At 35.2% G+C, this 72,089-nt stretch overlaps 2 protein-coding genes and 1 long non-coding RNA gene across 6 annotated transcripts in view; 1 reads left to right on the top strand and 2 right to left on the bottom strand.

The window, feature by feature from the left end:
• LOC136030107 (transcription termination factor 3, mitochondrial-like) overlaps positions 1-14,482 on the top strand; it is a 45,761-nt gene extending 31,279 nt beyond the window's left edge. For 3 of the 4 annotated variants that reach the window (XM_065708780.1, XM_065708781.1, XM_065708779.1), the window contains exons 2-5: positions 3,219-3,653; positions 5,441-5,623; positions 10,407-10,621; positions 14,170-14,482. In XM_065708780.1, coding sequence (XP_065564852.1) covers positions 3,229-3,653; positions 5,441-5,623; positions 10,407-10,621; positions 14,170-14,447 — 1,101 coding nt within the window. In that variant the 5' untranslated portion in view covers positions 3,219-3,228 and the 3' untranslated portion in view covers positions 14,448-14,482. Of the gene's footprint in view, positions 1-936; positions 975-3,218; positions 3,654-5,440; positions 5,624-10,406; positions 10,622-14,169 lie in introns of those variants that run through there. The other variant, XM_065708777.1, reaches the window with a different exon arrangement.
• A 21,027-nt stretch (positions 14,483-35,509) lies between these two features.
• On the bottom strand, positions 35,510-69,445 carry LOC136030106 (uncharacterized). Its single transcript, XR_010618183.1, has 3 exons — positions 69,368-69,445; positions 45,468-45,583; positions 35,510-35,628 (listed from the first exon to the last, which is right to left on the bottom strand). It is a non-coding gene; the product is annotated as an uncharacterized LOC136030106 (long non-coding RNA).
• On the bottom strand, positions 50,276-59,242 carry LOC136030104 (uncharacterized). The gene is made up of 2 exons (XM_065708773.1): positions 58,268-59,242; positions 50,276-54,201 (listed from the first exon to the last, which is right to left on the bottom strand). The coding sequence occupies exons 1-2, from the start codon at positions 59,039-59,041 to the stop codon at positions 52,492-52,494; spliced, it is 2,484 nt and encodes an 827-aa protein (XP_065564845.1). The 5' UTR covers positions 59,042-59,242; the 3' UTR covers positions 50,276-52,491.
• Positions 69,446-72,089: the final 2,644 nt, after the last annotated feature.

Genomic DNA, 72,089 nt, shown 5'->3' with positions numbered 1-72,089 from the left:
ATCAATGTAATCAAAGTGTTACTTTGTTCGTAGCTTAAAGGCTTGTGATCTGTCATTATAAATTTAGCAAAATTTTGAAAAAAACTAATAGGAATTATTCCAGACTTAACAGCATGACCCTGTTAGATTTCTTCAGAATAAAGATGATTCAGAAAATATTTTCCGGTTTTATTTCAGTTCAATAACTTTTTTAGTGATTAAATTTTTGAAGTCGGCTACTAAATTTTATTTTTAGGAATTTTTTTAGGGGATCAAAGTTTCGTGGGGACCAAAATTGAAAAAATAGAGGCGTACTGTGTTAGAAATAAAGGAATTTATTCAGAAATCATGGGCTTAATTTATGGATTTGTTGGAGTCATTGGCCTAACACCTCCTTTTCTGCGTATTACTTGCCTCGATTTAATATGCTACGGAAAATACGTGAATTAAAATAAGTTTTTCTCACATATTGTGATTTTGGAAAAGCGCAATTCGAACAATGTATATTTCGCAGAAAAAAAAAGCATGAACGTATTTGGAAAATCGCAGACATGATGCGGAAACATAGTAGCTACTTTTGGATTATCCAACAAACGTTAAATTTGAATCGACTTGCTTCTGAGGTTGAGTTTTCAGGTTGAGTTTTGAGTTTTGAGTTGAGATTTGAGAGGTTGAGTTTGAATCGACTTGCTTCTGTTGAACTTTTATTATTACCACAAACAAGTAAAAAACGGCAATTTACTGATTATAAGATATAAACGATTGATCAGTCAACTATTCAGTTGATTCCTGAGCACGATTTCTCGCATGCGTATGGAAATTTCAACGCATCAATTGATATTGTCATGCCTACAGACAAATCATATATAAGTTTTGCCCCTTAAAGTGTCCCTTATAGGTATTTGGTTACTCTTAAATTGCAGGGAATATGTGAGTGGGCTTCTACGCTTCCTTTTTCTTTGGACGGACTTGATGGACTACACTTGTTCTTGCGAGTAAGTCTCTTTCTATGATTTCTTAAGAATAACTTAAAAGCATTGCGGCATTACAGTCGACAATTATGTCACTCACAAAACAACAGTCGATGACTATATGGATGAACTCCTACAAACGATTGCAAAGCTTCAGCAAGAAAACAAGCTTCTTAGGTAGGAAAATAGACTGCTTAGATCTGAGCTTGTTAAGTGAAAACGACTGCTCTTCGCTCTGAACTGTACTCGAGAAGGAGTAATCTTGTTATTCACGTTAAGGCGAAGACCTCCGTCAGAAAGTAAGTGACTTCTTTGGGTCAAAACTGGCAATAGCTAATGCCAAACAGATACGTACCAGTTTTGTATAGAGAATTTCAAAGAAAACTTCAAACTCTCAGTCATCTAGTCCTAGTGGCCCAACTCTTAGAAACAGTGCGCAACGAAAAAATTGATGCAGACGTCCAACTGAAATACTTTATGGTACCATTTAATTTTGTGCTTGTGCTCGCCTATCCTTAGTTTTCAGGCTTCTAGCACGTATTAGCGTCATCACTAATATGCTAAAGGCACCTGGAGCCCAACTCTTTTTTAAACATAGTAAGATAGCGCACATCTCTACCATGTTCTTTTTGTCTGTGATCGTGGCGATCTATTAAAGAGTGGTGAGTAACGAGTTTTAACTGAACTTCTGTGAAGTGATGATGGTAAGTATCTGTTAATTTAGCCTTTTCATTATTTTTTTTTATTATCAAGGAGCTTTTTGATCCCATAGTAATTTCTTATTGGTTTCTTTGTTTTAGTTTTTCTTCTATTTTGCTTTTGATTGACGGCCGTTGGTCATGCAGCGAAAATGTTCGCTTAGGTTGTATTTTGATCACTTGTCTTCGGTAAGACATCATTACACGTAACTTCTTGTTCCTCTATAGAGAGTGGCGCTTGTTTATGGGTCAGTTACGGGTGTTATTTATTTATTATTGTTAATAATTATTTTTTACATTGTGAAACATCAAAATATCGTTTATTTTTGCAATGCAAGAACGTAAGATACTTAGCTGAATGTGCCTGAATCTTTGATTGAGCTTATAATTTTATCTATCAGATACACGTTTCAAGAAGTGTTACGAGCCTTCTAGAGAGAGATTTAAGACAGTATACAATTTGAATCCCTTTTAGTAACCTGATTAAACTATATATATTTGAGAGCTTATCATGGCTGAGTGGCCTAACCGAACACAAGACCGGGGGTGAATATTTGGTTTTGAGGTGGATCAAATTCAAGGTCCTAATAAGGTGACTAATTCAAGGTGACTAAGGTCCTAATTCAAGGTGACTAATAAGGTCCACCCTGCATTGAATAATAAGGTCCACATAACGTGGACCACAATGCTAACAAAGGACAACATTGTAAAGGACATTTAAGGTCCACATTGACTATATATATTTGAGAGCTTATCATGGCTGAGTGGCCTAACCGAACACAAGACCGAGGGTGAATATTTGGTTTTGAGGTGGATCAAATTCAAGGTCCTAATAAGGTGACTAATTCAAGGTGACTAATAAGGTCCACCCTGCATTGAATAATAAGGTCCACATAACGTGGACCTTATCATGGCTGATCATGGCTGAGTGGCCTAACCGAACACAAGACCGAGGGTGAATATTTGGTTTTGAGGTGGATCAAATTCAAGGTCCTAATAAGGTGACTAATTCAAGGTGACTAATAAGGTCCACCCTGCATTGAATAATAAGGTCCACATAACGTGGACCACAATGCTAATAAAGTACCACATTGCAAAGGACATTTAATGTCCACATTGCAAGTAAAGTATGTATAAAGAATTTAATTTTAAGTTTACTCAATGTTTAATTTGCATTCTTACATTCTTCATATATCTTCTTCAGCTTCTTTCCGTTGTTTATGTCGGCAGTTATGTTGAAATGAATTTTATTACCCAATGAAATCCCTGTACGTGTCGAAGCAAGGGGGGATAAATTCTTCACTAGATACGGTCTATTTTAGACTTTAATCCCTTCTCTGGGAAAGATTCTTATTCTTACGATGCCCTTTCACTATTAAAAGCTTGACTTTTTTTTTTTTGTATGAAAGAACATTTGAATATTTAAACAGTGAAAGTTTTGACAAGTTGGAAACGCTTACTATTTTGATAGCTTTAAACTTTCTTTTTACGTTGAAATTACATTGAATCGATTATATTAAATGTAAAATTTATATTGTTATATAAAATATAAATGTGTATTTTTTTTTAGGAAAACCAAAATGAAGAGTTCTATGGTCGGCTTAAGTAAAGTTCTTCAGCGAAAACTCAGCAGTCCATCATACAGCGCTGTCAGATATAATTGCCAACGTTCAGGGCTGAATCCGAATGAAACTCAACTAGAAGAATCTAAAAAAGAAGTAGATGTCTCTGAATCCGGAGAGGTATACAAAAACATTTTGAAAACAGCTCAAGAGATGTATGGTGTTAAGAAAAACCCTTTCGACCAGCGTTTTGATGTTGAGTTTGAACCTGCTTCTCCTCGCATCCCTGCTAGTTACAACCTCGCTGGCTATGTAAATAAGTCACCACTTCTTCAGGAGTTCGTGAGGTTAGGGATTGATATGTCAAAATGGGACGAAGATCGAGAGCTTGTGGAATCTATACTGAAGAAGGATTTTTTCAGTGATATTCAACCGTATATTAGGTCAGTTTTTCTCTTTCTTACACATCATCGTATTTATATAAGCACATTGGTGACATTTTATCGAACGGTAGCGTTTAGAGCATCGCTGTGCGTTTTTATATTCGATCTAAACTGTAATATGCACCACTGTATATACACAAATAGTCATTAATATTCACATTGTACAAGGAAGGGATCTAGAGCAAAATCTTGGGGGGGGGGGAATGTGACAAGTGTGCCAATAATCAAAATGATGGGGGGGGGCAAGGTGACAAGGATGTCAGTAATTAACCGAATCGACAAGTTTATTTTAAAAAGAATGAAAAACATTTTTTTTGTTTTTTTTTTTAATTGCATGGGACATTATTTAATGTTATCTGAGACAAATCGAAGTCTGGCGAACGGGAGTCTACTATTTAAAAAAAAGTTAAGACTTTTAACCGTTTCCCGGTTATCCGTTTCACTGATTGTGTTGCACCGATCAAAACATTCCTCGAAACTTATTATAAACATATTATAAACATTTATAAACATAAACTCTCAAAACATATTGGATATAACTCCCGCCTCCAGAACTTATCCAGCAACTCTCCTGAGCCAATCCACGGAACATATGGAATATGAGAAATGTTTTCTTTTCAATCTAGTTAGATACTCCATAGGATTAGTTTATGGTAATGTGACCTACAATTATTTATGACGCTCATACACTGTCTAGTTTCTCACGGGCACTTCGTTCCAAACCGTTCAGCTTACAAATTGTGGGTGGTTTTCATAAGCAGACGATGTTGACGATTGTGCTTGGTAAAATATTGTAGATTGAGAAATGCCCTAAATTTTGACACCATATTCATCACCGGAGTATTTTCAGATTAGTTGTAGATGAAGCAAATTCCTTCTGGAAACATGCTCTTATATATTTAAAAGACTTTCATGTGGATAAAATTTTTAAAAAATCAGCTCAAGTAACAATAAATCCCTCAAAATTTTTGAAAATCCCTCAGAATTTTTAAAAATCCCTCAGAATTTTATTTACGTAAATCAGTGTTTCCTAAAGTGTGGTGCGCGCACCCTAGAGGTAGGAGAAGAGTTTGGTATGGGTAATTGCTGCACCGGAGATTGGTTGGAATGTGCCCCTGCGCTGTGCACCGACTGGCTATTCGACGGGAAACCGCGTCTTAAATTAAAATTAACAACCCGAGAACTATCGATCGGTCATCTCGGCACAAACAGTTTCATCCTTCTCATTTATCTAAATAATTTTTTTCATAGGATATGTTTTGTTTGTGTTTTATTATTTACGTTTTTTCTTTTATTATTGTTTTGTGTATGTACCGAAAAAAATAAACATTTGTATTTTCGTCTGAACGGCTATTCTATTGTTTTATATAAACGTTGCGTAGCTTCACTATAAAATCTGGGCTCTTAGACTAGGATTCTATCTATGTCTGAATTATTTAAGCCGTCTTGGCTAAGTGTTTTGGCGCGATGCGTTAGGAATGCTTTGTCCAAGAGGATCGGGTTTGATTTCCGGCGTGGCCAGTTATGTGGTTTGGCACTGAGTCAGTGGCGTGACTCTATAAGCTCAATCAGAGTCAACCCAGGTCTAAAAGGGTGCCTAGAAAAATCTGATGAAGGCAAGCAGAAAGGGTGTGCAAAAGGATAGGATACCTGGCTTCCAATCCCCATTGCACTTCCGGAATAAAGGTCCACGAAACAGATATAAGCACCACTCGTTTGGACCTTAAGTGTCTAGTACCGTCATACTTACTTACTGTCTGTGTCTGAACGTCATATATTTTTTCCAGGTTGTTGACTGATTATGGCCTTGAGCCTGAAAAGCTTGGATGGTTCTTTACAAAGAATCCACGAATATTTTTAGAATCCTTGGATGACATCCAGGTGAGGTTCAACTATCTGGAAAGTAAGCGTTTTAGTCCAAGTATGATCGCAAGAATCATTTCGCACAATCCTTTGTGGCTTTCATTCAAGTAAGTGGTAACCTAACCTATCTGTAGGTGAGAGTAATGAACTAAACATAGACTTCGGTCTGGCCTAAGATAAAAAGAGAAACTCGAGGGGGTGCCTACTTTCCGTCACTTGGTGTATATCTCAATATCACGTGTACTGCATAATTCTACCACGCTTGGTACAGTGTGTGTCACGCTTGGTACGATTTGTGCCATGCTTGGCACACTTCCACCAGGCTTGGAACACTGCTGTTACTCTTGGAACACGACGCTTGGTGTGTGTGATTTCTGAAAGTGGGTGCCTCCTCGAAGATACTTTCTTACAGCTCTGTGGTGGAAAGTGTGCTTTGGCTTCATCGTTTCACGTCTTTGACGTATTTTATAATTCAATTTTCCATATTAAGTAATTTCATGTCAGAAACAAAGGCCAAATAGCCTCACCTTTAATAACCCGATTGGTTATCTTGTGTTCCTTTTGTGAAATTTTGACCCAGTAAGATTAACAAAATATTTTCAAGTCGCAAAATTTTTTTACGCGTATTTACTCTTGATCTGGCTTTCACCGCCATATCCGTTATTTCACAAAACCAATATTACATTAAACTAGCGAACTAACCAGACAATCTACTTTAATTCTTGTCTTCTCGGAAATATCTATCTGGGACGTTTCAGCTAGTAAAAACTTCTTAAGCTTTTTGGGGTCATGTGTTTTTAGCTCATTTTTTGCCAATTTTCCCCTTATTTTCTTTTGTTTTTTAATTTGGTGCATGCTACATCCAAATCCATACACCTGCATATTGAGATATTTTCCATTGAAAACTGAATTCCTAAATATCTTCTAATCTTTCAATATATATATATATATATATATATATATATATATATATATATATATATATATATATATATATATATATATATATATATATATATATATATATATATATATATATCAACCTAGCAAACAACGAACCAAGGCCCATAGTTACCGAAAATTTAAAAATAGGTTTAAAGTACAAACGGTTTAGAGTGAAAAATTGCCATTTATAGCTGACACAGGAATGGTAACTATTATTTCAATTAGTCTTAATAGTAAAATGTTATTTTGCAAGGAGATTTACAGGTTTTTAAAAAATAGCTTAAAATTTCTCTGGCATCGGATTGAAACGATAAGTACATAATTGGAATCACCCACCGAAAGCGCTACATAGAAAACGGGCAGCTCCCCGCCTTGAACAGCGAAGAAAATCACTTTTTTTGCTGGGTTCACTGATGTCTCCTCTTTTTTCTTGTTTTTTTTTCTCCACACCTAGTGGGCAATGAAACATCATAGGGAACTGTTTAAGGGCTCATTCGAAAGGAAGTTGCAATATATACCGCCATATCTAATTGAGCCATATGTAGATGTAAGTCATTTGTCATATGCGGATGATATTCTTCTTTTGTCGGATGACCTCCAAGGGTTACAGAAAGCTGTAGACAGTGTTTGTGCTGTTTTAAACAGAATCGGACTTTCAGTTGTCTCTTCTAAAACAGAACTTCTTGTTTTTGGTTCGGGTTCCCAAGAATCCTCAAATGTGGCTATTCAAGTTGGTCTTACTACTGTATTTGCGTCTTCTTCACTCAAATATCTTGGTTTTCCATTTGGGAGCTCGATTAAAGCTACTAGAACATTATTATAAATTCGCTGAAGGAGAAACTGAGAAAATCATATGGGTTGCTTGCTAGGGTAAAAGGCCAATTTGGTAAACGAACACTGGGTCGGCTATACAATTCATTTTTTGCACCGCATGTATTTTTCGTGATACCAGTGTGGCGATTATTTTCTCAAAGTGAGCGTAAACAGATACGTTCAGCATTTTTTCGGTTTTGCAAATATTTTCTATGCATACCCATTTGGATACAAAACAGTTACATTTCTAGGCGCTATGGAGTGTTTGAAATATGTGAAAAAATGGATGTACTCGCCACCAAATTCCGAGAGTGTTGCGACAGAATTGTTGATTTTCCTCTTGCGTGCATTCTGAACTAAATATATATCACTAGTGTTCGACCTATAGTTCATGTTTTTTCTTTTTTTGTGTTGTTACGTGAGTGTTTTTTGCTTTTTATTAACTCTTCTATGATGCATTTTTTGTTCAGAGGGTGTCAATAAATTACCTGACAAATGGTCCGAACTAAGAATATTTAGTCTAAAGGCTATATAACTTTTATATAACCTTTAGACTAATCTTTAAAGAAAAGTTATAAATATAATTTATGGTTGGAGATCGGTGATCAGAAAATAAGGTGACTGGTTGAAACTTTTGGTGGATAGTCTCAGACTATAGTTGACTGTTGTTGAACTTCCTTTTCATCCCACTCCAAATGTATCTTCAGCTTCAAGTGTCTAAACATCCGTAGTCGCAGCGACTCAAGTAATTTTTTTCCTCAGTCAGCTACGATATTTCTTCTGTGTGTAATAACATCACGATTAAAATGCGTTTAAATATAGGATGCGTCTAATATATGGCTGCGACGAATATGAAATGTGATCTTTCCACTTTTGATGTTTTCTCCTTATTCTTTAGGATAGTCTTTTGAAGAAAAGAAACAAATATTACACATAAACTTTTTAAGGTATATCTGGATATTAATAGTTCACACATAATGGAAAATAAAAAAATTGTTTGATAATGTTGTATGTAAGAAACTAAAGCAGATAGAAAAATGTTAAGTTCACCATTAGACTTTGTGTATCGAAAATTAGGGGAACTCCATCCTCAACTCAAATAGAATTTAGTATAGATATTAGATTTCGGCAGAGGACAGCTGATATATTATTTGGTACATCCTGTATCTGAAAATACCAGTTATATGATACCGTGAAAAAAATATATTAATGGGAAAGATAGATAAAGAATAAAAGAAGAAAGAAGAACGTTACAAAAGAACTTTAGAAATCTTCCAATGGCCCGCCCTGCATGCCAGAAAAGACTGGTGCAATTACTTCAGAGACCAATTTTCAGCCCCTAAGGATATTGGTGTCCTGGTCACTCCGTCCTTGATGCGTTCCAAAATTGATAAGTTAAAAAAAAAAGAAATCTAAGGGCATCGATGGTATATCTGGTACCCATTTAAGCTTTGCCAGCAATCTTCTCCTAGAGCACCTTTTTCTGCTATTTCAAATGATTTTCGTTACTGGCATCGTTCCAGGCAGCTTTGGTGCTGGATTGGTCCATCCTATTCTCAAAAAAGGTAATCCAGCTGACCAGTGCGCTTCATATCGTCCGATCACTGTTTCAACTACTTTTTGTAAGCTATTTGAATCCCTTATTTTTGATGAAATCGCTCTTCGATGCACTACTCCGGACGACCAGTTCGGGTTCAAAAAGCACTCAGGATGGGAACACGTTCACAGCGTTCTTGCAATTCTTCTTATCGATGCAGATGAAAATGGTGATCTTCTCGTCTTTGGAGCACTTGATGTTAGTAGAGCCTTCGATTCTGGCATCCATGGCCATATCCTGCTCAAAGCCCTTCAGCGAGGTGTTTCCTCTTGCATCCTTTTCCCTGCTTACAGTATGTAGAACTAGCTCTCGGCTGTCATCCTGATCCCCTCTCCGTCCGGCACTTTTCCTTCTAAAGAAATGCTGAGTGTCAAGAAAGGCGTACGTCAAGGTGGCAAAACTTCTCCATCACTGTTTAATAACGCTATTATCGAAGCACAGCAAGTAATAAAGCCTTCGTGCTTTTTCCGTGGGATCAATCTTTCGCTGCTGAACTTTGCTGATGACATTATTCATGTTTCTCGTTCGATATCTTTATTTCAACAAAATTACGACTCACTTGCAGCGACATACAAGCAGATCGGACTTTCCTGCAACGAATCTAAACAGAACTTCTTTTCTTCAATGGTTCAAAAAATGAGCTATTAATTAACCTCTCCGTTAAAATTGGGGACACTCTGATTAAGCCTTGTGAGTCCCTTACGTATCTTGGCCTTCCTATTTCTTCTACATTGAAGGACACACGCTCAGCACTGACAAACCACCTCTGTTCCCGTCTACGAGTGTCTTACGGATTACTTGTTGCCAATAAGTATCGTTTCAACCGTCCTCTCCTTGCCCGGCTATACAATGCTTTTACTACCCCCCCCCATCTGCTTGCTCTGGTTCCCTTCTGGAAAGTATCCACAGCTACCGAAAAGAAAGCCATTTGCAGCGCATTTTACAGATATGATAAGTTTCTCCTGCGTCTCCCTTTGTGGCACAGCAATGGCGACATCTCCAGGAAATATAAGGTCACCAACCCTTCCATGGTCATAGAGAGAAGAATCTCCAAATTCAGTACCAATGTTTTAAGAGCCAACCACCCCTGGACTAGTGTTATTTTATAATACTTGTAGTGGAAATGTATTTAAATTTTTGTGCTTTTCTTTCTTTTTCTTTTATATACTCCGTCTTTTCCGTTTTTGACGGGTAATAAATTAATAATAATAATAATAAAAGGAAAAATAAAGAAATTAAAAATAAAGAATAAAAAGAAAACACTGACAAAAAACAAGTGATATCAGACTACACGACCAATTTCTTCCACTTCACCGCACATTTTATATTCAATATTCTAACCTTGTTTTCAGAATGCAAGAAATGATGAACATCTGTGGTAATTACAAAAGAACTTTAGAAAAGAAAAACAAAGAAATTAAAAATAATGAATAAAAATAAAATACTGACAAAAAAAAGGTAGGATCAGACAACACTACCAACCTCTTCAACCTTGCCGCACATTTTTATATTCAAATTTCTACTCTTATTTTCAGAACACAAGAAATTGACGAGCATCTTGGATACTTACAAAAGAACTTTAAGTTGACTGGGAATGAGGTACGAGAAATCGCAACTCGATGTCCACGCCTTGTGACAAAGAACTTATGGAAACTCGAAATGATCAAATTCAGCATCTGGGAAGAAATGGGATTTACAAAAGAGGAAACAAAGTCTCTCCTGTTGAAGGACCCCAGAGTCTTCTTAATACGTAGGTCTTCTTAATTTCGACAAAACACACACCACAGACGTGGTGTGTAGCCGTGGTCATATAGCCCATGCCACTAACCATAGTAGCTCTAGCATTTTTATTGGGGAAGTAACAGGGCTCCAAATTCGGAGAGTCAAGGGGCATGGGCTATATGATATTTATTTCTCCAAATTATGGGAGGTGGCTACCCCCTTGCCCCCCCACAAACGACGCCACTGACCACAGATACTATATGCTAAGATGTAAATATACCAAAATTGCATTATTAGAAATACAGGTTTGAGCCATCGTGCGCCTCTTAAAGATAGATGAAAAATGACAAATCCATGACGATGCCCTGGTTTTGAATATTACATTTTTTTACAGTCGAATCGGATATAAGGTTTAATTCTGATTAATAGATAAATATATTTCTATAATATATTATTTTTCCAACCAATGGTTCTATAAATTTGAGTGAAGGCACGTTCAAATGCAAATTGAATACTTATAGTGTGCTGTTTAAAGGCTGAAGTGATTGGAGGCTAGCTAATCATCTCTAAATTTTCTTTTGATCTCGTAACCCCACTTGGCTTCGGATATAAATATAAACTCTATAATCAGAACGTTGAAAAGTTTCATGTGACTCAGGAGTGACATGAACTGTGTATTGCCATGGGCTAGGGGGCTAAATTATACAAATAGCCCGTTTCTAAAACAGAAATCTTATGAATATATTTTGTAAAATGTTACTTCGTTGAAATCATTAATGCAAGGGTATCAACCATGTGAAAAAATCTTCCACGGGCACTTATTACGTTTTTCATATCGGCGGGTGCCAAATTGGAAAAAAAATTGTGGGTAAAAATTCAGCAAAAAATCGGCTAAAATATGTACAATCCCATGCAGCTGAAGAAGGTGTAATTGCCTTTGGGAGTCAACAGAGTTTTAATTTCTTAAATTATTACCGGCGGAAAACGTTGTCGAATTGTATTGATAAGTTTTGCTTTTTTGTCTTCATGGGTAAACTTGGCAACACCGACGAGAACATGATGCCACCCTAAGAACTTCATTATTTTGAAATAACCAAACTTAAGAAACAAGTATATTTAGGTGTGAGCAAATCTAAGACGTGCCCAGTCGGCAAACTAGGGTTTTCTGTTGCCATTGGTACTTTAGCGGTTCCAGAGGTGGGCCATCATGAGCCCTGCCAGAAAATTTCTTTGGGGGTGGCATATGCTGCTAGGGCTTTGTTTTCAGCAATTTTAAATGGTAATATTTCTCTTTTTCTATTTACATGGAATATTTCAGTGTATTTAAACATGCGTTTGTAATGTATTTGTTGATTTATTATAGAGGATGTGATGGCTTCAGTTATGTAAAAGATCAAAAGTCTCACAGAATTTACATTCATATGTACAATAATACCCCTCTTCATCAAACCGAAATTCTACTGTAGAAATATTAACAAGGACTTTTTGACCAAAAATACTACTCACCGTAAATTTTTAAGTATTTTAAAATTTTGTCCAAAATTTAAATTGCTATCCAACATTTCAATTATTAAACAGAAAAGCTTAAAACGTTAATTGTTGAAACATACATTTTATGTTGTCCACTTTTTAGGCTGTCTCTTCCTTACCTCCTTGCTCTTTACTCTCAAGTTTAGCTTGTTGTTTATATCAAGAGGCTGTCTCCTCCTTACCTCCTTGCTCTTTACTCTCGACTTTAACTTGTTCTTTATATGAAAGGGGCTGTCTCCTCCTTACCTCCTTGCTCTTTATTCTTAATTTTAACTTGTTCTTTATATGAAAGGGGCTGTCTCCTCCTTACCTCCTTGCACTTTACTCTCAAGATAATCTTGTTCTTTATATGAAAGGGGCTTTCTCCTCCTTACCTCCTTGCTCTTTATTCTTAATTTTAACTTTTTGGGCCATTGAGTTGGAAAAAATTAGTTTCTTTAAAGCACTTAAAACTTTTGTTTAATGAGCAAGGTTTTGAGGAGGGTGCAGTCCCTCTTATATACAGAGTAATTTCAATCCGCTTTAAGTTTTAACCTTGCTCCTTACTATTAGTTGAAAAATATTTTTTATTTGTTTAATTACGTTCATTCGTTTAATATCAGGAAACGGTGTACTTTTATGAACACATTACTTTTACTACCGCAGAAAAAATGGTCAATATTTTAATAATCTCTGTTTGGTTTTTGATGGCTAGCAAAGCTTAGAGACAAACATTTTTCAAAAGACAATGAAAAAATATCTCAAGTAAAGTAAAAGTATATAATAGTGAAAAAAATAAAGTAAGTTAAAAAAATACACTAAACAATAGGCTACTTAGGAAAAATAAGATGTAAACTCCCAGCATTCAGTTCTATTGAGCAATACTGAAGCGTTGGGTGGACATTTTTGGACAATATTGATATTTTTGAACTTGGTAATCAAATACCAAAACCTTTAATGCCTTCAATCACAGTGATCATAAAAAGCAAAACATTTTAAAAGTAGTTTGTTCAAAGTAAGACATTAAAACTAAGATTAAGTAAATCCAATAAAAATTTTTAGTGCAGGGTGTTATTGAGAAAGGCTGAAATTGTTGAACATCATTGAATAGTATCGATATTTTTAATTTAATTTTGAATAACAAAAACCAAGGTACTTGGCACCTTTGTACTTCATGACTATAAAAAATTAAATCTTTTTCAAATTTAACAACTAGATTAATTCAATCCCTTCTGATAAAAAAAAATTGATAATAAAACACACAAATCACATCTGTTCAGGGAGAAAATACAGAATTAAACTTCTAATTATAGTGGCTTCAGATATCTGCTCATCGGTACTCGTGCAATACAAGCAAAAGCTGACGGCGTATTTATATCGAGCTTAAGCCCTTTTTAGGTTGTTTTCCTTCTTTGTCTATAATTTATGCGAACTTACTTATGTACTAATAACTTGTGATATTTCTTTCAAACTCGAAACAAATACTGGGTTAATGCCCATTTTGTCCATAGTTTTTACCTATTCTGTTATCTTTCCTTTGGTTTCCTCATAATTACTTTATTGTCCCAAATTTACAGGTGGCCAACAATCCATATTGTTCCTGAAAGATAAATAGTCTTTTGCTTAAATTTTACATAACATGAATTGTGTTTATGTTATGCAAATATAAATCAACAAATGAGCAAAATTACAAATTATTTTTGAGCAACAAAATTTAACCAGCAGCTTCAGAGGAAGAAGATGAAATCTTGATTTGCGTAAAACTGGGATGGGAAAACTTCATATAGTTCAAGAGACTTCGTCTAAAACTACGAATAGCGATTCCTTAGGATTTGTAATTTGGCTCACGAACAGCCATCGTAAACAATGGGTTTCCTAGTGGCTTTCTGGGTAGCTTTTTATAATCGGAAAAACCATTATTCGACAGTTGTAACATAGCTTAGGTTTCAAGGCGTACGTGAGTGAAGATCTCTTTGTTTATATGGTCTTTCCCTCTAAACTCTGTCTCGTTCCCCTCTTTACTTATATTTAAAAATTCTTCCGTATTTATTTTTATTCTCATTTTAGCCAGTCAAACAATGGTGGAACGATTTAACTATTTCCACAATATAATGAAAATACCACATCAGACAGTACTTGAATACCCCGCCTTGTTTCGAACGCGTTTGCTGCGTCTTCGTCCAAGACATGAATTCCTAGAGGTTAACAACCGTCATCAGTATGATAAAACACGACCTGACTTCGTGCCAATTGATCAGATGATCAAAAGAGATGATAGCTTTTTTGCTGTGGAAATAGCTGGGAGCTCAATCGATGTATATAATGAATTTTTAAAAACAATTTAATGTATTAAATAAATATGGTAATGTTTTGCAAGGAACATATTGCAATGAAAGGCTAGGCTTGATTTCGGTCAGTATGCCAGGAGAAAATTTCGGTCTCTACGCCAGGAGATGATTTTGGTCTTACTTCTGAAGAGATAAAGAAAAATATATATATTTTTTTGGTTTTCATCAACTCACTTTTTTCATATATAGGCTACCGATGTCCCTGTAGGATGGTTAAGTTTTAATTTCGCTCAATACTATCAGCAAGGAATTCTTCTTATTAGTTCTATTTTTATTACTTATTATTTATTATAATAATTAATTTATTATTTATGTTTATGAGTACATATAATTATATTAATTAATCAATTGTTTATTGAATCAATTAATTAGCTGAATTTATTAATTTAATAATGATCACTTACCAGTTAATTAATAATCATAAGTATCAAATTAAAAATACTTAATTAATTAATCATTATATTATATTAACAATGGTTTGTACTTTCATATATTTAATTTATTGTAAAATTATTATTAGTTTTCATTACCATAGCTGTTTTTATTTTTTTGATAGTCTGTAAGTAATCAGGTTAGAAATACAAACTACAAAATTACAGGTAGTAAAATTTGTTATTTAACAATTCTGTTTTCATGAGAAAGTTGTCAAAAACAGACCTATAGTCAGATAGACATCTGGCATCTATTCATAGAATAAATGATGGTTAGATAATAAAGCGAGGTATTCTGGTAATAGTCGTTGCATTAGATAATAAATCGATATATTCTATGTAATAAATATATGATTCAGGTAATAAATCGATGGTATGCAGGTTAGTTGGTGACGGAGGAGGGACTGAGGAAGATTTGTTAGATGGTTTCCAGAGGAATTGTCCTCAGATTGTTTTGGATATCCGTCGAACTAGCTGTATTTCAAACAATAAGCTGTACGATAAATGTGGATCTGTTCCACTTTCTAGGCCTTTAATGAGAGAGGGGTTTAGGTAGCTATGACACGTTCTATGGATGGAGGGTGACGGATTGCCAAAGAACGTCCTTCTCGTCCAACCGTCTTAGGTCAAACTAAAAGCAGGTCGTCCCCGAAGAAGGGGGTGAATAGTTCGTAAGAAAAGATTTTTAAAAAATAAGGATTTTTTGGAAGGTCGTAAAAAGTTACAAATACAGAAGAGAGAATAATGAGGACTTTTTTCCCAAGACAGCGAACGAACAAACCTATGTGAATATTTCGGCCCTATTAAAAGGGCCATATTCAGTAAAGGGAATGATAAACAATAACACACTTACAATAAAAGTTCTCGGTTAAAAATCCGTTTTTTAAAATAGCCTGGGAAAAAAGTCCTCTTTATTCTCTCTTCTGTGTCTGTATTATGGAAAGGCAGTGTGGTCTTCGTCATTATTTACTTAAAAAGATAAGCTTTGAATAGATTGGGATGGAGGAGGAGCATGCGCAGCTGTGTTGGCATCAGGTGGCTTGGTGCTGCAGTACGTTTTTAGTAGGAGTAGTAGTATTATTCAGGCTAATAAATAAAGGGGTGGCCGGACATAATATTTCCAAGTGAAATAGGTTCGTATTCTATGCCGGATTTCGAATTTTGAACCAGGGATTGTATTGATAAATGTGTAGTTAATGGAGAGCCATAGAGGAACTAGAGAAGAATAGAAACCTCAATAATTTCATCTTCAGATAATTCAGCGCCACCCACCTAATACATGAACTGTTAAGAGACCAATTTGGTCATATCGATATAATAAACGTGTAGAAAACACTAAACAAACACTTATTTCGGGTTTTGATTTTCATAGGCCAATTTTCTGAAAAAGCCTTAGTGTTTCTCAAAATAAAATGGGCCGTATCTTATGGCATATTTCGAACTAGGATTTCTTTCCGGGGTAACCCTAGTTTTGACCATTTTTAGGCAGACTTTTAAGTTTGATAGACATCAATAGGTTCAGACATTTTTAGCAGATGATTTTCATAGTTACTTATTGGGTCACTAATCCCTTATCCAATAAGATAAAAAAAATAATGCTACTCTTGAGCTACTGCTCGCGCATAAGGTGTCGAATCGACATTTCAGTTGCTGCGTCTTTTTTACAAGGACAATTAGCAAGCTTCTCACCCAATCTTGAGGCGGCAGGGATCGAACCCCAGAACCAGTATTGCCGACCAGAGCATCAATCTACTGTGCTACAACAAGGTTATTCAATACGCTATAAGGATAAGTTTTCTCCAAGCTTACAAATATATAAAAAACACGGAGTGAACAAACAAAACAGAAAAAGAAAAATTCAACTTCTGAACGAATACCAACAAAAACACAAGTACAAAGTCCATCTGACCTTGAAATGTTTCGTCTTGTTCAGTTCATTCAATGCTCTCGTCAGAGTAAGACGCATTTAAGGCCTCTGTGTGGATTTATGTGAAAATATTATTTCAAGAACTTTTGGATACTCATTCAATGCTGAAAACATAATTTCAAGAACTGTTGGATATTTAATAATACGCATTAATATTTGGATATTAGTACAATATTAATGTACAATGGGACGTAAAGGGAAAAATCAGAAACGAGAAGGTATGAATATTTCATTAGACCCCTCAGATGATAACTCTAGCTCGAAAACGGAAATACCAATACTAGCTGCGGTAAAATTCTAGTTAATTGACTTCTTGCTATCTCAGCAAGGGTTTAGGTTAGGAAAATGAAACTTTCAGGAATGAATCTGCAGACTAAAGTATATCCCGGGAAGGTATGTGAAGCAACTACCTCTACTCCTTCTCCATCTAGCGGGCCCTGACCTTTGATGACCTTTAAAAATATGCGTGTTATAAAAGTGAAACCTTGCAAAATAGATCTTCTGCTTAATTCAAGTACAAAAAAATTGTTTTCAGCTTCATAACTTTGCTCAATTCCATTTTACAAGGTTTTAAACATATGCAAATACATTTCCTAAATTAAAAAAAAACATTGATATGGCTCAAAATTCTACTCAAATAACAGGAATTTCATTTTCAGAAATAAAGGCAGAGAAAAGGCAACTAGTAACTGAAAATTAAGGTAAAATGTTGTTTTGTCAAAATTTCAATAGGTATAGACCTGTCATGTAGGCAAATTTCAGGGCCCTCTAGAGGGAGAAGGAGTGGGGGTACGTGCTTTAAAATACCTTCCTGGGACATACTTTAGTCTGTAGACCCATCTCTGAAAGTTTCATTTTCCTAACCTTAACCCTTTCTGAGATAGCAAGAAGTCAATTAACTAGAATTTTACCCTAGCTGCAGATTTTAAGCAAATTCTTGAAATCGTAAAAGAAAATCAAAAATAAATTAGACAACTTATGCAATCAATTAGGTACTCTTACTTCAAGGGTCGATAATCTGGATAAAGAACATTCGCTTCTTAAAAATAAGATGGTTAATAGTGAATTGAAAATTGGAAGGATTGAAAATGATACGTCCTGCCTCAATTTGCAATTAAAAACTTGTACTGATGAATTAACAAAGTTAAAAAAAAAATGAAGATTCAATGTGTCGGATTGTGAAATTGGAAGCCGCCAAGTTAGAAAATAATATCATCATATGGAATGCAGTTTGCGAGGATATTGATAACGCTAAAGCTTTATTCACAGAAGTTGCTCCCATGGATTAGAATTGCCTGAAGTAAATTTTACAATCTCGCAATATGACAGAAATCATAAATTTTTAAAGGTGACACTAAATAAAATTAAATAAAAAAACAAGTTTTTTTTAAATGAAACTAAGGAGCAACATCAAAACTTAAAACGAACAGAAATTACTCTGTATATGAAAGGGGCTTTTCCTCCTCAACGCCCCTCTCTTTACGCTAAAGTTTGACTCTTTCTCTTAACTCTATTTTTAAAACAGTATGAAACTTTAGCGTAAAGAGCGGGGCGTTGAGGAGGAAAAGCCCCTTTCATATACGGAGTAATTTCTGTTCGTTTTAAGTTTTAATGTTGCTCCTTACTTTCATTAAAAAAAACTTGTTTTTTTTATTTAATTTCTGGGCGTTTTTGAATTAATGCATGTTTTGATCTTGGCTCTCCGCACATATATAATTAAAACGAAATTTGCATATTCATTAATTGCAATTAATTGAAGATTTTGAGGAAAAAGGAGAGAGGGAGGAGGCCTAGTTGCCCTCCAAGTTTTGATTACTTAAAAAAGCAACTAGAACTTTTAATTTTTTTACAAACGTTTCATTGGTAAAACATATACGTAACTTACGTAACGACCTTCTATATTCGTATGTTTTTATTGCGTATATGATGGGGTTCAACCCTCGTCGATACCTCGCTCTTTACACTAAAGCTTAGATTTTGTCCCAATTCCTTAAGAATGACCTCTGAATCACAAAGGCCGTAGAATAAATAGTTGAAATTACTAAAAATACGTTAGCGTAAAGAGTGAGGTATAACGAGGAGGTAAACCCCTCGTATGCGTAATAATTTTTGTTCGTTTTAAATTTTAATGCTGCTCCTTACTTTCAGTTGAAAAAAAGTTTCATATTGATTTTTTCATTGCTTTTACAAATAATGCTAGAAAATCCTGCGCCCTTCTCATTGAATTTCTCTTTCCCCATGACATATTCCTCCAAGGAAAGATCCTCCAACATAGCCCCCTCCCCTCAACCCCACCTCAAAACCAAAAAAATCCCCTGAAAACGTCTGTACAGTTCCCAATAACCATTACTATATGAAAACACTGGTCAAAGTTTGTAACTTGCAGCCCCTCCCCCGGGGACTGTGGGGGAGTAAGTCATGCCCAAAGAAACAGTTATCATGGTTTTCGACTATTCGGAACAAAATGGCTATCTCAAAATTTTGATCCCTTGACTTTGGGAAAAAATGAGCGAGGGAGGGGGCCTAGGTGCCCTCCAATTGTTTTGGTCACTTAAAAAGGGCACTAGAACTTTTCATTTCCGTTAGAATGAGCCCTCTTGCGACATTCTAGGACCACTCAGTCGATACGATCATCCCTGGGGAAAAAAACAAACAAAAAAACGAACAAATAAACACGCATCCGTGATCTGTCTTCTGGCAAAAAATGCGAAATTCCACATTTTTGTAGATAGGAGCTTGAAACTTCTGCAATAAGGTTCTCTGATACGCTGAATCTGATGGTGTGATTTTTGTTAAGATTGTATGACTTTTAGGGGATGTTTTCCCCTATTTTCTAAAATGAGGCAAATTTTCTCCGGCTCGTAACTTTTGATGGGTATAACTGATCTTGATGAAACTTATATATTTAAAATCAGCATTAAAATGTGATTCATTTGATGTAACTATTGGTATCAAAATTCCATTTTTTAGAGTTTCGGTTATTGTTGAGCCGGGTCGCTCCTTACTACAGTTCGTTACCATGAACTGTTTGAAAGACGACAAGTGTTCTATTATAAAAAATGCCAGCATTCCAGCAAGCTGAAGCGAAACGGGATAAATTGCGGAAGATTCCTAGATATGAAGCATGGATATCAAAGGGGATTCAGACAAACTTGTTTGTGAAAAGACCTGATGGTTCAATTACAAATATTCATTTAGTGATCAAACAGTTCGTGGTAACGAACTGTAGTCAGGAGCGACCCGGCTCAATAGTAAACGAAACTCTAAAAAACGAAATTTTGTTGCTAGAAGATACATCAAAAGAATCGGATTTTCATGCTGATTGTAAATATATAAGTTTCATCAAAAGTTACGAGCCTGAGAAAATTTGCCTTATTTTGGAAAATAGCGTGTTTATTTGTTTGTTCTTTTTTTCTTTTCCCCAGGGGTCATCGTATCGACCAAGTGGTCCTAGAATGTCGCAATAGGGCTCATTCTAACGGAAATGAAAAGTTCTAGTGCCCTTTTTAAGTGACCAAAACAATTGGAGGGCACCTAGGCCCCCTCCCTCGCTCATTTTTTCCCAAAGTCAAGGGATCAAAATTTTGAGATAGCCATTTTGTTCCGAATAGTCGAAAACCATGATAACTGTTTCTTTGGGCATGACTTACTCCCCCACAGTCCCCGGGGGAGGGGCTGCAAGTTACAAACTTTGACCAGTGTTTTCTTTTTAAGTAACCGAAAAATTGGAGGGCAACTAGGCCTCCTTCCCCACCCCTTATTTTTCAAAATCGTCTGATCAAAACTAAGAGAAATCCATTTAGTCAAAAAAAAGAATTAATATGCAAATTCAATTTCAATAATTTATGTGCAGAGAGCCAAAATCAAACATGCATTAATTCAAAACGTTCAGAAATTAAATAAAAAAAAAATAGTTTTTTTAACTGAAAGTAAGGAGCGACATTAAAACTTAAAGCGAACAGAAATTACTCCGTATATGAAATGGGTTGTCCCCTCCACAATCCCTCGCTCTTTACGCTAAAGTTTGACTCTTTGCCACAATTCTACTTTTTAAAACAATTAAAAACTTTAGCGTAAAGAGCGAGGGATTGCGAAGGGGACAACCCATTTCATATACGGAGTAATTTCTATTCGTTTTTAATTTTAATGTCGCTCCTTACTTTCAGTTAAAAAAAAACTAGTTTTTTTTATATTTAATAATGAATAGAAATAGTGATGGAATTCCATCGTGAAGGTTAAAAAGAATTTGAGCGAGATTCTCTTTTGTTTCATTCAGTTCTCCAAAATATTGTAGCTAGTGATAATGAAGATAATAGCAGCATTTTAGATATACCAAAAAATCAATATTTATTTTTGAATGGATTGGCAAAGAAAAATTCTAGAACAAGGAGGATATCATTTTGGAATTGCCGGGGCTAGAGGACTGCAAGGGTTACAATTGAAACTTTTCTATCGACATCTGATGCGGACATATTCGGTTTATGCGAAACTTTTTTAGATGAGTTTTCAGTTGAAAGTATTCATGTTGATGGTTATCAATTGTTTCATGTTGGGAGGAGTATGCAGAAGAAAGGTGGTTTTGGTGTTTTAATTAAAAGTTGCATACCAGCCCGTGCAAGACTAGATTTTTTGCCAATGAATATTGAAATGTTATTTGAATCTTGTGTTATTGAATGGTTTTTTTTTTCTTCCAAATAATGAGAAGATTCTAATCGCAGTTATTTACCGTAGTCCGTCAGCTAGTCAGATAGAATTTAGGAATTGTTTTGAAAAATTCTTGGATAAATTAGCTAGTCTTAATACTTCTTATCTAGTTATATAGGAGATTTTAATATTGACTTAATGAGCCTTTCTGCTAATCAGAATAGACTGGATAGTAACACTTTGAGGTTTTTAGAATGTCCACTATCTCATGGATTATATCCTGTATGTCTTGTACCATCCAGAGTAACTGATACGTCATATTCACTAATTGATAATATTTTTTCACCTGAAAGTGCTGTTAGTACATATGTCATTCCTGATGATTCATCTGATCACTGCATACTTATGGCTGATTTTTCGCTATATTTCCCGTATAATGAAAAGAAGTCAACAAAGCGAAGAGACTTTGGGGAAAAAATTTGTTAAAATTAAAAGAAGCACACGGTGACGTATGGTGGAGTTCAGTAATTGATGAAATGGATCCAGATCAATCCTTAGATAACTTTTATAATATATTGGCTGAAAAGCTTGATAAATTTTGCCCGTATAGAAATCTGAAAGGAAAGAGGCATACACCAAGAAAACCATGGGTAAATGCATCGCTTTTGAGATCTATTAATGAAAAAAATCGTTTATGTAAAATTAAAATGAAATATCCCACTGAAATAAATATAATATGGTTTAAAAACTGTAAGAATCTGTTAGTAAGGATTCTTAGAGAAAATGAAAGAGTGTATTATGAAAATTCATTTGAAAATTCTGATTCTCCTCGAAAAACTTGGAATTTAATTAAGGATGAAATTGGAAAAAATGAAAAAGTTATCACATCCTGATATATTAATTAATATAAATGGTGTAGAAGCTAGAGAACTGCAAGATGTTACTAATATGTTTAGTGATTATTTTGCTGGTTTCGGTCAAGCAATTGTTTCAGCAGGAATAGATTTTCCCCCTTGTAGGTCGCATAAAGAATATTTACCCCCCAATGAATGTACGAGCGTATTTCTGGCTCCTGTTATTTTTGCAAAATTCCATAAGACTATCAAAAATATAAAAAACGGTAATTCAGTGGGATATGATGAACAACAAATTTGTTAAAGAGTATTGCCGGAGTTATTTTTGAACTACTTGTCCACATTTTCAATTTGAGTATCAATTCAGATATATTTCCTAGTAGATGTAAAATTGCCCGAGTAATTCCGTTGTATAAAAAAGGCGATAGATCTGATGTAAGTAATTATCGTCCAATTGCAATTTTATCGTCATTATCTAAAGTGTTGAAAATTTTAAAAGAAAGGATTTCTAGCTATTTAGATAAAATAAATTTCTTTACCAAATATCAATTTGGATTTAGGGAAAACTGTTCGACAGAACACACAGTTGCAGCTCTTTCATTAGAAATAAATAATTGTTTAGATGATATATTTCTATCATCATATATATATATATATATATATATATATATATATATATATATATATATATATATATATATATATATATATATATATATATATATATAGTAGTATATATTACTACTGTTTTCTATGATATAAAAAAAGCATTTGACAGTTTAAATCATGAAATTCTTCTTAACGAAATGATAAATTCCGACTTAAGGTGGATCTCCGAGGTTTGAAGCCAATACTATTTTCCTATAGCAGTGAAATGCGTATTAACAACAGACACGAGCAGATTCTTTGATGAAAAAATTACTGTGGCTTCATTGAAAGCTTTGACATGAATAGGCCGAACAAATTTGCATTTTTTTTTTTCTTTAGAGCTTCATAAAAAATTAATTAGTGGGGACACCTCTAATTTTTAAAAGTAGCAATAAAATTACTTTTAGAAGGCGTAGAGAATTGTAAAGTAGCCTCTTCATTTGCCACAAGATTTCAAAAATTTTGGCCGTGAATTTTTTTTTTATTATCATCAGTTTCCTTTAAAATTTGCCATTTAAGATATTCTTCCTTTACTGTTTAAAAGGGTTGTACTAATCATATAGCCTTGATTTTTGTGTCGTTTTGTAGATCTTTTACCGACAAATAATCCCAAAGATTGTTAAGTTTGTAGTTATAACAGATGATTTTTAGCAATAATTCTTAGTATTCAAGATTTCCTCCTTTCTCATTGGCTTAAGCACTCCTTGAGGGGTTTGCCAGAATATCATTAAGAATGTTGACATCTCCTTAGCATTTAGACCAGATTTAAAAGGAAGTTGAAAACATGTATAATTGGCAACAACACCTTGAGGCAATATCATTTTAACACCATACGAATTGGAATTTGTTAGGTTACAAAGCAGATAACAGTTTGGCTTTACAAGTAAAGAAACCCCGATTGTAGGCCTATAAAATGTATGAACATTATTTTTAAAAAGAATATTATTCTTAAAAACACATCATTTTAAACATTATTGGCCTTTAAAAGTAAAGAAACACCGATTGTAGACCTATAAAATGTATGAACATTATTTTTAAAAAGAACATTATTCTTAAAAACACATTATTTTAAACATTATTGGCCTTTAAAAGTAAAGAAACATCGATTGTAGGCCTATAAAATGTATGAATATTATTTTTAAAAAGAACGTTATTCTTTAAAACACATTATTTTAGACATTATTGGCTCTTAAAAGTAAAGAAACGCCGATTGTAGGCCTATAAAATATACGAACATTATTTTTTAAATCTAAAGTTGTAGGATATTCGTCCATTTTAGTTCCACGGGATCTCATTTTATTCCCAATAGTGCCGTATCTTAGAATATTTTGGTTTTTCCCCAACATCATATAGTTGATGATTTATAAGCTCGTTCATAAATGACTGATTACCCCGGTTTGGAACCGGGGTAATCATATACTTTGCTTTACGGAGTAATGCATATACTTATTAAATTAATGTCATTTAAAGTGATATGTTCCTGAAGGTATATAATAAACATTAGGCACCCTTGCCCTGGGGTCATAAATACAGGTAAGGAAGGAAGGAAACCCCTTAGGAGTATTTAATAAATTTTTGAAACTACTTATATTTATATACTATTCATCAAAAACAAGAGCTAAGAGCTCATATGGCACTTGTGACAAGGTCAAGAAGAGCCAAGAGCCAAGAGCTCATATGATATGAGCTCTAGCAAAATTCTAAGAATCAATAGATTGCTTTAAAAGGAAAATCAGAGGCTTAATGCTGGTCGGGATTTAAAATAAGAGCTTTGAGATACAAGGTACTTCTAAATATCAGAATTTATTAAGATCCGATCGCCCACTCGTAAGTTAAAAATACCTCAATTTTTCAAATTTTTCCTCTCCATTCAGCCCTCCAGATGGTCGAATCGGGGAAAACAACTGTAACAAGTCAATTAGTGCAGCTCCCTGACATGCCTACCAATTTTTATCGTCCTAGCACGTCCAGAAGCACTAAACTCACCAAAGCACTGAACCACACCACCTAACTCCCCCAAAGAAAACGGATCCAGTCCAGTTACGTCAATTACGTATCTACGCCGTTTATAAGCGTTTTCCAAGATTTCCAGTTTCCCCCTCCAATTCCCCCCCAATGTCAAAAGATCTGGTCGGGATTTGAAAGAAGAGCTCTGAGACCTGAGTTTCTTCTAATTATAAAATTTTATTAAGGTCTGGTCACCCAATCTTAAGTTAAAAACACCTAAATTTTTCTAATTTTTCCAAATTAACAACTTCTAGCTCCCTCAAAGAGAACGGATCCGTACCAGTAATGCCGCCCCCCCCCCTAATGACACTGAATCTGGTAGGGGTTTAAAATGAGAGATCTGAGTTTCGAGGTCCTTCTAAATATGAAATTTCATAAAGGTACGATCACTCTTTCATAAGTTAAAATACCTAATTTTTTCTATTTTTTAGAATTAACCCTCCCTCCCCAACTCCCCCAAGGAGAACATATCTGTTCCAGTTATGTCAATCCCGTTTCTAGGACTTGTACTTAGTTTTACCACCAAGTTTCATCCCGACCCCTGTACTCTAAGCCTTTTCCAAGATTTTAGGTCCCCCCCCCAACTTCCTCTTCGCCGGATCCGGTCGGGATTTAAAATAATAGCTCTGAGACGTGATATCCTTCCAAATATCAAATTTCTATAAGATCCAATCTCTCCTTCGTCACTCGAAAATACCTTATTTTTTTAATTTTTCAGAATTAACAATCCTCCTCCCAACTCCCCCAAAGAGAGCAGATTCGTTCCAGTTATGTCAATCTCATATCTAGGACTTACGATTATTTTTACCATCAGGTTTCATCCCGATCCCTCCACTCTAAGCTTTTTCCATGATTTTAGGTTCCCCCTCCCATCTCTCCCCCAATGTCACCGGATCCGGTCGGAATTTAAAATAAGAGCTATGAGACACGATATCCTTCCAAATATCAAATTTCATCTGGGTCTGATGACTCTTTCCTAAGTTAAAATACCTCATTTTTTCTATTTTTCAGAATTAACCCCCCCCCCCCCCCAACTCCCCCGGAGAGAGCGGATCCGTTCTAGTTATGTCAATCGCGTATCTAGGACTTGTGCTTACTTTTCCCATCAGGTTTCATCCTGATCCCTCGACTCTAAGCGTTTTCCAAGATTTTAGGTTCCCCCCTCAATTCCCCCAATGTCACCGGATCCAGTTGGGATTTGAAATAAGAGCTCTGAGACGCAACATTTTTCCAAACATCAAATTTCGTTAAGATCCCGTCACCCGTTCGTAAGTTAAAAATATTTCATTTTTCTATTAACCGAAATTTTTCTGAAATATTACCGGCCCCCGAAAAAATATTATTTTTCCGAATGAACCAGCCCCCACCCCCTCCAGATGGTCAGATCTGGAAAATGACTATTTCCAATTTAATCTGGTCCGCTCCCTGATACGCCTGCCAAATTTAGCTGTCCTAGCTTACCTGGAAGTGCCTGAAGTAGCAACTAAATCTCAACGTAATCAGAGTTTATTTATCAACATGGTTCGGACTTCGACAGAATGCTGAAATTTCTCAAATAGAATTTACTTACTAATATTTATATGCTATTCACCAACACTAATAGTTAACCTATAATAGTCTACTATTCAAACAACCCTAATATGTTAAGGTTAACATTACTGCTACTAATACATTATGACCCCTAAACAATCTCTATACTTTTCGCATGTCAATGCTCTTCACATGTCAATGAAAAATCCACTTTCAATATTCACTTTCAGTGTCGGACCAAGTAATTTTCTCACATCCACTGTCTTCTGGCTCCAAAGTCCGTTTCATTCCGCGATTTGCTGCAGCCCAGACTAAGGCAGGCTCTCTAAGTGGCATGTTCCTAATCAATCGCGAGTCTAATATCTCCGGAAGTAAACACTCGCTCCAAAACTCCTGAAGCTTTGGTAATATGGACAAAAAATACTCTTTTGATCTCGGAATAGTTAAAATTTCCACATCATGCTCATGGTGATATACCACCAAGTGACATTCTTCTTGATTGGTGATTTCTAGCTGACCTTGAATTTGAGCATAGTATTTGTGATTTTTCTTTAACTCCAATTTTGAATTGTGTAACCATAGGAAAAAGTTCTTTACCAATCCTTTTTGGGATGCCACTTCCCTTATGGTCATTCCTCTGGGAATATTATGGACAGTCTTCACTTCAACTGGTGTGCCGTTTTCTAAGCGACCATCAAGAGAAGCTCCAAGAAACTGGATATTTGGATGAATGAGTAGTCCCATTTGATCTCCTTTTATTAATGGAGATCAAATGGGATCAAATGGTACTCCCTCTCTCTGCTCGTACGCCGTCAGTGCAATAGCCTCCAGTTGAATTCCCCTAAGCATTGGAATAGATTTGAAATTAGAATTAATTCGGATATTCTTGACTATGGGTGCGGTTGGAGCAGTTTTTTTGCGAGAAGCTATTCTATGAAAATAAGTGGCAGTAATCCTTTTGCTCCTCTCAGATATCCAGTTATCATTTTGCCCCTTTGTGTTTACGTAGATCTCCTGCAGTTTGGCTCCATCCAGATTCATATTTTTTGCAACATAATCAGCCTTTGCAATTTCAAATTCCTCTGGATTCATATCAGGCCTGTTACAATTTGGTCCGTAATTTTGATCGCCTTTAGGCAAACTCTGATTCTCTTTCTTTTTGGCCAGATATCTCCCACCCATGGTTGCGTAATATCTTTTCTGATTTGTTTTTGTCCGTTTCCGAAGATTAGAAGTTTTCACCGTGTATTCTTTTGTTATTTTGCAAGGACTGTAGCCAAATTTTTTTTTTCCATGTAGAAGATTGCCATTTCGGGCCCAAGGAGTATGATAGGCTTGCTCCACTTATCCTAGCATGGTATGACCAACGTTTCGAGCGGCTTATTTTTTTTCGGCCGACGAATTTCACTGCAACAGACATATAATTCTCGGCAAGATTGGTCGTTTCATCGTTTCTTAATAAGTCCACTTTTTTACAAATATTTTCTACGCCAGCTTTTACATCCTCCAAAATAGTTTCGGAAGGTTATTATAGCGGTTCTCCACAGTTTCTAAGACCCCATTCTTTTTGGCACAGCCACCATCACACTGTTTATGATTACCAAACACATGCTCTGGGCCTCTTCGTAAGAGTTGTCTTAGATTTTCGGCAGACCCACCATCAGCCGAGTTCTTTTTTATTGCACCTCGTAGATTTTTGGTTAGCTTTAGAATTATATCATTTGAAAGAAATTTGCTGTGCATCCCTTTTTTTGTCTTCACAACATTATGGAGGTATTTTGTATAGTTCTTGGTCACGTGATTGGCACATTCTTCTTTTTGGATATATGATCCGTATGAAACACTTTGTCTTAGCTTGTAAAAAACACTAGAATCGCCGTCTCCGATGTATTGTAAATACTGAAGGTTATGCATGGCTTCACTTTGGCGAAAACCTTCAACAAGAATGTCGGTTTCCATGCTCTTCGAGGGACCATTGTAGTTCATAAAGCAAACATGATCTTTCACTTTCTGGTTTGCCTTCTTTGAGCTGAAGCAGAGGTAACAATATTTATTTCTTATTCCTACATATAATAATTTTTTCGTAAAGGCATCAATGATTACCCCAACACAACCTTTTGCAGTATAATCGTGTCCTTTGCTGCGTTTATTCCAGCCACCATCACAGATGACCTTAGTCCAGAGAAAATCGTTGATAAACCTGTCCTCATGAATGGCTAATTTCAGGGATTCACGACCATTTTCTTCTAAGACATCTGATAGTGCATCCATCCATGCGTTACCAACTAAGCGTTCTGAATTCATAAACGTTTTCGGATTCATATTTTTTATTCCAAATACACTTAATAATTCGTTCAAAGATGTCTAGCCTCCTCCGGTCCCCATGATACCCCATACAGCTTTCACGTTCACGTTGCCTCGTAAATTGCTGATCTTCTCTTTTTTGTTACCTAATATCTGTTCACTGAAATTTGTTAGGTATTCTTTTACAGTAGGGAGGGGGGCTTCCGACTCACCTTCTACTCGCTTTTTCCAGCCACAGTCTTGGCAGATAATGACGAGCTTTGTTTGGAGTCCAGTGTTTTTAATTTCTTTCACGCGAAGCTTTGATTTCCCGTCCTTGCAATTGAACTGATGTTTTATTGCTTCTATAAACTCACTAAGCAGATGACGCAAGTTGACTATACAATTTACATCTGGAATTCCAGACAAATCGATTCCAAAGTGTTCTCCTGGCGAACCAAAATCGCAAGAGCTACCAGATGCCGCATTTTTACTAACCGTAGAATCATCTATAATAGCTGTAGCCGGATTCGGAGTTTCGGAAAGCCTGGAACAATTTGGAGACACTTGAAATTTTTCTTGTTCTGGTAAACTTTCTTGTTCGGGCAAGTTTTTCTTCCTGAAAAAAAACAAGAGCTAAGAGCTCATATGGCACTTATGACGAGGTCGGAAGAGCCAAGAGCTCATATGGTATGAGCTCTAGCAAAATTCTAAGAATCAATGGATTGATTGAAAAGGAAAATCAGATAATTAATGCCGGTCGGGATTTAAAATAAGAGCTCTAAGACACCAGGTCCTTCTAAATATCAAATTTCCTTAAGATCTGATCACTCACTGGTAAGTTAAACATACCTCATTTTTTTAATTTTTCCTCTCCCTTCAGCCTCCCAGATGGTCAAATCGGGGAAAACGACTTTATCAAGTCAGTTTGTGCAGGGCCCTGACATGCCTGCCAATCTTTATTGTCCTAGCACGTCCAGAAGCACCGAACTCGCCAAAGCACTAGACCCCCCCTAACTCCCTCAAAGAGAGCGGATCCAGTCCGGTTACGTCAATCACGTATTTACGATATTTGTTTATTCTACCCACCAAGTTTCACCCCGATCTCTTCACTCTAATCATTTACCAAGATTTTCGGTTTCCCCCTCCAACTCCGCCTACTGTCACCGGATCTGGTCGGGATTCGTAATAAGAGTGCTGAAGCACAAGATCCTTCTAAATATCAAGTTTCATTAAGATCTGATCACCAGTTCATAAATTACAAATACCTCATTTTTCTAATTTTTCAGAATTACCCTCCCCCCAACTCTCCCAAAGAGGGAAAGAATTACAAAGTAATCATACCTGTGTGGACGCAAAATCACAGTAGATGTCGGTGGAAAAATGACTAATTTAAAAAGCCTTATTGATACTGGTGTCCTCCAAGGCTCAGTATTAGGTCCACTTTTATTTTTGATTTATATTAATGATCTTCCACGAGGTTTGCATGAGAATATTAGCCATGCAATTCTATTTGCAGATGATACAGCTATAACAGTTAAAGCTAGGGATTCATCGACATTGATCGAAAATCTGACTATAAGTGTTACCTCAGTAAATCGATGGCTTGTTTCCAATAATCTAGTACCAAATTTTACAAAACCTAATTTTATGGTTTTTGGTCGTTCAGAACATGCTGGACCCTAAATTTTTAGGGTCCAATCACATCGTTATTTAGGAGTTTTTCTTGGTCCCCTTTTGTCATTTCATAATCATATTGAGTATTTAAGATTAAAACTTGCTCAAAACATTGGGTCGATGTATCGTGTGAAGAATATTTTTCCTTTTACCATTTTAAAAATAATTTACGACTCTCTAATTATTTCTTATTTTAATTACTGCTCAGTTGTATATCTTAATTCATTTTGGAAGCATATAAAACCCTTACAAGTACTACAAAATAGGGCAATAAGAATACTTGGAAATTTCTTACATCGACCCTCAAAATTTGAAAATGTTTCGGAAACTAAAACATTATTCCTCTTCTTAAATTTGTTAGATTTAAATGATATACGAGTATTAAATACTTGCATATGGCATTTTCAAATCCAAAATTCTAAAAATTATTTCTATTACAAATCTCTGTTTATTTTACTTCCTCGTTCGGATTGTCGGAGGTCTGGGATGTACCGAATTCCTTTTGTAATTTCTGAAAGGTCAAGGTTTTCGATTAGGTACCAAATACCCTTCATTGCTAACAACTATAAGCAACTATAAACTATATAATAAAATTCTGTTTGATCCATCCCAAAAATCTAAACTAAATTTAAAAAAGCAAATATTACAGATTGTTTGCTAAATTTTTGGTTATTCACCATTGATGATGGAAAATTAAATTATTTGATCTTCTTTTTTGTGTGTTTTGTTTTTGTGTGCCTGTGTCTGTGATGGCCTCCCACGCCCCTCCTGCCCGATATTTATTTATTTACTTATCCTTGTTACTTCTCTTTTATAATTTTTTTTTCTATTTTGTTTGTCTTTCGCCGTGTTAAATTTTGGAATCATTACGGTGAGATGTTGATGCTTTTTTCTATATTTTTGCACTGTCCCAGCCTTACGAGCTCTGCTTTCTGTTGGGGCTATTATATTGTTTATATTAATATTAATATATTTATTAATATATTTAATATATTTATTAATATATATTTAATATATTTATAATATATATTTAATATATTAATATAATATTATTTAATATATTTATTAATATATTTATTAATATATATTAATATATTATTGTTTATATTAATATTTATATTAATATTGTTTTGTATTTAAGTTGAATAAAAAAAAAGTTGAAGTTGAAGTTGATAAGTAGTCTCACAGGGGCGATTGTATTTAGCGCGTGTGGGATAGCCATAGTGGAGTATAGTTTAGCAAGTACATGCTTGCTGTAATTTTACTTGAGTGCAGCAAGTTTAGCGTAGCTGGTGCGAAAACCGGCTACAACATAGTCCAATTAAGGTTGCTACCCCTAGGGGTTTGTCACTATTTCTTGTGATTTTTTTTACATTTGGCGTAAATCTGTAAATCAGCACATTAATGATTAGATTATTGAAAAAATCCTTAAATCAACCAAAACAGCACTAAAATTTAGTGTTTTTTCTCATTGGGTGGCAGCCCTGAGTCTAATGAGTGTGTTTGATTACTTCACTTATCTAGACCAAAAGCAAGGCCAAGATATTTCAGCAAAGTACACTCTTTAATTTTGCTGGACCGGCCCCACTAGCAGACAAAGAAGCAATACCTCTTCCATGGGCATTGTGTGCAGTGTTTACTCTAAGAGGTTTTGATTTTGGCTCACCGTAAATGAATAATTAAAACGAAATTTGCATATTTCAACACGAAGGCTAGAACAACTTATGGACTACTAGTTAATGCTAAAACACTTTGCAGTAAAAATGTTTTGGCTAGACTTACGCTTACACAATTCCTTATGTCCTAGCCCTAGCTCCTTTTTGGAAGCTATTTACCATGACTGATTCACGGACAGTCCGTAAGCTACATTACAAGTATTCAAAGTATCTTCTAAGTCTTCCTTCTTTGGGCTCGTATCCTCAAAGTTACGCAATTATATGGTCTTACAGATCCATTTGTAGCTAATGACCAACGACGTGCCGAATTTGTTTCATCTCTAGACCGTAGCCACCCATATTATAGTGCGTTTATTTAGTATTGTTTATCATGGTCTGATTTTTTTTTCTCTTCTCTTTTTTTCCCTTTACTCCATATGGGCACTCCCGTGTCATTTTATATGGGTCAATAAAGTTATTGATTGATTGGTTAATATTAATTTGATTTTTTTGGCTAAATGGTTTTTTCAAAGTTTTGATCGGATGATTTTGAGAAAAAAGGGGCGGGAAGGGGGCCTAGTTGCCCTCCAAATTTCTTTGGCTTCTTAATAAGGCTACTAGAACCTTTATTTTTATTCACGAACGTTTTTATTAGTAATAAATACACGTAACTTACAAATTAACTTACGTAACGAACTCCTATATTCGTGTATTTTTATTACGTATATAAGAGGGTTTGCCCCCTCGCCAATATCTTGCTCTTTACTCACAAGTTTGAATTTTGTTCCAATTCCTTAAGAATGATCCCTGAATCACAAAGGTCGTTTAATTAAAATAAATGGCTCTTTTGAAATTACTAAAAATACTTTAGCGCAAAGAGCATGGTATTGAGGAGGGGAACAAACCCACTCATATACTTAAAATTTCTGTTCATTTTAACTTTGAATGTTGCTCCTTACTTTCAGTTGAAAAAACTTGTTTTTTTAAACTTAGTTTCTCGTTGTTTTCTAACTAATGCTGGAAAATCCACCGCCTCCTTCATGCAAATTCTCTTCTCCCGTGATAAATTCCTCCATGGAAAGATACGCTCATGTAACCCCCTCCCCCGACCCCTCACCAATAACCTGAAAAAATCCCCCTGAAAAAGTCAGTATTCTTCTGAATAATCAATACTATATGTAAACAATGGGCAAAGTTCATAACTTGCAACCTTTCCCCGGGGCACTATGGGGGATAAAGTCGCCCTCAAATACATTATTATGAGATTTTTCGACTATGCTAACAAAATGACTATCTCAAAATTTTGATCCGGTGACTTTGGGAAAAAATTAGCGTGGGAGGAAGCCTAGTTGCCCTTAAATTTGTTTGGTCACTTAAAAGAGCACTAGAACTTCTAATTTCCGCTATAATGAGCCTCTCGTGACATTCTGGGACCATTGAGTTGACACGATCACTCCTGAAAAAAAAAACAAACAAACAAAGCAAATAAACACGCATCCGTGATGTTTCTTCTGGCAAAAATGCAGAAAACCACATTTTTGAAGATAGGAGCTTGATACCTCTACAGTAAAGTTCTCTGATACGCTGAATTTGATGGTATGATTTTCATTAGCATTCTAAGAGTTTTACGGTGTGTTTCCTCCTTTTTTCGAAAACGTAATCAAATTTTCTCAGGCTCATAACTTTTGATGGGTAATAATAAACTTGATGAAGCCTATATATTTAAAACCAGCATAAAAATACAAAAAATTTGCACGGGTGGCGACAAATTTTCCCAGACCGGGACACCGGGACACAAATGACGACCGGGACACAGGGAATATAAATGACGAACGGGACGCTCGAAGAGAAATTACAGACTGGGACACTGGGACACAAATGACGACCGGGACACAGGGAAACAACAACAAAGGGGACGCCGGGGTATCTTAGACACGTATCTTAGACAGGTTTCTATCCTTCCCATCCAGTTTCATCCTGATCTCACCGCTTTAAGTATTTTCTAAGATTTTCGGTCCCCCAACTGCCCCCCCAATTACGCTTGATCCGGTTGAGATTTAAAATAAGAGATCTGAGTTAAGAGGTCCTTCTAAATATTAAGTTTCATGAAGATCCGATCACTCCTCCGTAAGTTAAAAATACGTCATTTTTTCTTATTTTTCAGAATTAACCTCCCCCCCAATAGAGCGAATCTGTTCCAATTATGTAAATCACGTATGTAAGACTTCTGCTTATTTTTCCCACCAAGTTTCATCCCGATCCCTCCAATCTAAGCGTTTCCCATGATTTTAGGTTTTCCCACCCCAAACTTCCCCCAATGTCAGCAGATCCAGTCAGGATTTAAAATAAGAGCTTTGAGACACGATATCCTTCTAAATATCAAATTTCATTGAGATCCGATCACCCGTTCGTAAGTTAAAAATACTTCATTTTTTCTAATTTTTCAGAATTAACCCCTCCCCCAACTACCCCAAAGAGAGCGGATCCGTTCTGGTTATGTCAATCATGTATCTAGGACTTGTGTTTATTTTTCCCACCAAGTTTCATCCCGATCCCTCCACTATAGGTTTTTTCCAAGTTTTAGGTTCCCCCCTCCCAACTCCCCCCCCCCCCCCAACGTCACCAGATCCAGTCGGGATTTAAAATAAGAGCTCTAAGACACGATATCCTTCTAAACATTAAACTTCATTGAGATCCGATCACCCGTTCGTAAGTTAAAAATACCTCATTTTTTCTAATTTTTCAGAATTACACACCCCCCCCCCAACTACCCCAAAGAGAGCGGATTCGTCCCAATTACGTCGTAAGTGTTTTCCAAGATTTTAGCCCCCCCTCCAACTTCCCCCAATGTCATCAGATCCGGTCGGGATTTAAAATAAAAGCTCTGAGACACAATATCATTCCAAACATCAAATTTCATTAAGATCCCATCACCCGCTCATAAGTTAAAAATACTTCATTTTTTCTATTTTTTCCGAATTAACCACTCCCCCTCCCCAGATGGTCAAATCGGAAAAAAGACTATTTCTAATTTAATCTGGTCCGGTACCTGATACGCCTTCTAAATTTCATCGTCCTATTTTACTTGGAAGTGCCTAAAGTAGCAAAACCGGGACCGACAGACCGACAGAATTTGCGATTGCTATATGTCACTTGGTTAATACCAAGTGCCATAAAAACTGTACATAACCCTACTCTGTAATTAAAGAATACTTAATATCAATTTGTCGTTTTTGTCTTTTTTATTATAATATTTTCAGAAACATATAACAAGTTTATAACTCATCCTCGAACTGACCAATAATTTTTAGTTGTATAAATTTTGGAACTTTTTTCTCTAAAATTGGATCATTAAAGAGCAGCATAACAACAATCAGAGTTCTTCCAATTTCTTCCAGTATTCCAGGAGCATTCGAAGCAGGGAATGTCTTGTTTGACCAGCAGGTTTACGCCGCTTATTTTTATAAAAACTGAGCCAACAGGATCCTTTATATCAGGTCGAGTGCAAGTCACTGTTTCTCCCTGTAATAATAATAGGCATTAATTTTTAACCCACTGTAAAATATGTATAAATAGCAGAGTAGCTAAAAAAACAGACAAAGAAAAGAAAAACAAATCCACATAGATATTCAATAAAGACATTGGTAAGCTATTCAGGTCCAACTGGGGTACTTTTTCGTAAAGTTAGTTATCAGAAAAGTGCTCGTTTTTGCAGATGTTTTGCCTAAACTGCACAGCAATAATTTTTAATCATAATTTTGTAGACTGCGCAGCAATAATACATATTACTATAATTCAAAAGCAATTTTTTTCTTTTTGTAAATTGATTGAAAAAAAAGCAAAGCCTCTAAGTATTTCAATAGCCTTCTTGTGGATTTTTATTTTTGTATATTAATCAAATATCGGGTATTAGAGTATTTTGAGAATACTGCTTCTATATTTTCAAAATATTTCATCTTCTTCTTATTCTTCTGGTTAAAGTTTTGTGATGCCTTTAAAGAGTCACGTTAAAACTGATGAGAAATTTTTAAATTTAAACTAATTAAATTGTTACATACAACTTATTGCGTAATAACTAATACCAGAACTTATATAGTATAAACAGTACTAACTTCAAATTCATAACCTTAGCCTTGATTTAAACGTTAAACCCTAAAATGAACAACACTTTTTCACTCTTTTCCACTAAAACAATAAAGGTAAATAAAAAAAAAAAAAAAAAAAAAAAAAAAAAAAAAAAAAAAAAAAAAAAAAAAAGTTAACCCCAGAGAGGTGCGAAAGTCTAAGATAAATTAAATAGGCTTGTAAAACACGACGTAAATATATGATTAAGCCCATAAGTATAAACAATAAATAAAGAGGCAGGGCTACAAGACCCCTTTGTCAAAATCCTGGAAGAGGAAATTACTAGAAAAAATTGATAGAAGCGTATATTACTTATAATAGAGATAGGTATACCAGACCCAATCTGGTATTTCTCGATTTACGCGCAAATGCCAGCCACCAAATTCTTGTTCCCTCCAAGGTTGTACCTTCGCCTTCAACATTTCGTAAACATCAACAGGGCAAAAAGGAAAATTGACTGCAAATTGAAAATATTCTGGAAAGACAGGTACAATTTCTTTTGGCTTGGCTACCCTTCTTTTTCTTTCGAGAGCTGCCAAATTTCGCTGTTGAGCCCTTTTAAATGTAACAACCTTATCGCCACTGCAAGGGTTGTACCTCTTCTCTTTTTGCCAATAAACTTCATTTTTGTTTCTGTCTACCTTGTATACATTGTCTCGGGGATGAATTGAAATTTTTTCTTCATATCTTTGCCTTTGATGTATGGTTTTTCTTCCTTGGGACATATATTCTTCCCTTTCAAATATTTGCAGGTATTCCCCTTTTTTACGCTTTCAGCCACTTTATTCTTTTCAGTATATATACTTCTTTGGCTCATTTTTGAATAGCCTCTTAATCCAACTCGGAAAATAAACTCTTTTTTCTTCAACACAGGCTGGAAACCTTTCATGTCTCCCTTGCCAACTCCTTTTAGCTCTTCTGCAGCTAACTTAAAGTGCTTTTCAGAATTTGATCCTTCAGTTTTCATAATTACGTAGCATAAAAATTACGATTGATGTTTTTCAGTCCAACTCTGAAATGTATGTATATGATAAATCGAAGCGTCCCACTCTTTTTATGCTTTCAATGACGTCATCTTCTCGTTGAGATCCTCTTTATGCTTTATCTGACGTCATCTTCTCACTTGTTTGTCGTTGAAACATGACGTCATTTTTTCTTGTCGATTTATGGATCCAGGCTCCGCCTACTTTAAAAATTGTATTTTAATACCAATATCGAGCTCTTGTATTACAATTGAGTACCAACACGATGCCTTTTATATATATATATATATATATATATATATATATATATATATATATATATATATATATATATAGGGTTTCAGGGGGGTGATAGGGTTGAAGGGTTTCACCCCCTCGTCAGTACCTCGCTCTTCACACTAAAGCTTAAATCTTGTCCCAATTTCTTAAGAATGACCCCTGAATCACAAAAGCCGTAGAATAAATAGTTGAAATTACTATAAATGCTTTAACGTAAAGAGCGAGGTATTAGGAGGAGGTGAGCACATCATACACATAATAATTTCTGTTCGTTTTAAGTTTTAATGCTTCTCCCTACTTTCAGTTGAAAAAACTTTTTCATATTTATTTTTTCATCGTTTTTTTTTTTAAATAATTCTAGAAATGTTAGAAACTTTACCGATATTTCTGAGCATCGAAATTAGAAATCTTATCCTCGTTTTTAGGCACTTTAGAATAAACTTGGGTAACGAAATTACCAAGCTAATGCACTGATTGTTATGACCCTGCTTGATTTTATGACCCTACAGTCTTACTGGCATAGGTACAGTTATGTACGAGTTAAGATAGAAAAAGGTATTCTAACCAGGCTATACATTTGATTCGAGGATTGAGACACGGTTCAATCTTGACTCCCCAAAGACATGGTTATTAGGTTTTTGACTAAACTGAACAGAATTGCTATCTCAGAATTTTTATCCGGTGACTTTGGGAAAAATAATTAGCGTGGGAGGGGGCCTAGGTGCCCTCCAACTTTATTGGTCTCTTAAAAAGGGCACTAGAACTTTTTATTTACGTTAGAATGAACCCTCTCGCAAGGTTCTCTAACCACTGGATCAATACGATCACCCCTGGGAAAAAAAAACAACAAAAAACAAAACAAATAAACACGCATCCGTGATCTGCCTTCTGGCAAAAAATACAAAATTCCACATTTTTGTAGATAGGAGCTTGAAACTTCTACAATAGGGTTCTTTGATACGCTGAATCTGATGGTGTGATTTTCGTTAAGATTCTATGAATTTTAAGGGTTGTTTCCCCCTATTTTCTAAAATAAGGCAAATTTTCTTAGGCTCGTAACTTTTTGGGTAAGATTAAACTTGATGAAACTTATAGATTTAAAATCAGCATTAAAATGCAATTCTTTTGATGTAGCTATTGGTATCAAAATTTCATTTTTTAGAGTTTTGGTTACTATTGAGCCGGGTCGCTCCTTACTACAATTCGTTACCACGAACTGTTTGATTATAGCCTGTTACAACCAAATAAAATATTTGGGATTCTGTCAATGCAGGGGGAGGAAACTGTCACCCCCTCCCCCCAAATGATGCCATTGTTAAAATGGAACTGCCAAGGAAAGTTTTGGAGATCAAACAGTTCGTGGTAACGAATTGTAGTAAGGAGCGAACCGGTTCAATAGTAACCGAAAATCTAAGAATAGGAATTTTGGATACCAATAGTTACTTCAAAAGAATTACATTTTAATGCTGATTTTAAATATATAATTTTCATCAAGTTTAGTCCTGCACATCAAAAGTTACGAGTCTGAGAAAATTTGCCTTATTTTAGAAGATAGGGAGAAACACCCCCTAAAAGTCATAGAAGCTTAACGAAAATCACATCATCCGATTCAGAGTATCAGAGAACCTTATTTTAGAAGTTTTAAGCTCCTATCTACAAAAATGTGGAATTTTGTATTTTTTGCCAGAAGACAGATCACGGATGCGTGTTTATATTTTTTTTCCAGGGCTCATTGTCGCAAAAGGGCTCATTCTAACGAAAATTAAAAGTTCGTGCCCTTTTTAAGTGACCAAAAAAATTGGAGAGCACCTAAGCCTCCTCCCGCGCACATTTTCCCCCAAAGTCCCCGGATCAAAATTTTGAGATAGCAATTCTGTCCTGGGTATTCGCGGAATGGTTGATAAATTTTATATCAGATGGTTTATTTTTGTACGTGACTACAACGCCTACTGTTACTAACTCACCGCAGCACCAAGCTGCATGAAGCCAGTATAGCTCCACGCGTGCTCCTCCTCCGTCCTATTCTATCCAAGGCCTCCCTCTTTATACCCTCCCAAGAAGTTCCCATTTCCCTTAATTTTTTTTTACGAAATCCTCCCACCCCAACCGTGAACGACCTATTTTCTATTTAACCCTAGATAATTAGCACAAAAGGACAATTTATCATCCTTCATCCAATAAAAATAAATGTGGGTAGAGAATGGGACCGCAAAACCTGCCCTGGTCATCTCAACCTTTCTCCCCTTATGGCCCTTGAAAGCGCGATTGAACCACACTTTCTGTACAGCCTACTTTGCGAAAACATATTAAGTTGAAAAAGACGCATTTATAAGACATACTGGGTATAAGTATTTTGAATTAAAATAATCAACTTGGTGAAAATTATTAAATGTAGACTGATGGTCTATCATCTATGGCTATCCGGATATGGCCTTTTATTTTTAAAACTTCTTTACAGAAAGTTCAATTGAATAATTATCCACAAAATCTAATAAGCCGATGAAATCTGCCTGGTTTTCTAAAAAGGGGAGAGACATTCTAAAAAACCCAAGTGATATTCACGAAAATCGTACGATTAAATTCAAGATATTTGAGAATCCTACTGTAAAGGTACTACATGAGCGTGGAATTTTGTGTTTTTTGCAACAATGAAGGTCACGCATGCGTGTCTTTTTTTGTTACCTTTTTTCCCACGAGGAATCGTAATTCACCTAATAGTCCTAGAAAACCGGGAGAGAGCTCATTCGAACGGAAAAAAAAAAATAAAAGTGCTCTTTTTATGTGAAAAAAAAACAAGTTTCTTTAACTGAAAGCAAGGAGTGACATTAAAACTTAAAGCGAACAGAAATTATTCTGTATATGACAGGGCCTGTCCCCTCCTCAACGCCCCGCTCTTTACGCTAAAGCTCTTCATTGTTTTTAAAATTAGATTTGTGAGAAAGAGCCAAAATAAGGTCTGCTCAACAGGGGTTAATATACTACTTGATGGCTTAGCTAAACAAACCGTCATCGTTTAGTGTTCGTCTCCCAGAAATTTATAATACTTTTTCAGAAATACTCCATCTTTTTGTGAGAATTCAAACGATTGCGCTCTTGGGACGACGAAAGAAAACGCCAAGTCTGTCTCGCCCTTGAATTTCATGTTGCATAATTGTTTGGTACGTTGTTCTTTCTTTCTTTTAGTTTAATGAATTAGCAACAACAATTTAAGAGGCATTATGTTACCCTTTAAATGAAAACGGAAAAAGCAAGATTTTAATGTTGTTCCTTACTTTCAGTTAAAAAACACTTGTTTTTTTTTATTTAATTTCTGAAAATTTTTAATTAATACAGGTTTCGGTTTTGGCTCACCGTAAATGGACAATTAAAACGAAATTTGGATATTAATTACACTATTTTGGCGAAATGGCTTTCTCAAATAATTGATCGGACGATTTTAAGAAAAAAGGGGTAGGGGAGGGGGTCTTTTTGCCCTCCAATTTTTTACTTACTTAAAAAGGCCGCTAGAACTTTTAATTTTATTTACAACACGTTTTTATTAGTAATAAATATACGCAACTTACGAATTAACTTACGTAACGAACTTCTATATTTGTATATATTCACTAGCTGTTGGGGTGGCGCTTCGCGCCACCCCAACACCTAGTTGGTGGGGGCGCTTCGCGCCCCCCCCCCCCAAGCCCCCCCGCGCGCGTAAGTCGTTACGCGCCATATTAGTTTCGCGCCATTGTAGTTGTGTCCCTATGTCCCACCTGTGAATATATATATATATATATATATATATATATATATATATATATATATATATATATATATATATATATATATATATATATATATATATATATATATATATATATTTATATATATATATATATATATATATATATATATATATATATATATATATATATATATATATATATATATATATATATATATATATATATATATATATATGTTTTTAACTACGTAAAACTTGCGAATATACAACATTCTTTGATGTCCCATTGTCTGTGCCTATAAATAGATTGTCAGGTTTACCGACTCTTGAACATGCAACATATAATGGTCCATGGGAAAACAATCCGTATTCAGATCTATACCTCATGATTCTAATGATTGCCCTTGAGCTTTGTTGAAGGTGATTGCTAATCGACCATTCCCTGAGTCGCCATCGTCATTTATATATCCCCCTGTGCACCCCGGCGTCCCCTTTGTAGTTATGTCCCTGTGTCCCGGTCGTCGTCATTTATACTCCCTGTGTCCCGGTGCTTTGTTGATTGCTAATCGAACATTCCTTTTGTCCCGGTCGCTTTCTCTTTGAGTGTCGTCATTTATTTAGATTTTCAGGTTTACCGACTCTTGAACATGCAACATATAATTGTCCATGGGAAAAACAATCCATATTCAGATCTATACCTCATGATTCTAATGATTGCCCTTGAGCTTTGTTGATGGTGATTGCTAATTGAACATTCCCTGTGTCCCGGTCGTCATTTATATTCCCAGTATCCCGGTCGTCATTTGTGTCCCAGTGTTCCCCTTTTAGTTTTTTTTATTGGTTTTGACCTTTTTTTAGGTTTTTTAGTTTTTTTCTTTTTTCTTTTTAGTTTTTTTTGAAGTTTTTATCTTTTTAGTTTTTTTTATTTTTATTTATATTTTTTTAGTTTTCTTTTTCTCCTTTATTTTTCAGTTTTCTTCCTTTTTTTAGTTTTTTTTTCTTTTTTAGTTCTTTTAGTTTTTACCTTTTTTAGTTTTTTTTAGTTTTTTAGATGAAAATTTTTTTTAGTTTTTTTCTTTTTAGTTTTTTACCTTTTTTAGCCTAACCAGGATTTGAACCTGGGACCTTCATTCTCCGTTCTGACACCCTCTCTCACCGAGTGACTACTCCAGCATGTTCATTTTGGTGTTTTAAATGGTATATTATTAACCAAATTAATGTGTTTTACAATATACTAAGCATCGTCAAAGCAAAAATGACGACAACTAATTTCATGACGTCAGCCGACACAGAAACATGACGTCACCTGATCCACAGATCCACAGACAGACAACTTATTTATATATATATAGATTACTTATATGAGGGAGTTCACTCCCTCGTCAATATCTTGCTCTTTACTCTAAAGTTCGAATTTTGTTTCAATTCTTTAAGAATGACCCCTGAATCACAAATGCTGTTTAATTAAAATAAATAGCTTTTTCAAATTGCTAAAAATAATTTAGCGTAAAGAGTGAGGTATTGAGGAGGGGACGAACCCCCTCATATATGCAATAATTTCTGTTTGTTTTAAGTTTTAATGTTGCTCCTTACTTCCAGTTAAAACAACTGTTTTTTTATTATTTAATATCTCATTGTTTTTTAACTAATGTTGTAAAATCCAGCGCCCCCTTCATGGGAATTCTCTCCCCCCGTGATAAATTTCTCCATGAAAAGATCCTGTTATATAATCCAATATCCCAACCCCCCACCACCAGAAAACTCCCCCTGAAAAAGTCAGTATACTTCCGAATAATCAATACTATATGTAAACAATGTGGAAAGCTCATACCCTGCAGTCCTTCCCTCGGTGACTGTGGGGGATTAAGTCGCCCTCAGACACATACTTATAAGAAATTTCGACTATACTAACAAAATGCTATCTTAAAATTTTGATCCGGTGACCCTGGGAAAAAAATGAGCGTGGGTGGAGACCTACTTGCCCTTCAATTTTTTCGGTCACTTAAAAACGGCTCCAGAATTTTAATTTTCGTTGGAATGACTAACTTTCCGTCTAAGAAACTTATTTGCTTAAAGTAGTTTAAAAAACAAAACTTATAGCCTGCATCAACTGGTTTCTTTTTCTTATTAAATAAAAAAAAAAATAGTTTTTTTTAACTGAAAGTAAGGAGCGACATTAAAACTTAAAACGAACAGAAATTACTCCGTATATGAAATGGGTTGTCCCCTCCGCAGTCCCATGCTCTTTACGCTAAAGTTTGACTCTTTGCCACAATTCTACTTTTTAAAACAACTAAAAACTTTAGCGTAAAGAGCGTTGGACTGCGGAGGGGACAACCCATTTCATATACGGAGTAATTTCTGTTCGTGCTAAGTTTTAATGTCGCTCCTTACTTTCAGTTAAAAAAAACTATTTTTTTTTTATTTAATTTCTGAACGTTTTTGAATTAATGCATGTTTGATTTTGGCTCTCCGCACATAAAATATTGAAATGAAATTAATATATTAATTTTTTTTGACTAAATGGCTTTCTCTTAGTTTTGATCAGACGATTTTGAGAAATAAGGGGTGGGGAAGGAGGCCTAGCTGCCCTCCAATTTTTCGGTTACTTAAAAAGGCTACTAGAACTTTTAATATTCAACGAATGTTATTATTAGTAAAAAAGATACGTAACTTAAGAATTAACTTACGTAACAAACTTTTATATTCTTATATTTTTATTATGTGTACGAGGGGGTTTGTACCCTCGTTAATACCTCGCTCTTTACACTAAATCGTAAGTTTTGTTCCAATTCTTTAAGAATGACCCCTGAATCAAATAGGCCGTAGAATAAATAGTTGAAATCACTAAAAATATTTTAGCATAAAGAGCGAGGTATTTATCTCCTCCTAAATACCTCGCTCTTTATGCTAAAGTATTTTTAGAACCCTTCATATGCGTAATAATCTCTGTTTGTTTTAAATTTCAATGCTATTCCTTACTTTCATTTGAAAAAACGTTTTCATGTTTATTTTTTCATTGTTTTTTTTTATAGTAATGCTAGAAAATCCTGCGCCCTTTTCATTGAAATTTTTTTCCCCATGGCATATTTCTCCAAGGAAAGATCCTCCCACATAGCCCCCTCCCTCAACCCTACCCCCAAAACCAAAAAAATCCCCCTGAAAACGTCTGTACACTTCCCAATAACCATTACTATATGAAAACACTGGTCAAAGTTTGTAACTTGCAACCCCTCCCCCAGGGACTGTGGGGGAGTAAGTCATCCCCAAAAACATAGTTATTAAGATTTTCGACTATGCCAAACAAAATGGCTATCTCAAAATTTTGATCCGTTGACTTTGGGAAAAAAATGAGCGTGGGAGGGGGCCTAGATGCCCTCCAATTTTTTTGGTCACTTAAAAAGGGCACTAGAACTTTTCATTTCCGTTAGAATGAGCCCTCTTGCGACATTCTAGGACCACTTGGTCGATACGATGACCCCTGGGGAAAAAAAAAAAACAAAAACAAATAAACACGCACCCGTGATTTGTCTTTTGGCAAAAAATGCAAAATTCCACATTTTTGTAGATAGGAGCTTGAAACTTCTACAGCAGGGTTATCTGATACGCTGAATCTGATGGTGTCATTTTCGTTAAGATCCTACGACTTTTAGGGGGTGTTTCCTCCTATTTTCCTAAATAAGGCAAATTTTCTCAGGCTCGTAACTTTTGATGGCTAAGACTAAACTTGATGAAACTTATATATTTAAAATCAGCATTAAAATGCAATTCTTTTGATGTAGCTATTTATATCAAAATTCAATTTTTTAGAGTTTTGGTTACTATTGAGCCGGATCGCTCCTTACTACAGTTCGTTACCACGAACTGTTTGATAGAGACAAAATATAATTTCTTAAATGATAGTATTTACGCCTACTTGGAGCGTTGTTTGCATTTTTTATCTACATATTACAATGTCGAAATTAAGTTTCTATTTTGTATATTCACTGAAAAAAAAGGATAAAGCCTCCAAGTGTTCAAAAGCCTTCCTGTGGATTTTTACTTTTTGTATATTAATCAAATATCGAGCATTAGAGTATTTTGAAAATATCGCTTCTATATTTTCAAGAATCTCACCTTCTTCTTATTCTTCTGTTTAAAGGTTTTTGTGATGACTGCAGAGAGTGACCTTGAAACTGATAAAGAAATTTTTAATTTAAACTAATTAAACTGCAACATATAACTAGCATACTTGATCCTTAGTACAGTACCTCCTGTCTATTTGAAGAAAAAACCGGGAGGCCAGATGAAGTCATGGCAGAACATCATGAAGAAGGACATTGAACCACTAGGCAGTTTCCAGAGGTCATAGCTTCCACTCATTTGACTGGAAATAGAGGACAGATTATTTGGCAATACACGATCCAGCAGTTTCTTGATGGCAAGTTGGGTTGAATAGCCTGTGCTTAGTCTTGAGTAAGTAAGTTTATCTTGCTTAGATAATATGACTTTTCAGGAACCAATGCAATACCCTGTGGCATTACTTCCTGTGCCACTAAGAAATTCAACATAAAGATTTTTATCATTTTAAATTGATTGACTATCTCAGAACTTTCAATTGATAGCAACTTGGTCCTCTTTAGGGCAAAATTGTAGTTTGATGCTGCAAGATAGCAGACAAGCCACTTTCCACAAAGTTGTAGTCTGATGCTGCAAAATAGTAGAAAAGCCCTTTTCCAGGGCGAAGCCTTTTTGGTCACTTAAAAAGGGCAGTTGAAATTTTAATGATTCAAGTATTCTAGTGTTGCAGTTTAACCTGATCCCTGATCAATTGTAATACAATTGAGTACAAAAACGGTGCCTTTTCATTGCCTTACCCTTATAAAATTAAACAGAACCTAATATGAGGGGACTATTAGCACTTTGATTTCCCCAGAAATTTATATATGAACATCATCAAATTATTGATCGACTCTCTTATTTTATTAGTAAAATACGACCTCAGTCTATGCTAAGGCATATATATATATATATATATATATATATATATATATATATATATATATATATATATATATATATATATATATATATATATATATATATATATATATATATATATATATATATTCGGAGGTAATTCCGAAAGATTTTCCATCAGCCTCTGCTCCAAAATATATGGGTATTTGCCTGATTCTCCCATAAAACAAGAGCTAAGAGCTCATATGACACTTGTGATGAGGCCGGAAGAGCCAAGAGCCAACAGATCATGTGGTATGAACTCTACCAAAATTCTAAGAATCAATAGATTGATTTAAAAGGAAAATCAGAGGCTTAATGCAGGTCGGGATTTAAAATAAGAGCTCTGAGTCACGAGGTCCTTCTAAATATCAAAATTCATTAAGATCCGATCAGCCACTCGTAAGTAATAAGTACCTCATTTTTTCTAATTTTTCCTCTCCCTTCAGCCCCCCAAATGGTCGAATCAGGCAAAACAACTTTATCAAGTCAATTTGTACAGCTCCCTGACACGTCTACCAATTTTCATCGTCCTAGCACGTCCAGAAGCACCAAACTCGCCAAAGCACTGAACCCCACTTCCTAACTCCTCAAAAGAGAGCGAATCCAGTACGGTTACGTCAATCACGTATCTACGACATTTGCTTATTCTATCCACCTGGTTTCATCCCGATTTCTCCACTCTAAGCGTTTTCCAAGATTTCCGGTTTCCACCTCCAACTTCCTCTAATGTCAACAGATCTGGCCAGGATTTGAAATAAGAGCTCTGAGACTTGAGTCCCTTCTATATATCAAATTTCATTAAGTTCCGGTCACCCGTTCTTAATTTAAAAATACCTCACTTTTTCCAAATTAACACCCCCCCCCCCCCCAGCTCCTCCAAAGAGAACGGATCCGTTCCAACTATGCCAATCACGTTATTACTAGTGCTTATTCTTTCCATCAAGTTTCATCCCAATCTCTCCACTCTAAACGTTTCCCAAGATTTCCGGTTTCCAAGATTTCTTTTTTTTCCTCCAACCCCCTGTCCCCGGATCCGATTCGAACTGAAAATGGAGCATCTGAGACATAAGATCCTTCTATATATCAAGTTACATAAAGATCCGATTACCCATTCGTAAGATAAAGATACCTCAATTTTCACATTTTCCAAGTATTCTGATTTCCCCCTCCAACTCCCCCCAATATCATGTGAGAGCTCTAAAGCACAAGATCCTTCTAAATCTTACAAATATCTCTTTTTTCTAATTTTTCCGAATTACTCCCCCCCCCCAACTCCACCAGAGAGAGCGGAACCGGTTCGATTGTGTCACTCACGTATCTTGGACTTGTTATTATTCTTCCCACCAAGTTTCACCCCGATCCCTCCGCTCTAAGCGTCTTCCAAGATTTTAGGACCTTCCTCAACTCCCCCTAATGTCACCAAATCCGGTCGGGATTTAAAATAAGAGCTCTGAGACACGATATCCTTGTAAATATCAAATTTCATTAAGATCCGATCACCCATTCGTACGTTAAAAATACCTCATTTTTTCTAATTTTTCTGATTCAACCGGGTAGATACTTGGTAGATATCACGTGCCAAAAAAACTGAAAACTAAACTTTTTTTTATTATTTTACACTGAAGAAGGTCAAGCGGATGTCTTTGCCGAAATATTAATACTTATACTTTTCTCAGGTGACAAGCTTTTCAGGAGAGGATTGAGTGCCGAGCTACTCGGTCTTCAATGTCTGGTGTAGTGATCTCCAACAATTCTTTATCCGATCTTCACACCTGGCGCCCAAAGATCGAAATTGGCTCCGAATCAGTCTAGTGGCTGTTGTAAAGTCTAGTGGTGAAAAATTAGTGGCAGAAGATACCTTAAGTAGCGTCTTGAGTATGTTATTATATAAAAAAAAACTTGTTTTTTAAACTGAAAGTAAGGAGCGACATTAAAACTTAAAACGAACAAAAATTACTCCGTATATGAAATGGGTTGTCCCCTCCGCAATCCCTCACTCTTTAAGCTAAAACTTTTAATTGTTTTAAAAAGCAGAATTGTGGCAACTTTAGCGTAAAGAGCGAGGGATTGCGGAGGGGACAACCCATTTCATATACGGAGTAATTTTTGTTCGTTTTAAGTTTTAATGTCGCTCCTTACTTTCAGTTTAAAAAACAAGTTTTTTTATGTAATTTCTGAACGTTTTTGAATTAATGCATGTTTGATTTTGGCTCTCCACACATAAATTATTAAAATGAAATTTGCATATTAATTCCTTTTTTGGCTAAATGGCTCTCTCTTAGTTTTGATCAGACGATTTTGAGAAATAAGGGATGGGGAAGGAGGCCTAGTTGCCATGCAATTTTTCGGTTATATAAAAAGGCAACTATAAATTTTAATTTTTTACGAATTTTTTTATTAGTAAAAAATCTACTTAACTTAAGAATTAACTTACGTAACAAACTTTTATATTCATTAATTTTTATTATGTATATGAGGGGGTTTGTACCCTCGTTAATACCTCGTTCTTTACACTAAATCGCAAGTTTTGTCATAATTCTTTAAGAATGACCCCTGAATCAGGAAGGCCGTAGAATAAATAGTTGAAATTACTAAAAATACTATAGCATAAAGAGCGAGGCATTTATCTCCTCCTAGGTACCTCGCTCTTTATGCTTAAGTATTTTTAGAACCCCTCATATGCGTAATAATCTCTGTCCGTTTTAAGTTTCAATGCTACTCTTTACTTTCAATTGAAAAAATTTCGATGTTTATTTTTTCATTGTTTTTTTATAGTAAGTTTTGAAAATCCTGCGCCCTTTTCATTGAATTTCTGTTCCCCCATGACGTATTTCTTCAAGGAAAGATCCTCCCACATAGCCCCCTCCACTCAACCCCAGCCCCAAAACCAAAAAAAAAAAAATTCCCTGAAAACGACTGTACACTTCCCAATAACCATTATTATATGTAAACACTGGTCGAAGTTTGTAACTTGCAGCCCCTCCCTTAGGGACTGTGGGGGAGTAAGTCATTCCCAAAGACATAGTTATTACGGTTTTTGACTATGCGGAACAAAATGGCTATCTCAAAATTTTGATCTGTTGACTGTGGAGAAAAAATGAGCGTGGGAGGGGGCCTAGGTGCCCTCCAATTTTTTTGGTCACTTAAAAAGGGCACTAGAACTTTTCATTTCCGTTAGAATGAGCCCTCTTGCGGCATTCTAGGACCACTTGGTCGATACGATGACCCCTGGAAAAAAAAAAAAAAAAATAAACACGCACCCGTGATTTGTCTTCTGGCTAAAAATACGAAATTCCACATTTTTGTAGATAGAAGCTTGAAAATTTCGCTATAGGGTTCTCTGATACGCCGATTCCGATGGTGTGATTTTCGTTAAGTTTCTGTGACTTTTAGAGGGTGTTTTCCCCTATTTTCTAAAATAAGGCAAATTTTTTCAGGCTCGTAACTTTGGATGACAAAGACTAAATTTGATGAAACTTATATATTTAAAATCAGCATGAAAATCTGATTCTTTTGATGGATATTTTAGCATCAAAATTCCGTTTTTTAGAGTTTCGTTTACTATTGAGCCGGGTCGCTCCTTACTACAGTTCGTTACCACGAACTGTTTGACAGTCTCCACAGAAAAATGAGAAGCAGCAAATTACTATGAATATTGGTGACCTAAATGAACTCCTCATGTATTTGAAAACCCCAGTTAAAAAGCCTGATATACAAGCAGTAGATAATAGCACTGGTTTTAGTGAAATTACAAGATACATTGATAATATTGAAGTACAACCGTTTCAGGGGGTTCATTGCAATTTGTTGATAGGGTTGAAACTGGTCTGATTCCCTCAGACAAGGATGGTCAAGCTCAAGTGGAAAAATATTGCAAGTAAGGTTGAGCATCAGGCAAGAATTATGGAGTTAAATACTCCTCTTAAGTATCAATAGAATAGCCAGTGGTATCATTTCAACTGCTTATTCTGTTATTCTTTTTTCACACATATTCCATACATGCTTCTACATATTCCATTCCATGCATACTTCTACTCAAGCATAAGAAATAAAACAGTTAAAAACAAAGTATATATTTTAATTTGACACAAATGAGTTTACAACTTAACTCCAATTCCTAGAATTGTACAAAAACAAACTACGAATAAGTGGGAAACAAACAAATTGTAAATGTATTGCGACTAGAACAAATAAAAGAACTGGCCCCCAAATTCAAAATCTGAAATCTGTCGCCCTGATTTCACAGTTGTTATTTGATTTAAAAAAATTGAGATTATGTAGTATTAGTATTTCAAATTTTTTCAGTGTTTTCACAAAAGAGTGCGCGGAGCTAAATCTTGAGATTAATGTGAACAAGTCGAAGATGGTGCGCTTTAACCCGCTAAAAAGTGATGTTATGGAGCCAAATGCTCCATTCCCTCTAGCAAACAGTATCAAGATCCTTGGAGTTACTTTTTCCAATGACTTCAGCTTTGCCACACATATTGAAAACGTGGTTAAAAGTGCAAACGCTAGTCTACAGACTTTAAACGGTATGCGTAGGTTCAGTGCAAACACAGAGAGTATTAAGTATGCATACATAGCGTATGTCCGCCCCATTCTGGAATATGCGTGTCCTGTTTGGGTGCCCTCAGCACTGAGAACAGTGTATCTTTGTCAGGAGCTTGAATCGGTTCAGAAGCGAGCGGTATCAATCATCTTGGGCCGCCGTGACATCCCCTACGAAAAGGCTCTGGAAGTGCTAGGACTGCCGTCACTCCAAGACCGTTACGAAACTCTGATAATGAGTTTCGGAAAGTACTTGCTTTCTAAATCTCAGCACTGTGACATTCTATCTGATCAACCTCTACCATCAAGATAAGTTAGTTCCCGTTAAAGCAAGTACAAACCGATATGGTAATTCTTTCGTCCCGATTTTCGTCAAAATGTATAATAAGAGTTAATATTTATAGTTTTATTTATATTTACAAGTGTAGCTTGATTTTGTATATGTTGTAAAAAAAAACACAAATCAGCGACAGCTGTCAAGTTTTGCTATTAAACCTGTCTACTACTACTACTACTACTACTACTACTTAGGCCACGATTTATTTCCTCAGCAGATTTTTGGGACCTTGTAGAGGCTGCACATAATGAATGCTAGATAATATGTAAATTTTTTATCTGATTTAATAAGCAAATACAATATACACTTTTTAGCTTGCTTGAACTCAGGGTCAAAGATCTTCCTTTGCTCCCCCTCAACATTAGTCATGGCCTATCCCTAGAAAAGTTGAAAAATTAGCACCCTAAAAATAAACTTCTCGACTTTATCCTCTCCCCCCTCACAGGAGAAATGCTCCGAAACTTAGCCGAGGTTGTTACTTAGGACTGCAAGTGACAATTACAAAATGCTTTAATATTTGTCTTATGTAGGGCTCACACAAGGCATATGAGCCATATAACAAACAGTTTTGCAATAGTAAAGATATAGTTAAAACACAAACGGAAATAATATTGCCTCAGTAAACATCTGCGCAATTCGCTAAAATATTAATATTCATGCGAATTTAAAATAAGGCATATAGTTTAGATAATGTAATATCGTAATTTTAAGTGGAAGTCTAAGATGCTGCCCCACTACTCACATTATGTCAGCATTACACATTTTGAGCGCGCAGCTTAATTATCACTACACAACCAGGTCCAATGGACCCCTAATCTAGTCTAATTTTGGAATAGCGAATTGTGTGCACGAAATGAGCTGAATCGCTGGCAGCACTGTGGCTTTTCCTAAAAATCTGAAGTTAATATTCAGGTCCAAACTAAGTCCTAAGTCCCCAAGAGAGGTTGCTAATTAACGCTTTGTTCTTTGACCAATTCACAGACAAAAGAGATTGAAAATGCAAAAGTTTTAAGTAAACATTTATATATATATATATATATATATATATATATATATATATATATATATATATATATATATATATATAAATATAAATATATATATATACCAAAGACTTCAATTTCCAATCACTCAGCTCCTCAAATTAACACGTAATGTGATATACACTCTCATTTAAACCTCCACAGATAGGGAAAGAATAAGGACCAGCCTTTGACCTTTCCTTCCCGATAAATTTGGCCCAATGGCGAACTATTAGCCTTCATTTCATTTAAAATTGTATTTCATTTTTGTTCAAACCCACCTTAAAAATAAAACGTAAATGTGTATATAGTAGTGTGTAAGTTTCAACTGGGCCAGTTCAAAGAAATTCACATGGAAATTATGTTTTACAAACCAATAATATCTGTATTACACAATGATTCACAACAATTATGCACTTCAGCAAGCCGAAGAAAAAACGTTTCATCTACAGTGCGGAAATTTTCTTTTGTCATTGAAATCATTGGCACAGATATGTTATGATAATGATGTGGGTGGAGATACACCCCACACACTGCATCATTAAAAGCGTGGTCATTTACCCGGAGCACTAAATTTTCCAACGATTTGCACAGTTGAAGGACTTGGATTGCTTCAATTATTTCTTTTCTACTAAATCTCCAACAGTCAAGCCACAAAGAGCAAAGAGCTGAACAACTTTGCAGCACAATAGAAAAATTCATCAAATTTTCTGCACTCATTTTATCGATTCCCATTAATTTTAAACTGACAATCTGTGCCTGAAATGCAGCAACAAAATCAGCTAAATTAACTTCTTGATAGGTTGAACGATTGATATGAAAATTGACCCAAGAGACTTCAAGTGCTATTATAGATTTTGAATGTATAGACTCTGAAAGATGAATCAGGTCATCATAAGTTAGTTCACATTCGCTTAAATTCAAATATAGCAGGCCTGATTTCAGGTTAGAAATCCAACTGTTTAAGTAGCCACGTAGTTTGTTACTTGACAAATCTAACAGCTGCAAACACGGAAGACTAGCGATCCATCTGCCAAACAGATCAGCAGTTACTGGACAGCTATTAAAGTCTATACAACTTTTTGCAATACTTACAGCCTTAAGATTATGAAATTTCTGAAGTTTCAATTCATCAAGTATATTTGTTATGGTTGAAAGGTTTTGGGTTTGTATAATAACACTTTCAAGTACATTTGCTGAGAGGCATTTTGAGAGACTTACCCTCTCCCTATGCGCTACCCCATGACTGTTGAAAACAATGTCACGTCCAGTATAGTATTTTACCCCAATAGGTATATAGGTATCTTCTGTTACCCTAAACGACGGAGTTTGGTAAACAATGTCAGATCCAATAAATATATCATTAAAGGAGTCGTCCAATTTTAAATGACATAGATTTATTTGCAACTTGCTTGCAGAGTCACCGCAAAATATAACATTGAGGTTCATATACTCTTCGGAAATCAAAATACCCAACTCCGATCTTTTTAACGAAAGATCCAGCGATATCTGGTAAATCAAATCACTATCTTCAGCGCGTATATCCGATATTTTTTTTAAAAATGAAAAAATATCCACAATATTCAACACAACACCTCTTATATCCAAAATGTTAACTAGAATACTTTCTTTTTCTAAAATAAGATTGATGAAAGAAGAAAGCAGATTTGTGGCAAAATTAATTGAGCTAAAGCACTGTAGCCTATGGTCACGAAAAACAGAGGTAAGAGAAATGCTTTTTGAAGGCCAGATCTTCAGTAGATTTTTGACTGAGTGATTTTTGACAAGAACATGTTGCATTAATTTCTCATAGAATTCCACTGGCAAATCTAAAGAAGATATATGTTCTAAAAGAGATTCTAGAGAAGATATGTCCTCTGATTCAATTAAAACTCTCAGTGATAAACTTTCAAGGCTTGGGATTCTAAATTTGGAACGAAATTCACAGGTTACACAGTTCTTGTTCCAGGAAAGAGGATTTGATGTCTGAAGACTCCCATATTGTGACAAAGCCTGAAGACAAAATCTTGCGTCTGAATTTTGTGGTCTGCTTTTATTCATCATATGGGCTTGATTCTAAAATAGAACAAAATTATTAACAATGAATATGACGCACTGCCGAGCCACTTTGAGGAATATTTACGAGGGCTTCAGGCTTAATTTGTCAACCTTACAGAGCAAAACAAGCAAAAAAGGCATTTTACCATGGAAAGAATCATCATGGAGTACATTAAAATGAACAGTATATAAATACAGTACTTCTAACTAGTTATATATCATTACAGTGTTACACAATATCTAGTGGATGGGGGAGTTCACCATATTATCTTTAGGGGAGGGGGAGGTCAAATAGGTTAAAACCTCAAATAGTGCATTGATAGTCCTAATTTTTTCTGACTTCTAAGGAGAGATCAATATGAGAACCATTATTCTTCAGCCTATCTTTATGTACAGGAGTGTATTTTTATAGTACAAACAAAAGTATACTCAGCAGTAGCAACACCTCCTCTCAGATTACACAAATATTTATAAGATAGTGTGTAGATAGTAATTACATTCCTATGCATAACAACACCAGAAGGTGGGTGAGACAGGCCCTGGAAACCTCTTTGCCTTCAAAGAGTCTCCCCTCCTTTCTTAAAAGCCTATTTATTGGGAATCTGAAAGCTTTCTCTGCATTTCAATCCCTCCCTAATCACTCAGAAAACAAAAATCATGGGTTCTACCATTGTCAGGGTTGTGACAAATCTCTAAATCTAACAATGCACATGTTGAACTTAAAAATTGCAGCTCCATTACAAAGTGGAACTTTAAAATTGCAGTTATATTACAAAGTGGAACAAACTATAGTATAAGTGATACAGCCTTCCATTCCTATCACTCTTCCATCACACTTTACACTCAAGACACTGATTACCATGTGGAAAACACAACAGGCTGAACATCAATACAAAAAGTATATGTTTTGCATAGAACTTAAGGGAAATAGGAATTAAGGGGGGCTAGACTCTTATGCAGCAGGGTAATTATTTTCAAACCATACCTGTTTATATTATTTCATTATTTTCTGTGAATATGGCTCTTTTGTTTTTTTGCTTCAGCAGTTGCCAAAGTTCATTTTCAGAGTATTTATTAAGGATCAATATTCTCTAAACTTAAAGAAATAGAATCAAGAGGAAAAGTTTTAATGAAAGACAATTTGTTGTTCAAGTAATATATACTATTAATCTGATTTTCATCTTCTTCCTGGAGGGAGCATCTTGAGCCTCATTTCACTGGAGGGGGGGGGGGGGGTCTTCGTAAATTTTACCGAATCGCTACCTGATTTATGCCAAATTTTCTGCATAATCATGAATCTTGTTAAACGGTGTTGCACTGTTTAGGCCTGCATACCATGCTACTTTAGTTTAGCTTGTTTGTGTGTCAGATATACTTATATTAAAGCGACAATAATTTTAAAAACTTATGCAGGGATTATCTAAAAACGGCAGCAGAAAAACCTGATATTAGCCTAGAAAGCGTTCTGAAAAGTAAGCGTTTAAATTCTGACCACTAGCGCCATCTGAAATTCTCATTGCAAACCAACTAGAAACCTTACGAAGATGTCACTACTGTTCAGCTTAAGCCAAAAACAAAATGACACAGAAAGCGCACAGGTTGAAGAGTCTACGAGCGCAGAGAGTACCATGTACTTTATAGCGGTAAATCACAGTATTCCAGTAATCAGTATAGTTCACAATGACAGGGGAACAAGAAAGTCAAAGCTGCCCACAAGGAACAAAATTAGGGGCTCTTTTATTTCTTGCTGTTATCAACCCTATCCTTGCAGAATTTAAAGGGCATTTCAAGTTTGTTGACGACTTGTCTACACTTCTCAAATATATAGTCGAAAATGCAGTAGGAAAGCAGCAACTTGACCTGACTTTCTTCACAGAATTCATCAACCAGTGCAAGTCAAACAGTCTACAAGTGAATGAACAGAAATCAAAAGTTTTACAACTTAATCCACTCAAGTGAGATATCAAAATCCCAGATGTTCAGTTTTCAATTGTTTCCTCTACAACCATCCTAGGTGTAACATATATTTCTGCGGATTTTACAAAATTTCTGCCAAAATTTTCACATTTGTTAAAATTTTTAACAAAAGCCAAAAAATTTGAGGGGCGGTGTGCACCCCCCTCAGGACGCCAATACTTGCTGCTGATATTTTGGCAAACAAGATATTAAAAATGCACTCGGTATTGTTTCTAATATATCACAAATGAAACTCAAGTCTTGTTTATGGTTTGAGATAGACTCCCCCCCCCTCCCTGAGCCAGCTAGTCCTGAACCAGCCAGCCTGTCAACTGGCAAGCGCCAAGCGTTTCCCTTGTCAAAAAAGGGAAACATCATATGTATCAAATGCAAATTTTCAGTTTTGGGACCTTCCTACTGACGTTATATAAGCGGTTACGTTCAAAGCTGTGAGTTTAATCACATCGCGAATTGATTTGATTTTATCAAACAGAAAAACAAAGTTTAAATTTTCAGATATTTTTCTAGTTTGAATTAAAACATTAAAATTCAGGTACCATAGATATTTTTGCAGCTTTCATAATAACTTTTGCTATTCTGAACTGAACTTATATTTTGAGCTTTTTCCATGTCTCAAAAAGACATTGCTCATACTTATAAGAAAAGAAATTTGGTAAAGATATTTTTCTAACAATGATTTCTACTAAGCTTAAAACTTTTTTTTCTTTTTTAGGCTTATTGTAATCCCTTGTTAAAATATATACCAATATTTTTATAATTATCAGTTTTTTGTTCTTTATGCAATTAAATGTCTTCATATTGTATCTATTATAAGATATTTGATTATCACAGCAAGTCCAATTTCTCACAGCAACTTCTACTAAGCTTCAAGCTTTTGGTTTATTTTTTATTTTCATTTCAGCACATCCTTGCAAGCTCTTCTTTTGTTGTGCTATTATATAAAATGATTATTTACAATAAAATTGTTCTACTACTACTATTACAATTGGAAAGGACAAGCTTTAATCAAACATATATATACATGCAGCTCTATGACATGGGTAGACTATTAACGTTTTTTTTGGGGGGGGGGGAAAGGCCAGAATTAAAACCGATAAAGTCTTAGTTACCAATTCTTTAAATTTTTCCTGAAGGGTCCTCTATAGTAGCCCTGAAAAATGCACCTTCTAATCTTCTGTGTGCATGCATGGTCTAACTAGGTTACATAAATGCAGAGGATAGCTTTTATGTCTCTTACGCCCCAGTAAGATAGAGAAAAAAATCCCAAAATCTTTATAATATTCCCCATTCTACTTATGTTTTTCATAGAATAGATTTTTTTTTTACTTGAAAGAATTTTGACCAAACTTATGAGTACACCACAGACTGAAATCTGAAAAACCCAGAAGTGTATTTTTAAGATACTACTTTCCAGAATTTGGGAAGAGAAGGGTCTTTTGTAACAACTTTAAAGGAATCTATTTAATTAATAAGTTAATTCCAAAAGAATAACTGCTCATATTGTTAGAATGTTTGGTGGACCAAGCTCATCTTGAACATTTACCCAAAAGTAAGCACATTCTTCCTTCACCAAGACTAGGCATGAAGGTGATCCTTCACGAAGACTAAGGATGAAGTAGGGGATCACACTGACTAGTTAGTGAGATTCCCAAATTCTTCGAAATACATGACATCTATATATCAGTATTCAAAAACTGTATATCCCCAAAGCACCAAATCCTACATGTGCAAATTTTTTTTTTGGTCCTTCCTCTTAAGGGGGCAGGGTTTGTAACAGCATTTCTTTTATTTTACAGTTTAAAATAAAATAGTAAAGTTGTAGGGGAAGAGGGTAAAAAGAAAAGAAATACTGCTCACATCAATTAAAAGTGGACAAGTCCAAAACAAGAGTTGTTAGGAGGTAATTTGTCACAAATTTGTAAGTCAAAACATTAAACTTTGGGTTGGTTGTAAGTCTTGGTAGTATCTATACATGGATCTTTTATTTATTCAACTGGAGCAGCTAGTTTATTTTGTAACATGAATAGCTAGTTAGTTCAAGTTACAATTGGTTTCTAGTTCAAAGCAAAAGTGAAACACAAAGTAACAGATAAATTTCAAAACAAACCTCATCAAAAGCTAAAGTGTTTCCTTTTGGCTGGAAAGCTTCAGGAAGTTCAAGAGCCTCTGATAACTTAGTCCTTCTCTCCTTTGCACTATCATCAGTGTTTGCACTATCATCAGTGTCATTGATACCAAGCATAGCTTCAAGGCCAACATCTTTGCTTTCAATTTCCGTTTCTGGAGTTTCATTTATCAGTCCCTCCACTAGTTTAGATTCACTATCTGAATCACTCATTTCTGGTTCACTTTCATCAGCACTAATAAGAGCACTGATGTCTGCCTTTTGATACTCGTCACTATTAATATCACTGTATTTCTTAAGGAGATCTTCTATGGGAAGGTGTTGTTCAGCTTCCAACTCTTCAATTTCATCTTTAAGATCAACCACTGGTTCATTTTCTTCTTGTTCATCTAAAGTGGACTCATCATCATCAGAGCTTTCATCTGCTTCAATGTCACTACCACTGTCAACTGGTGTTTCAATTTTATGATCAAGATATCCAGGTGGTAATGAATTTAACAGATCTTTAAGGGGCATTTCAGATTCGTTTTCTAAGTAGTCAATTTCCTCAGCTACACTTGAAATGTTCATATCTTTTTCTTCTTTATCAGTAGTCTCTTTATCATCAGTGGGGCCATCTTCAGGCTCAAATTCAATGTCAGATTCTCTTTTTGAAGATGGAGGTGTTTCTTGAACTATGCCTTTCATTGTTTCAGCCAATGGAGAAGAAAATTCTTCTGTTTGCTGTACAATCAAGTTCAACAGATGATTTAACATTTTCTTTTGCTTTTCTTCAAGCAACAGATTCTGGTTGTATTCTGAGACTTTCTCAACATTTTTCCAAAACTGTCTTACCTCTCTTGCAACAAATGAAGCTATTTTTCTCTGGAATCAGGCCTACTATATTTGAATTTAAGCGAATGTGAACTAACTTGTGATGACCTGATTCATCTTTCAGAGTCTATACATTCAAAATCTATAATATTCAATTCAATTCAATTTATTTATAACCCATCTACAAAAAGAGGGCGGAACGCCCTTAAGATGGAGTAATAAGAGAGAAAAAAAAAGGTACAAATAAATACAAATCAACACAATCAAACAATTAAATAAGTAATGCTGACCATGGGTGAGACACTATCGACATAGAAGAACGAAAATCATGAAGCCTTTTATCAATAATAGATGTAGGAGAAACTAGGCGGAATTTGTTCACTAAGTAACTATTTCTAGTCCAAGGAGGGTAACTGAGAAGGAATTTAGCATAACGAAAATATACTCTACGAACAGATAGTTTCTGAGGTTCACTAAAAAACTGCCAAACCGGACAAAGAGAAAGGAGATGAGGTACAACTAGGCTATTATAAATTTTCGCAAGATTTAATTTATCAATATGTTTAATATTAGATGCAATTGAAGCATAAGCAATTCTCAGTTTTTTCTTCAAAAGTTCTAGGGATAAATTCACAGTTTCTTTCATATTTTTTCCAATAGGCATTCCAAGGTAAACTAATTTTTGAGAAAGGGGGACATGAACATTAGCTAAAGATAAAGAAATAGGGCCATTTGTCTCTTTAAAGTTGAAAGCTACAACAGCAGTTTTATCAACATTGAAAGAAAGCCCAATATTTTTATATTCATTATAAAGCTGATTAAACGCGTTTTCACATCCACTAAAAGTACGGCTTAGATTCAAAACGTCATCTGCAAAAGTTATTAAAGACAAGTTAAATCCACGGTGAATACAACTAAAATTAACAGAATTTTGGGCATTTAAAACAGAGTTATTAAATAAAGAAGGTGAGGTAAGGCCACCTTGACGGACTCCTTTCAAAATATTAAAAAGGGAAGATCCCCCCTTTAACTTCGCCTTAAGGTGATGGTACATATACAGAAGGCACTTCACTATACAAAAATTTACCCCTCTTTTATACGCTTCAAATAAAACTTGGGAAAAGATACAAGAGTCGAAAGCACGAGCAACATCTAAAGCACAAAGGATAATATGGGATCTACTTCTTTCTGCATCAGCAAGAACATTCATTAAAGCAAAAAGGGCATGCTCCCGGCTAATACCTTTTTGGTAACCAAACTGGTGGGGTGGGACATAACATTTAGAAACAATTTCATCCAAAATAACTGACTCGAACAATTTAAAAATAGTGCAAGAAACTGTTATAGGTCGGAACGAATCACACGAAGTAAAATCCTTTTTGCCTTTTTTCGGGATAGGGGTTATTTGACCAACTGTAAATTGATAAGGAACAACTCCGTTTTCAATAGACATTTGAAAAAGTAGAGATAAATGATTAAAAAGAAGAGCACTTGCATAATCAAAATGTCTGGCAGTAATTCCATCAACTCCCGCAGAATTTCTTTTCTTTAGTTTTTGACAATAAAACGATACATCACTTGGCTTAATAATAAATGTCGAGGGTTCGTGTTTCTTCAGACAAGCACTTAATTCTTTTTCAAATTTTGACTCAAGAGCAGGATCGGGAGAAGAAAACTCATGCTTATAATAATTTATCCACTCAGGCTCAGGAATATTATTTGCACTAATGTGTTCACAAGGGCGTTCAAATTTTTTCCAGAGCTTCGAAGGGTTCTCTGCAATTTTATGAGCGTTTTTCTCAATAAGATCAACCTTATGTTTTCTTAACACTTTAGCAAAAAAACGTTTAGAACGTAGCCGCAGACCATTTATAGTCCCAGACTTAGGCCTGCCGCAATCCCTCCAAATATTCAGCCAAATTTTAGAAGACTCGCACGCAGAAATAAGGGAAGGGTTTTTTGACCAACCCTGAACTTGAGAGCCTTTCCTAATACGCTTGCACGGGACAGCTGAAGCTTCAGCACACTTTAGTGCATGGTTAATTTCAGCTAGATAGGTGGTAAGTCCGATGGCTATTTCTTTTTCACTAAGGCCAGAGCGCGTGCACAACAAATGAAAGGGCACCTTTATTTTATTTAATATTCTGTCACATTCAAAACGAAACATCTCGCGGTTAACTTCTTTCCAGTCTTTTATATAAAACCACTTTTTATCTGGCTGTTTAGGGGCATGAAATGAAGCATTTATTTTCAACTTTATTGGAAGGTGATCCGAATAAAAGCCGTCACTAATTACCTCAGCAGTTTCACAGGGGAAAGATGCAATAAAATGATCAAGGTTGGAAGTTGCTGACAGGACACCAATAAACGTGAAAGTTTCTGTTTTGTCAGCAACTGAGTAGGAAGGGGGGAGGGAATTCAAAAGGAGTTGGGTTCTTGGCGATGAACTGTCTGTTAAGTCACAATTAAAGTCTCCTGCAATCAAAACTCGAGCATTTGGATGCTTTGAAACTCCCTTCACAAAACTCGCTAGCTTTTTGCAAGCATTTATGAATTTATTCTCTGATTGCGAAGAGCAGTAATTAGTTGGCAGGTAAACGTTTATACAGATTAGGTCCGAAAATTCGGCAGCAATGAAATGGTCATTCGACTCAAGGAGATTGACGGGAAATTGTGAAATAATAGCTAATCCGCCTGAAGGTCGGCCACGGCTCTTATTCATTTTCGCTGGGTGAAATAAGAGATAAGAATTCTGTGAAATGCTGAGTAAATTTTTCCTTTCATGAGACAAAAAATGTTCTTGCAGAAAAATTATTTCATTTGTACTTAAAAGTTCGGAGAGGACTAGGCCTTTGTCAACCACTTTGCCATTGATATTCCATGATAAGAGACTTAAGGCTCGAGCCATTATGCTGACTTAACTTTACTTAAAAGTCCTTGGGCGACTGGACATTTGAAGCTGTAACAGGGATGATCCTGTGATTTGCACAATGCACACTTCTTGGGCCTTTGACAAGGAGATGTTTTGGAGCTTGAATGACCATGGTCACCGCAGACTGCGCAAATAGCTTCATTTTTGCAGCTACTGGATATATGTCCGTAAGCTTGACACTTGAAACATCTTACCGGGAGGGAGAGATACTCAGCCACTTTGATCCTCTCATAATCTATGACTGGGGGATTTTTTATGGCATTCATAAGATCAACTTTGGTTTCAAATTTCAATCGAAACGAGTGGGTGTTGCCAATCTGTCTTGAACTGACACATTTAGGAATCAGTGCGCGAAGTTCATCGTCATTTATATTGCTGGGGACAAATCGAGCAATACCGAGGTGAGAGGGGCTCCTGATTGTTGCAGAAAGAGATTTATCACCGTTCTGAAAGACCCCGACAAGAGTTTCTGCATCAGCCTTGCTAGCTGTAACAACTCGCCAATTATCTTTTCTGGGCTGAACTTCGACAATTTTAGAGCACTCTCTGCCACACATTTTTTGCAAAAAGTCTTTCCTCAAATCGGACTTCGTGAGGTCAGAGGGCAAATTCTTGAGTACCACTGCATATGAGGGCTTTGTTTCAGTAACTGTAGGAACAATCGAGGGGGCGGGAGGGTCCTTATTCATGAAATTGTCTAGCTTATTACAAACTTCTGTAACTTTTCTGGTGATTACCGCAGCTATCTCACCAGGACAGATAGGGACTTCGTCAGGTTCAACTATCACAAAGACTGGCAGCTCAACGTTACGTTGCTCACAAAGTTCAAGTACCTTTAACATTTCGTTAATATTGTCTTCGGCACTTTTTTTAATTGACACTCTATTGGTGTAGTGAGCAGAAGACCACAGTATCTCCTTAGCCTTGATTATATCGTCCTTTGTAAAAAACTCGCATGCTTTACGACTTATCTCGTCACTCTTATTTCCAGCTTTTCGAGCACGATTTAAAAAGTTCAAAATCGCATTCCAAACTAATTTCTCCGACATGGCTATTGCAGATAATATGTCATTGAAATATATTCAAGTTCTTAAGTCCTTGTACGAAAATCTCTTTGCTTAATAAATCACTAAGTCCCAAGAGAATTTGCACTCAAATACCAAAACTATCAATTAGCCAACAAATGAAAATAATCCGATTGTGAATGATGTTTCAATAAATGTCTATAGGGAAATCAGACCAGCTTGAGCTCACTGTATTAATAGGTTATATCCAAAATATGGTGTTTACCAAGCAAACTCTCAAATAAGACTCTTGGGTCAATTTTCATATCAATCGTTCAACATATCAAGAAGTTAATTTAGCTGATTTTGTTGCTGCATTTCAGGCACAGATTGTCAGTTTAAAATTAATGGGAATCGAGAAAATGAGTGCAGAAAATTTGATGAATTTTTCTATTGTGCTGCAAAGTTGTTCAGCTCTTTGCTCTTTGTGGCTTGACTGTTGGAGATTTAGTAGAAAAGAAATAATTGAAGCAATCCAAGTCCTTCAACTGTGCAAATCGTTGAAAAATTTAATGCTTCGGGTAAATGACCATGCTTTTAATGATGCAGTGTGTGGGGTGTATCTCCACCCACATCATCATCATAACATATCTGTGCCAATGATTTCAATGACAAAAGAAAATTTCCGCACTGTAGATGAAACGTTTTTTCTTCGGCTTGCTGAAGTGCATAATTGTTGTGAATCATTGTGTAATACAGATATTATTGGTTTGTAAAACATAATTTCCATGTGAATTTCTTTGAACTGGCCCAGTTGAAACTTACACACTCTTATATACACATTTACGTTTTATTTTTAAGGTGGGTTTGAACAAAAATGAAATACAATTTTGAATGAAATGAAGGCTAATAGTTTGCCACTGGGCCAAATTTATTGGGAGGGAAAGGTCAAAGGCTGGTCCTTATTTTTTCCCTATTTGTGGAGGTTTAAATGAGAGTGTATATCACTTTACATGTTAATTTGAGGAGCTGAATGATTGGAAATTGAAGTATTTGGTATATATATATATATATATATATATATATATATATATATATATATATATATATATATATATATATATATATATATATATATATATATATATATATATATATATATATATATATATATATATATATATATATATATATATATATATATATATATATATATATATCTCGTCAAAACTAAGATAAACCTGTATAATTCAAGGATTTGGGAAAATTGGCTTCAACTTTGCCAACCCTAACCATAGAGTTTATTGAAATTACATCACTGCCTTTACTCAATTTTCTTTGTCAACATAATGAATCCCAGCATCAATCTTTGGGAGCACTTCCTTTAGTTATCTTATATTGTAATATTATACCACAGTCTTGGAATTCTGTTGAAAAAACTCTTATAACAGAAAAAAAGATATCTAAGGGACAATTGATTTTTTTAAGGTTTTCTTATTTCCTTTCAAACTACTTATAAGAGATAATGGGGAAATCAGAAAGTATACATGAAGTATACATTAAGTCGCATTCCAAGTTATTTTATTTGGAAAATGAAGGTGACTTTCTACAGTTTTTTGAATGGTCTAAAGAACCAAACAAAGACCTCCAGACATACCTTGACAAACAATCTCTGCCAGCACTTCAAAAGCCCAAAGCTCTTCAGACTGAGCAAGTAGTGACACCTGCATGGAGGTCTTTGTTTGGTTCTTTAGACCATTCAAAAAACTGTAGAAAGTCATCTTCATTTTCCAAATAAAATAACTTGGAATGTGACTTAATGTATACTTCATGAAGAGCCCTGAGCTGATTATTCTTATACTCAAGGATTTTCTTTAATAAATCATCATAACTTTTGAAAGTTTCATCAATTCCCAGTTTTGACTGCTTTTTCTCTTGTTCAGACATTTTTGCATAAAAAATGTACTAGGTCTTTGTTGGCCTGAAAATAATACGAGAATCAGTTTCAATTTGTAATGTGAATAAAAGACAATTATAATTAGACTGGCGCCAAGTTATGGGGAGGGGGAACATTTGACCTAAACTGACCTCTCCTTGTCATACTATATAATTGATTATATAATTGACTTTTTAAGAGCATTTTATTGACCACTTTTTGATTGAATAATTACAACAAAATTCAATTAGGGCTCTTGAAACAAGACAATAAGAACTAGATTCTCATCAGGATGGAATATACACAACTCTTTTGCCACAATGAGAGAGCAGATGTATCCTATAATGGATGTGAACCCTTATAGTGCTGCATTGTTTTTATAAGCATTCTACAAAATCACACATCTATAATCCATTGTTAGACATTATCTTAGCATCTTGTATAATATTTCCCTTTCTGATTTCCCCATTATCTCTTATAAGTAGTTTGAAAGGAAATAAGAAAACCTTAAAAAAATCAATTGTCCCTTAGATATCTTTTTTTCTGTTATAAGAGGTTTTTTCAACAGAATTCCAAGACTGTGGTATAATATTACAATATAAGATAACTAAAGGAAGTGCTCCCAAAAATTGATGCTGGGATTCATTATGTTGACAAAGAAAATTGAGTAAAGGCAGTGATGCAATTTCATTAAACTCTATGGTTAGGGTTGGCAAAGTTGAAGCCAATTTTCCCAAATGCTTGAATTATACTGGTTTATCTTAGTTTTGACAAGATTTTTGAAGAAACTAAATTTTACCTGGGGGGGGGGGGGGTAGTTGCCCCACCCCTGAATACATACACATGCCATGAGAGACAATTGTGCACCAGTAAAAATACATCAAACCCCAAATAACTAGTCAACAACCATAACATAATATGTTAATAATAATTATTAATAATTAACTAATTGATAATGATACATTAAGAATCACAGTAGATTCTCAAAAGGTAGCTATGTTAATCACTTATTATCTTTAATTATCTTATTATCTTTAAAGAGCATTTAATCGGTTCAAAAAATCATTTATGATCTAGTCATTGAGATAATTCAGTCATTGTTGGTAACAGAAGCCTCTTCAATTAAATTATTTGTACACAAAAATAATGAATTGAGTTGCATTTGGGATAGAAACTTAAAATTTGTTTCTTGAAAAATACATGAATAAAACAAAACTTGGAACAGACACTTACCTCTGTAAGAATTTTAGAAAAAGTATTGAAAATCTTATTCATGTTTGTCAGTTATGATTTAAGAAGAATTAATAATTAAGTTTGTGAAACACCAACTCTTAGATTTTAATCAAAACTATACCACCTAAACTAGGGCATCACACTTTGACCAAAACTGAATACCTACTAAAAAGACACAAACAGGCTATAAAAGGCTTACAAAAGGAGAAGAAGTTTACACAGCTTTGGTGTTTCCCAAAAAAACCCTGATAGATGATGTTTATAAGCACTGGTTGGAACTGAGGTTGAAAAAGCCTGCAACTGAATATCAGCTGCTTTCAAATAAAAGAACAAACTGCAAGTGGATGCAAGAAACCAAAGACAAAATCTCAACAAAAATACTACAGCAAGTATAGCCAATAAATTTGTATCATTCAGTCGACATTTTTTTGAAGATGATGTTACCATAATTTGCACTTTACGCCAAAATTAAGATCCATACTGAATCTGTTGTGACGAAAGTATAACAGAAGCAATAAAAGAGAAAACAATTAGTTCAAAAACAAAATAGAAGGGCATGTAGAAATAGACAGAGTGAAAACCAAACAGTGTTAAATGCATCAGATGACATTGGTTACAGAAGATAGATTGCAAATAATCTAAATAAGGAGTAAAAATAAGTAGAGTTGAAATATGACTTTCAACACCAAAAAGACTAGCTAGAAGTAAGTGGTGTTACCAGCCAACAACCATATTCAATTTCCTGTGCTTCTTAAGACAACAACACGAAGTAGAATCCAAAGGGGTTCTGGCACCATGTCTCAGCAGCTAATGCCTCTAGACATGATATCCCAGACCTCATGAAAGAGGATGAAACAAAGGCCTATGAGGCCAAAGAAAAAGCAGATTTGCTCAAGTCAACCCTCCACCCACTTTACCAGAGTCACCAATCCAAGAAATAATGAACTATGCAAACAAAGCTGCTGGACCAGAAAATCTACAACCCAAACTATTAAAAGAAGTAGCTGGACAAATTGCTGAGCCAGTAGCAGTGACATTTGGGACATCATAGTGGAGTTTCACAGGGCACAATCCTGGGGCCCATATTGTTAAGCATATATATTAATGACCGTAAAACTCATCTAAAAAACCCACTGATACTAAATGATGATGATTGCAAGCTCTTAGGACAGGCCCAAATTAGCCCTGATCACTCAACAATGCAACCAGATTTAGATGAACTATCTAGATTGTCATCTGAGAAGGGGGTTTGCATTTCAATGTGTCAAAACACAAAGTCTTGCATCTTGGACAAAACAACCCTAGATGACCTTATCATATTGCAGAAGACCTACTTGAAGGTATAAGTGACAAGAAGGACCTAAGGGTTATTGTTAATGATAAACTCAATTTCCATAGCCACACATGAGCTCAAGTTGCTTGAGCAAACCAAGCCCCAGGGCTTATAAAACAAACATATACCACCAGGAAGCTGTGTGTGGTCAAAAAGCTATACAAAGCACAACAAGAATTAGGAATGATCCTAGCATCTCCCTGTTATAAAATGAACCTTAAAGCACTCAGGTGTCCAAAGGCAAGCAACAAAGCTCATACCAGCTTTGCAAGACAAACTGTATGAGAAACCACTTGTGTCTTTCAAGCTCCTTATCTTTGTCTATCAAAAGAAGTGAGGAGATGCAATTGCTACTTACAACTGCTAAGGAACAACCTCTCAAGTCAAGTGTTCTCCTCATCCCTTGCAAGTACAACAAGAGGTTAGACAAAGAAGCTGTCAAGTCCCCCATTACCATCAAGATGAGCACCAGCACTTCTTCTCTGTATGCACTGTCCATCACTGGAACAGCCACTCCAAAGCCACCATCCAGTCCTAAACCATGTATACATTCAAGAAAGGAATCAATCAGGAATGGGTAAGTGCAGAGTGTAGGCTAACTTAGGATACCAAACCATAGGCATGTTACACCACCAGCAAGATGTTCCACAGGAGGCTCATCACCATATTATTGTGCTGGACATGTCAATAATTCTAGTATAGACTTTTTAATATAGTTACCTTTAAATATACTTTATACATTCAAGTGCAGAATATATCTGCTCAAATGAAGCACAGGAATATTGTTTTAGGCCTCATACCCTCACTCATTCACAACTCACATAGTTTTAAAAATCTGTAAAATGATTAGTTTAATTTTTGAATTAGTGCACAATTAGTGCTTTTGGGAAGTTGAAAAATTTTTTTTACTTAAAACATTTATTTATTAATACACCAAATGGTAAGCAAAATGCTTATCAGTATAGACACAAAACAAGAAATAAGCTAATTAGCAGTACTTATAAATGTTGGAAAAAGAAAGAGAAAAAAGCAACCCATATCCAAAACTATTGTAAAATACTAGTTAATTGACTTGTTACTATCTCAGAAAGGGTTTAGGTTAAGAAAATGAAACTTTCAGAGTTGGGTTTACAGGCTAAAGTATGTCCCTGGAAGGTATTTTGAAGTACCCATCTCTACTCCTTCTCCCTTCTAGTTGCCCCTGAAATTTGACTACATAACAGGTCTATCTATTGAAATTTTGACAAAACAACATTTTACCTTAATTTTCAATTACTAGGCCTAGTTGCTTTTTCTCTGCCTTTAGTTCTGAAAATGCAATTTCTATTATTTGAGTAGAATTTTGAAACATGTCAATGTTTTTTTCAAAATTTAGGAAATGTACTTGCATATCTTTAAAACCTTATAAAATGGGATTGAGCAAAGTTATGAAGCTGAAAACAATTTTGTTGTACTTCAATTAAGCAGAAGATTTTCCAAGGTTTCACTTTTATAACACATATTTATAAAGGTCAGTGCCCTCTAGAGGAAGAAGGAGTGGAGGTAGATACTTCAAAATACCTTCCCAAGACATACTTTAGCCTGTAGACTCATCCCTGAAAGTTTCATTTTTACTAAACTAACCTCTTTCCATGATAGCAAGAAGTCAATTAACTAGAATTTTACCGAAACTATTACCTCAAACAAAAGTTCATAACCAAAGGATCAACTTATAACCAATAACTAAAAAGTTCACCCATTTCCATCGTCCTAACAATCACGTGTAATACTCTCTAAGAGTTAATCTGATAATCACATCGATTCACCAAACCAATTAATATTAAACGATTACCTTCAATGTAATGTTTCAGTAATATTAGGCAATTACATAAATATAATTTTATTCGCCATTTTTCTTGGGAAGGATGATGATAATGCAGCATTTGCAAAAAATACTGAATAGATGTCGATTACATCGCACCGACAGGGAAAAGCAAAGTGGCGGCCAAAAGCTGGAGTCCAAAGCTCAAACTTTTGGAATCTTGAATAGTCTCAATGGTGTTGAGTCTTAAGACTTAATTCCAAGGCCAAGCGTAGCGTCCGATTGCTATATTAAATTTCTATTTTATTTTTGCAAAAGAAAATGCATATTTCTCATCATGAAGGCGAAGAGCAAAAATATTTGACCCATAAGGGAGGGGCTTCCGCCGCTTTTAATCCTTGATTTTACCCCTTAAGAATCAACCTAGTTGTTTTAGATAGTGATTAAGAATAAAAATAAAGATTATTTATTTATTATAAAGAGTGCATTTCATTGCTGAGGGATTAATAAACCCGTTAGTATATAAAATAATATGCAATTGTTTCAAGTTAATATGCCCCCACCCCTGATATTTATTTGAGTGAGTATTTATGTTTGGTTTCTTTTTTATTTTGAAACGTTGAAAAAATCAGGAAAAATTGAGGACCATTATTTTGAAACAAGTAGAAATACAATCGAAGGGTTTCCTTCAGTTAGGTTTCCTACAGATCTATATAAAACAACGCTGTGATAAAACCCTCAATTTAAAGGTTTACGGAAACCTAACCGTTAATTCTATACTCTTAATATTATTTACTAATTAATTCAGGCAGAAGCAATAAACACTGAAACAAATGAGGTCGGCACTTGACCTGTTCATCACACGTGTGATATAAAATGTGAGATGTTCAATCAATAGAGCACTAGCATTTTGGAAATTATGCGCTGTTATGTCGTCAAGACGGAGGTTTAGCAACGTTAGTGACCCGACTCATGTACGATGCGTCATTTTTCAGACAATAAATATGCTACATTTGCGCAATAGTGGGTCTAGCCTTTCTTTTATTTTCGTCCTGCACAATTGTTTGGTATGTTGTTCTTTCTTTCTTTTAGTTTAATGAATTAGAAACAATTCAAGAGGCATTATGTTACGCTTCACATGAAAGCGAAAAAAGTAAAAGAGTTATTTTGGGCATTTTGTTGGCTATGGTTTTTTGACTTCGGCTATCTCGAATGTTATGGTTTTTCGGCTAGTTACGCTTTACTTAAAACCAGAAAGGTAAATATGTATTTAGGGTTTTTCGGCTGTTATTATCGACTAAACGATTATACATGTAGGGTTTGTCCTGGGTATTCGCAGAATGGTAAATGGATTTTATATCAAATGATTTATTTGTTAACCTGACAACTACTCCTACTGCTAATAACTCACCGCAGCACCAAGCTGCATGAAGCCAACATAGCTCCTCCTCCGCGTGCTCCTCCTCCGTCTTATTCTATCCAAGTTCTCCCTCTTTATACCCTCCCAAGAAGTTCCCATTTCCCTTAAATCTTTCTTTACAAAATCCTCCCACCCCAACCGTGGACGACCTATTTTCTGTTTATCCCTAGACAATTAGTCGAAAAGGACAATCTATCATCCTTCATCCAATAAAAACAAATGTTGGTAAGGAATGGGACTGCAAAACCTGCCCTGGCCATCTCAACCTTTCTCTCCTTATAGCCCTAGAAAGCGGGATTGAACCACACTTTCCGTACAGCCTACTTTGCAAAAACATGTTTATAAGACATACTGGGTATAAGTATTTTGAATAAATAATCAACTTGGTGAAGATGGATAAGTGTAGACTGATGGTCTATCATCCATTGCTGTCCGGATATGGCCTTTATTATTGTTATTTTTCTTTTTTAACTTCATTACACAAAGTTTAATTGAATAATTATCCGTCAAAATCTAATAGGTCGATGAAATCTACCCGGTTTTCTAAAAAGGGAAGAGACATTCTCAAAAACCCAAGTGATATTCACGAAAATCTTACGATCAAATTCAAGATATTTGAGAATCTCCTATAGGTTTCGAACTCCTATATGAGCGTGGAATTTTGTGTTTTTTGCAGGAAGGAGGATCACGCATGCGTGTCTTTTTTTGTTACCTTTTTTCCCACGAGGAATTGTAATTCAGCCAACAGTCCTAGAAAACCGGGAGGGAGCTCATTCGAACGAAAAGAAAAAATTAAAAGTGCTCTTTTTAGGGGAAAAAGTTTCTTTAACTGAAAGTATCGAGCGACATTAAAACTTAATACGAACACAAATTATTCCATATATGAAAGGGACCGTCCCCTCCTCAACGAACCACTCTTTACGCTAAAGTTTTTATTGTTTTTAAAATAAGATTTGTGAAAAAGAGTCAAAATAAGGTCTGATCAAAATGGGTTAATGTACTACTTGATGGCTTAGCTAAATAAACGGTCATCATTTAGTGTTTGCCTCCCAGAAATTTATAATAATTTTCCAGAAATACGCCATCTTTTTGTGAGAATTCAAACGATTGTGCTCCTGGAACGACGAAAGAAAACACCAAGTCTGTCTCGCCCTTAAATTCTGTGTTGCACAATTGTTTGGTACGTTGTTCTTTCTTTCTTTTAGTTTAACGAATTAGCAATAACAATTCAAGACGCATTATTAGAAAATTCAAGACGCATTATGTTACCCTTTAAAAGAAAGAAGAAAAAGTAAGGGTTTAATGTTGCTCCATACTTTCAGTTAAAAAAAA

Source organism: Artemia franciscana, chromosome 8 (assembly GCF_032884065.1).
Source record: "Artemia franciscana chromosome 8, ASM3288406v1, whole genome shotgun sequence".
In the NCBI taxonomy this organism is placed as follows: Eukaryota; Metazoa; Arthropoda; class Branchiopoda; order Anostraca; family Artemiidae; genus Artemia; species Artemia franciscana.
Note: the sequence above shows the minus strand (reverse complement) of the source record. Positions and strands in the feature narration are given on the sequence as shown.

What these genes read in the sequence shown, in the direction of transcription:
- LOC136030104 (XM_065708773.1), bottom strand. Translation starts at nt 59,041, where the DNA reads ATGTTAAATCATCTGTTGAACTTGATTGTACAGCAAACAGAAGAATTT. An exon ending in ACACTTTAGCTTTTGATGAG is followed by an intron (nt 54,202 to 58,267) that starts GTTTGTTTTGAA and finishes GTTCTATTTTAG; the next exon opens with AATCAAGCCCATATGATGAA.